The sequence below is a fragment of the Mya arenaria genome, chromosome 7 (genome assembly GCF_026914265.1).
Source record: "Mya arenaria isolate MELC-2E11 chromosome 7, ASM2691426v1".
NCBI lineage: Eukaryota > Metazoa > Mollusca > Bivalvia > Myida > Myidae > Mya > Mya arenaria.
Genome location: NC_069128.1, coordinates 44,095,324 through 44,151,355, shown reverse-complemented (window position 1 = coordinate 44,151,355; position 56,032 = coordinate 44,095,324). Strand labels below are relative to the sequence as shown.

General features: G+C 32.9%; 1 long non-coding RNA gene across 1 annotated transcript; it reads right to left on the bottom strand.

The window, feature by feature from the left end:
- Positions 1-9,131: 9,131 nt before the first annotated feature.
- On the bottom strand, positions 9,132-40,541 carry LOC128240558 (uncharacterized). Its single transcript, XR_008262192.1, has 3 exons — positions 40,467-40,541; positions 40,221-40,254; positions 9,132-9,159 (listed from the first exon to the last, which is right to left on the bottom strand). It is a non-coding gene; the product is annotated as an uncharacterized LOC128240558 (long non-coding RNA).
- Positions 40,542-56,032: the final 15,491 nt, after the last annotated feature.

Here is a 56,032-nt window from a genome sequence, read left to right as displayed (position 1 = left end):
TAAATACTTTATTTGATTGTGTACACTGCACTTTCTTGTTAAGCATTCATCCAAATCATTTGGGTAAATATTGGCAGAAAAACTGCTTTTGGATTTATCGCAGTACCCCTTCAAGTAGTTCTTGATAAAAAATGATTCTCTCAGGTAGCATTTGATTATGTGTACATTGTATTCTTGTATGTATTTTCAAGTTTACACATGATTTATATAAGGTTTGTATAATTTTAGTTTTATTTAAGTTTTAAAATTTTGCCTTTTTTTTGAAGATTTGCCTGCCCCTGTCTGAACACTTGAATTCTTGGTCTTTGGACTATTGTCTGCAACTACAAAACACACTTTTTGGAACAGGACACATTTTTCTGATATTTTATCCAGTTTGACTGCAATATAAGTTATATTTATCAATAATTTAAGTAAAAAATGACAATTATATTTCCATAATTACCTAGTAGTTATTTGTTAATTTGTTTTAATTCATGGATAGGTTTATCGCGAGTGTCATGGAAAGCTGGAACTTTTCAGTACACAGCATGCAAACAGAATAAACTGTGTGTGCCGGCTTTGTGAACAAAAACGCAAGGCGGCTATGGTCAGATGCGTCAAGATATCCTTGGGACCTCCCCCTCCCCCTGGACACGCAATACAATTTGTGTTTCGATGATCTGTTTGCTGGGATCAGATCATCCATTTGGGGATTTAGCTATGTTACCCCAGCCAACAGGCTGGATGTTTAATCTTACTCAATACTAAGCTTTGTTTTAGTGCGAACATCAACATGTTTATCTAATTGCAGTTGCTGTTTGGGACAATAAAGTTAAGTCAGCAACCGTCTACCAGACTGCAAGATTCATCTCTTCCAAAGGATGTCGTACCTTTCCAGGTGGGTGTGCATTGATTGATTGATTGATTGATTGATTGATTGATTGTGAGTTTGTGTAAATGAATAACTGTGAAACCATAACCAAATGTTGGGCTGTAAAGGTGTGTGAGTATGTGCATGCTTCACATATTCTCTGTCCTGGTTGGCATACTGGACCGTCATCAGACACTCTATCATGAATGTGAGAGAGTTTAAAGCTATTTCTTATTTTCCTGTGTAACTATATTGATGTTTGATTAAATTTACACCGCCGTGTTACTGAGTAACAATTTTAAATTGGGCCAAAATCATCAAGCTAGAGCTTTGCATAATCTTTTTCAAACTTCTGCGAGATTTCTGCCCTTGAAAATATTTGCTCGCAGCCTGCCTCAAAGTTGCACTTCGTTCAGTATTTAAAAGCTTTCAGATACACTTTTTTGTTAATATGAGATCTTAATGAGGCTACTTCTTAGTAAATAGATGCTCAAAGTAACTAGGTGCTCTAGGTGTTCACTGGGTGACAAAGGCTACCCAGTATGGGTTGTTTCTTTTTTCTGAAAAGATGTTTCTTGTGAATTGTCCAGTTTAAGTGGTTTTGACGCCTCAGAACCAGCATAGCTCCATGGCAGATATATATGTTTTTGTCATTGATGTCAGTACTGCTGTATTGGAGGCCTCACAATTTCTGTGTGGAAATGTCATCTGATACACTCATAACGGCGTATTTCAAGCATAGCTTTCATAAGTGCATGGCCATTCTCTGTCATTTTCAGATACACTGTGTTGTGTGTGGATAAGAAATGCAGAGTGGTACCACCAATCACCTAAGCCACCATTCCCCTAACAGACAAAGGCTCATGGGGACAGTTCCTGCAATTTACAGCAAAGCTCTCAATTGTAGCCCTACGAACTTCAGGTAAGCGATAAATCTGGACTTCAAGATATATCTGTACTAACTTTAAGTTTATACTTCATTTGAACAAAACTTCAGCATCGAAATCCAGATTTAGATCCCAGACCAAACTAAGTCTCCTTCATTAAACTTAATTTCACATGTTCTATAAGTCACATACATGTTCACTACTTATGACGGATAAGAACTTTCGCAAATTGATTATAAATGCGTTTTCCCAGATTTACACCCTCCTCATGCAGATTGTGGCGATGGTGAAGCTTGGGTGCACTGGGCCGGTTTTCCAGCCGTGTGGAATCAACATCTCAAGCTGAACTGGGGCCGGGAATTATAAAAGACTCCTTAGCAGCATAGTGACCTTTTGCGTTATTATTTCCAGACTCGTATACCCGGCCAGACTTCTGTGTTTAAGCTTTCCTTTCGTCATTTTTTAAATAACTTATCTCATGTCTTTCAATGGAATCACAACTGTGACACCTTTGGAGACTTGATTTAAATTAAGGAACCATAATGTGTAGAAAGCCTTTTGGGTGATTTAAAACAGGATTCTCATGGTTCATGGTTTATAAGTGGCCTTGTGGACCTTTCATTTTTTACTTTGGTAAGAGCCGTTTAAGTATGTTAGAAGGGGGGGGGGGGGTACATATGTGATAGTAAACAGTGTTTTATTAGGTATATTTGTTTTTATTTTATCACCATGTTAAAGGTAATGATTGTGTTAAATCAGAGATAAGTAACAAGTTTAACACAAACACTGTAACATCTTCTTTATTTCAAATACATATATAAATTATCTCTGGAGAATTTAGTCTCGTTTTCTCAGAAAATGTAGCTGTCTAAGTCCCTTTTCCGTCAATGAGTATCACTGTCTTTAAATTTCTGTTGTGGTATAGTTTAAATACCAGAAGTGTTATGGTCCTGCTTGATTGCAACTCCTCATTCATTTTTGTACAGCGAGAAAAGTAAGGGAATTCTAGAAATTTACGAAAATTATGGATTGTTTTTCTTGAGTTACACAGTACATAAGGAGGAATTAGTGTGTACACAACTCTTCATTTTTTCATATGTTAATTGCAGACTTTATCAAGAGAAAATTCCTGTTAATTATTTATACCTGTAACATAGATGTGTATAAGACTTACTTTAGAAACATGACATAAAAGAGCTCACTTTTATTAATTTTCTCAAAAAGAGATATCTTTACTGTTAAAGTAAGAACTTTTACTGCATATTAAGTAAAGTCTTCAGCTCATCTTTATGACATCATTACATGGAATGATGTCAACTTCTCAAGACATATTTCCACATGACGCAGCTCATTTATATATTTTGTTGATGGATTGTTTAGAATGGGACAGTTTTAATTGGACATAATGTTTTAATCGCCATTTTACAGAGTGCCAGCCAGTCATTGCTGTTCATTACATTGCTGAGGAGGACAGTCCTGCCAACATTACAGCTCGTTCAATAACAGGTAAAAAACTTGACTCGTTTGCATTTTGATTGCTAAAAGAATTTTGAGTGCACACATTGAGATAATTAAAATTATTATACCTGATACTTATTCATCATATAGTAAAAACACATTTTCAACTACTGCCAGATTTTGTTTGCTCTTTTAAGCAAACATTACATTAATTGCAAATTCTATAAGCAATTAAACAAAACTTACTACACATATGATGCAGAATGATGTTTATTTAGTGTGCATATGATTTTCAGCTTATGGACAAGAAACAATCTACTTTAACAATCACAGCGACACAATGAGATCCCTATTTTAAAGAAATAATGCCACCTTTCATTAATTAATTTGATCAATCATTCATATATATTCATTAATTCATTCATTTATTCAGTTTATACATTGAAAAACATTTCTCAAGGCAAAATAAATAAAAAGCCTTTTCCCTTTATGCATTAAAAACAACCTTAATACATTGTAAATATCTTAAAAACCCTAATGTATTGCTTATTTCAATAGCCAGCCTGGTTGCTGTAACAACAGAGAAATTTTCAAGGACAATAACCAGTACTGGTCAAAATGTGGTCTCGTGTGGTTTTCCATACCTGCTCTCGGCAAGGATTTCCGAGAAACGAATACCAAGTAAGAAGAAATTCTAAGCATGTCTAGTTTTAATGCTTTCAAAATGCATCTTGGTACTCAATAAGATGAGATTAACCTTTAAATTGTTAAAAACTGATTGCAAAATGTCCTAAAGACTATATATTTCATAAAATTTGTCCTGAAAATCTTTGAATTCATTAACTTTTCTGCATATGTATCACATTTATGACTACATAAAAGGTTGTGTATGCCTCAAATGAGTGTTTACAGGCCTTTTTCAAACTTCAACAGTAGTGGCAGACAATTTTATTAGTGTAAAATATTGCTTTTGTGTCTTGCTTGCAGGTCATGATGTGCCAATAAGCTCCAGTTAGCTGCGGCTTTTCCCCCCGGCGGTAGTCCTACAATCTGAATCCAGGAGATGCAGCTCTGAATCCAATGTTTCAGAAGAATAAAGATGTTAGTCAACTCTGTAGTACTGGTTTGTGTGTAAATTATTCCAGAGAGTGAGATTTATAGCATTTCAGGTGTAAATAAGCAACTTGTAGACAATGGTGAAGTGCTGTACTCTGAATTTAATGCCAAATCTAGCCTTCAAAACAGATACTTAAAGTAAAAAAAAAATATAAAATGGGCATAATAATGCTATCTCTGCATTTTCTACATCATGTAGCCACCTCATACATGAAAACACTAGCAATTGCGATGAATCTTTCAGATTTGGTGTTTTTTTTTGCCATTTCCTTTGTTGCGCAATCGTCCCGGATGAAAACAATTGGCATATAGTGGTGTTTAGACTGTCTATAAACACATGATCACTAAATTTCTTTTGTAAAACTGAACAGTTCTGTTATCTGTGTATATAAGTGGACCAGAAAAGCAAAATTTTGACAAGTTGAAGCATTTCAGTTTGGCTTTATGTCATTTTTTATAAAAACAAAACTAAGCCGATGAAGTGGAAAAAACTTATTTTGCTTAGAAAAAAATCTTAAATGTGTAGGTAGGCCATTATTGTGGTGCTGTTCTATAGACACTATTAAAAGCTAAAAGGAAAACTTTACTTGGTCAAATTATTCCAATGCATAAGGACATAATGGCTCTTCAAAGGTTTGCGGCTTACCATTTGAGGGAAATGGCTGTTTCTGCTTTTTATGAAAACACCACAGGTGCTAATACTAGTCTCATTCATTTAGTGTTTAATATATCATTGCCAAACTTTCAGTATGTGCTGCATATTGCATGAAGCTGAACTAAAGGAGTTTTGAAGTCTGTTTCTGAAAAAAAATGTTGCTTAAATAGGCTCAAGACCACAGTTATAATAAAGTTGAATAAAAGAGAAGAAACAGGTGGCCTTTTTGCATAGAGCTTAACATAATTTGACACTGTATTACAAAAACTGATAGTTTTCAGTGTAAAAATTGGAAAAATCATTGCCTGTGGAACTATGTAAATTGGTTGTTTGTAGCCATATTCCGTCTTGACCTCTGGGTCATGTACTACTACTCAATTCCTGTGATTAAATTTTGTGTGTTGGACTGTTCTTTAGCAGCAAGTTACTTGTTTTACAATTGGGACTGTTTGAAAGTGAAAAGCAAGCTCATTTCCGCAAAACACCCTGTGCGAGGGTCGGGATGAACCTATCTTGCACTCTCGGCCTTAGAAGATACTTATAGTGTAATAAAATGATATTTTACTGTTTCGTATCCATGAAATATCCTTGGGGTTTTGGTTGAAAAGAGGTATGATAATCCTGTAAGTAGTATAACCGGATTCTTGATCATTAGCCCTTCACATATAATTTTAATAGGATAGAATAGTTATTGTAAATTATTTCAAGAAATTATGACATAAGTGATGCCTTTTGTGTTTATATTCATTTTTGTTTTTTAAGGTAAAGAACGGATTGATGATTTCCTGGATATGGACAAGACCCACTCCCAGCAGGGATTAAACAGAATAGAGCAGTTTCGAAAAACAAAACCAAAACCTTTTAATGAAAACAAAACACTTTCGTTAGAAAGCACAAAAGAAAAAAAAGCTGCACTGACGATACACTGAAGTGATTGGAGTTTCACTACGATTAGATACTATAAAGAAAGTCATCAAGTTGGTCGGTTTTGCAGGTGGTCTGTGCAAAAGTGCAAAAACATTTGTGACGCAAACCCATGTACTGAGACTTAAGTTTTCAAGATACTGTTTTTGAACTTTAAACATATGTTCGCATGAAGTTAAGATGTATTTGACATATCTATGATGTGGATCAGTCCAATATTTGTTAAACAGGAGAAAGATTATCAAAATTTCAAGATGCAAACAAGTAATCTTTTTCAAGTCAATAATGAATTATAAATATTTATAAATATTTAAAAGATACATACTGTGGAAGAACTTTTTATACATACTTATTCACATTAGGTAAGAAAAATCTGGACTCAGTTTGATCTGTACCAAACAAGCTATAATATGGAAATAAAGTAACTTTATTATTTATATAAATTTGTCTGATGCCTTGATTAACAGGTGTGAAATAAATAGCACAACAGCTACCTAGTTGTTTGACTGACCACTGTGCACACACTATGATATATAGCCATGGATATTAAAGTTACCATTAAAGCTGCACTCTCACAAATTGACAGTTTTGACCTTCTTTATATTTTTGTCTCAGAATCTAAATAATCATATAATGACAATACAACTTAGATCTTTTCAGGATAATTGTGTCACCTTGTAGGTAAATACACATGCAAGTATAAAAATGACAGGAAATTTTGGATATTTGCACAGTAACCACAACATTATGTGATACATGTTGTGTTCATCAAAAGCTAATGTAGCTTTAAAATGTGTGTACAATTTTCCACCATTCTGTCAACTGCATGCTGCACTGTTGCTACAGTGAATATTCCATAAAAATTGAGATTGAGTTTCAAAGAGACAATACATAAATCAGTCAACAATTCATGAAATGGCGATTTTTTGCATTGATGAGATATTGTTTCATCCAGATCTAGAAAATTCGAGCCTTACGCCATACTAATACAAAAACCGTGTTATTTGTACACATCATTCAACATAATTATTTCAAGAGATTTGGTAACACGAGTACTTAATTATAACATTGTGTCAAAGTTGTGAATGTTTGTTTTTTGGATGTTCAGTAAATATTTCTCAATAAATTCAGGTGTTTATTATTTTCTAAAACCGAAATAGGTTTTCGACTGGCATGGACAGGCATAGGATAGTATAGTATTAACAGAGACACCAGCATCTTCCATAACCCTCAGTTTTACTTAATGATACAATGAAACATGAAACAGAATTATAACTTAATACAAGAGTGAACTGTACAAATACAACTTCACTATAAGAATAAAAAGTTACTGCCTGGAAAGTTTGAATTTATTTTAACAATACAATGTATGTTATATCAGTTCTTTAATCCCCACCAAAGGCAGATGGATACTCTTTCAGTGTTGTCTGTCCACCCCTCCTTCCCCCAGTTTGTCCGTCTTTAACCCTTTTTTCTGTCCCGAGCCATAATTTGGTACTTAATAGTAAAAAAAAATTGAAACTTTGAATATATGTATTCTTGATAAGGGAAATGATGTGTTAAGAGCTTTTACATTCCACTAATGTAAAGCACATGTATGGCCGTTTGGAACTTAATAATAGCTATTTTTTAAGGAAAATTTCCACCAGGATCCATATCTTAATACTGATGGGTCATTTATCACTTTACATTAGGTAATATACAGGAATGGGAATGATGCATGTCACATGCCGTCAAAATCTCTCTATATAGATATGTATAGTAGAGTTATGGCCCTTTGTTACTGTCAAATAACCATTTCTGCCTTTATACATAAACATGTCCAATCAATAACTGATGAATGGCCAGGCATAGTATCCCCAAACTTGGTAGTTTGTTGATATTGACAAGTAGATGACCCCTATCGTTTTAATGGCAATAGGTTACTTTAGGAAATGTTTTTATTCTTTATTTAATGTTTATCACTATGCCGAAATTTGACCCGAACTTTGAAATCATTTATATCCATGGGTCACAATGAACCCAATGATCAATGTTCTTTAATCATGAGTTATCTGTTCAAGCGTTAACAGACACATTCGTATGCAGACGAAACTTGTATTGTTTTTACAAGCACAAAACTTGTATTTAGTATTTACAGTTTCTATATAATTCAACTGAAAGTTCTATTTAACCAAAATATATCAAATATTAAGTCACCATTCAGTAGCGGATTGAGAAGGGGGCGCAGTCGGCGTGCGCACCCTCTAAAATCGCCCAGGTTTACTTTTTGTGTCAATATATGAGAAGAAAATAATAAAATACGCACATAATGCATCATTTCCGACTACAAATTGTTACAAATTTCTTGATTGAGTAACCCTCAATCCTCCTGCAAACGCCCCTAAGTAACGCCCTCTTTTAACGAGAATTCCTGGATCCGCCCATCGTCATTATATATTTTGTTTATCAAACGGTACAGAGACCAAATGACTGAAGCAGACTTGCATTTAATGAATGAGATGGTCTGTAAAAGATTTCCGATGAATATCCTATGCAATTTGCAGTCCTCCCGTTTCGACTGGTCATTATTGTGGATTTATTATACACAATTATAAAAAAAATACTATTACCAAGTTGTCTCTTAAGGTTACGGGAGCCTTAACTGTCAAAAGTAAGATATATATAAGTTGTCCCCCTCATGCCATAAAATATGGATGGTCCCCTTAATGCCTCAAAAATAGTATTATATATACACTGGTCTCCACAAACCCTTCTACATATATACCTGTCCCCTTAAAACCTGCAACATACTAAATTATTAAGGAGACCGCAAATTACGTATATTTTTTGTTAATTAATTTAAGAAGCCAAAATTTTGTATACATAATAAATGATCATTTCAATACTAAATTATTAACAAAAAAGCAAAATAAAGTATAAAACATAAAAAATATACAAATTGTCTCCTTAATGCCGTAAAAAAATATATGGTCTCCTTAATGCCCTAAGTAGTATATATATATATATATATATATATATATATATATATATATATATATATATATATATATATATATATAATACGTAACAGAGTGAATATATATTTTGTAGATTGTATATTATTTGCAATCACGTTCCACTGCAAATGCAAACATAATCATAAATTTAAGCAGTGGTAGGTCGGCCGGCCCTTTTATTTTATTTTTGAATAAAAAAGCTGAATCAAGTACTTGCATCATTGGTATACATAAACTTACTCAAGTTCTTCTTGTTCCTCGTCTTCACTGCAAAAAAAGAAAATAAGAAATATTTTCCATTTGTACAAAGATATGATGTGGAATCGTAAATAATTATCGGTCCATTTTTTTCAATATTATCATTTCGATAATGCTTACCATTTTGGCGTGTTATTAAACGTGGGAGTCTTGATACTATGCTCCTTAAGTAACTAAGATAATTTTATGTGATAACACTATATTACGAAAAAACCCACATTTCGTTTTGCTATTTAATGAAGATTATCGTTCATTTAATTATGTTACTCAATTCTCCGTCAAAACATTCTCGAACTAAATATGTTTTTTTGTAAATGGAATCTCCAAAAAGCTGTATCACTTCTTGCCTTTTTTAAATATTATGCTGACTGTTTGAACATATGAGAACGCTCTTTTAAAATCTATAAGGTGTGGGTGTTTTAATCTACAAATGTATAGAAACCTCATTCACATTTTCAAAAAGAAAATCGGTAAAACTTAATAGAAGTATATATCAGATGACGGTCCTGTCTTGATTTACTGACCTAACAATATATTTTGTATGTAATGTACTGCATTTTACAAGTAAGGTTAACTTGAAATATAAAAGCAGAAATAAACCGAAAGACTTTCTTCTCGCTTAATATTATGGGCTACTAGACGAAAAAAATGGCATCATTATAATTTGTACACGTGAGGCAAATCGGAAACAACAAATGTCTAAAGTACACAAAGATAAGATATGAGGAAATATTGTTTGATATGCAGTTGAACACCCTTAATCTAAAATCAAACGGACCCAACAAATTATTTCGAAAAAGCGATAATTTGGTTTAACAATTTTCAGAAAATGACAGCGTTCGCAAATAGTAGATGACGTGATACATAAAATCATGTCGGTAACACGTTACCAATACATGATTGCTGAATTATTATTAAATAATGGACAAGTTATTCGTTAGTATACATCTTTATTAAAACAACATTGTTCGATAGCGGGTCGAGTGAGCAATGCAGAGGTCGAATGTGATGAGACATTTTCGAATGATATTCAGGTGGACTGGGGATAAGCTTATTTACCCTCGCCATTGGGTAGTGCCCATTCGGCGAGCATATTCAGGTTGCGTTAACTAGCAATTATATACACACTTCATCATCCAAATGAATCGCCTATTTTCTGACATCGATGTTATATACGCGTGCTCAATGTCATTATTTAACAAGTGCTATGTGTGCTCCATTGTCACCTCATGTCGATGACTGAGTGCATTCGCAGTATGGTGTGCAAATCTATGAGATAGTCTGATAGATAGGTGTGAAATATCAAATCGGGACCGTACATTTTACTTTGAAAAAGCGATTTCGGTTATAAATTAAATTTAATTACACAAAGAAGGAACAAAATCGGGACCGAAAAATTATTTCGAATATTTCCAATAATCGATGTTCGGAATAGTGGTGTTCAACTATATGTTCAATAGTCCATTTTTAAAAATAGTCAAAACTAGCTTTAGCGAAGCAGTTTGGACCTCCGCAAATACTTCGAGATAACGAAAAATCGATGTAAACGAATTAAAGAGCTTCGACTGTATTATTTTTTTCGATAATGCTAACCAATTGGCTTTTATTATTTAAGATGTAAGTTTGTACACTATGTTCGTATAGTAAATAAATGGATTTCTTTCAAAAACAGCACAATTTATGTGCATTGAAATTCATTTTGATTGTTACTTGATACTCTGAAACAACACTGTGTGATATACTACAAGTGTTGGCTAAAATTATTTACATTTCTTAAAGAAAACGGAAAAAAGCAAGCAGAAGTATGTACAAAATAATGGTCATATCGTGATGTTCTCATCTATCAATATATTTTAGTATGTTATGTTCTGCTTTTTAATAGTTACGCAAACTAGAAAATGAGATTTACAAATCTTCATGAACTGATATTTAGGGTTTATACATGGATTGGCTATTTACCTGTGGGTCACTTTTTCTTAACATGAATAAATTATTAAAAATGATAAAACCTATAGTAATTTTTGCAACTGTGGTATAATCGTAGAGAAGTGGTCTCGTGTGGTTTTCCATGCCGGCTCTCGGCAAGGATTTTCAAGAATGGAATACCATCTCCAAGTAAGAAGAAATTCTAAGCATGTCTGGTTTGAATGCTTTCAAAATGCATCTGGGTACTCCATAAGATGAGATTTACCTTTGAAGTGTTAAAAACTGATTGCAAAATGTCCAAAAGACTATAATATATTCTATTAAATTTGTCCTGAAAATCTTTGAATTCATGAACTTTTCTGCATATTTATCACATTTATGACTATATTAAAGGTTGCGTATGCCTCAAATGAGTGTTTACAGGTCTTTTTCAAACTTAAACAGTAGTGGCAGATAGTTTTATTTGTGTAAAGCATTGCTTTTATGTCTTGTCTTTAGTTACAAACAAATTGACTCCTCTTATCGAAAAAACTTTGGCGAGGGATAAAACTACTGACATGGCAGTTAATGTTAAAAAGGCTTTTTTTACTAATGATCGCTCAGATAAATATATATATATTGGACATGCACAGATGTCATTGAAATTTTATATTTTGTATTCAATAATTCTTTTCTTAAATTTGGTAAATGTTTATATAAGCAAACTATTGGAATTCCAATGGGTGCCAATTATGCACCTTTACTTGCAGACCTCTTTTTATACTGCTATGAAAGTGATGTATGTTAAACTTATTTAAGTCTGGAGATCTAGCTCTTGTTGAAAAATTCAATAGCACGTTTAGATATGTTGATGATATTTCAAATTTAGATAATCCTGTGTTTACAGATAACATTCATTCGATATACCCTTCACAATTGCAACTTAATAAATCTAATACATCCGTTTTAAAAGCATCCTATTTAGATTTGCAACTAGAAGTAACGGAAGATATATTGAGCATCAATCTTTATGATAAACGTGATGATTGTAATTTTAAAGTAATTAATAACCCTTCTTTAGATGGTGATGTTCCTATTTCACCATCATATGGTGTTTCTATTGCACAGTTGATGCGATTTGCTAGAATATGTACAGATGTAAAAAAAATCAGCTCTCGCAGAAAACTTATGGCGCAAAACTTCTAAAACAGGGTTTCCGATATTTTAAATTAAGGAAACCTTTCTCAAAATTTGATAATGGTCATTAAAATGTCATATCAAAGTACAATAGTAGTCTTAAATCGCTCATTGCTAATAGTATTGCTCATCCCGATTATTATGGTGATGTTTTAAAGAAAATTCGTAAAATTAGAATGTTTCCAGCAGGTAATTGGGCAGATAGACTTGAATTACTTGGATTTTATTTAAACCGTGTATATAAAGGCAATATTTTGAAGAGCACTTGCCTTCTTGTTTTTGAAGATGAATACCTGAAACAAAATATTGGGTTGAATATAGAATCCTTTCATAACTAAACTTTCAGTGCTTTGATTTTTATGAAGAATTTGCTAATTCATGTTATCTTTAAAACCTTTTTTAGCGGACACGTGTTAACTGAATCCGAGTGTTTTGGCTGTGACTTATTTTTCTTCAAATCATTTGGAAGGAGAGAACAGCATATACTTGTCACTTTTATTTTTAATAATGTTTTTCTTTATTTGTTCCCAGTTTTAGTACAATGATGCTTTTTATTATGAAACTCTATGATCACACAGTTTTAAACCTTTTATTTCATAAGGCAGACTGTTTGTGATGTTTTTTATCATTATTTGTTTTATTGATAAATTTCCTCAAGTTAATGCATACTTTGATAAGATTTACCTTTTGCGTTTAATCTTTATTAAGAATTGTTGGGATAAGAGTGAGGTTTGTGCACATAAACTGGATTAAACCCCCAGTAAATTTACATTTTACTGACCGTTCCATTGCCACTAAACCGGGTTTATGTTTAAACGTTTTGCTACTGAGCATGTTTCTGTAGCTTTTTGCATATATATTCCTTGCAGATCATGATGTGCCAATAAGCTCGAGTTAGCTGCGGCCTTTTCCCCAGGCGGTAGTACTGTAATCTGAATCAAGGAGATGCAGCTCTGCATCCAATATCCATGTTAGTCAACTCAGTAGTACTTGTTTGTGTGTAAATGATTCAAATGAGTGAGAATTATAGCAAGTCGGGTGAAAATAAGCATCTTATAAATAATTGTGAAGTGCTGTACTCTGAATTAAATGCCAGATCTAGCCTTCAAAACAGATTTTAATTTTTTTTAAATGGGCATAATAATGCTATCTCAATTGCATCAGGAGTTGCTTGGGCAAATGTCAAAGTCGCTTACTAATTGATGATTGTTTTGATATAGTGAACTTAAACTTAACAATAGTTATTGTTTGTTTAAATTTAATGTCTAAGAAAAATCACAATCTAAGAGATAAAGCAAATGTGGTATCTTCATTTGTGAAATCTCAATTTAACATTGTTTACAAGATGATATTTGTATGATTTCTGGATGAAAGTTTGCAATACAGTGTCAAATTATGTTTAAAATGTTCTATGTGAAACAGAAATAACTAATTTCATCCAACAAAAAAAACATATCGATATTTGATCGTAAAAACCCTTTCTCTGTATCAACGGCTGGATCTTGATAATGTTGATGTTAACAAAACAGAGTAAACAACATTTTTCAATTCAATTTCGGGATAAATTTAACTTGCCCGAATTTAGACGAGATTCTTACCAATTCTTAAATATTGGGACAAGTAGAAAAAGTAATGCATTCATAAAAAGCAGATTTAGACATTTAGGTCAAGTGAAAAGGTTGAACAACCATAATTGTCTTATGAATTGGGTGAATTCAATCAAAACACTTTTTACAGTAGCGTTTAATGGTGTTTATAATTTAATGCAATACATCTGGCATTACGTTCGTTTACTTTTTTTATGCATAATTAGATTTTTTTAGTCGATTAAATCGGCTTAGTTTGAAAAATAAAATATGGCAAGTTCAAACTGAAATGCATTTTGTCAAATATGTGATTTTCCAGTTCATTCATAGAGTCAACATAATGTGTCAGAAAAAATATAACAAAATGCATATTATGTTACTAAATAAGAGTTGTGTCTCTTGGTTAACAAGTTAAGTGTTATCTATAGCTATCATGAGTTTATGAATGTAAAGAGCAATGGATTTAATATGGGTAACATTTTCCGATGCCATCATATTATAGAAATGAACAATGTCAGTATTTCCACGATACCAAGAGAACAAATAATTTTCCCGGATGTCATTAAATCTTGAACACTTAAAAAACACATGATATTCATCTTCAATAACAAGTATGTCTTTATCCAATAAACAATAAATACATAAGCGATCATTTCTATCAATACAAAAAAATCGACCAATTTCAATATGGAGTTTATGACTAGATGTTCTAAATCTAGCTAATGGTTTTAGTACAGGAAACGGTAAACTGATATTAAGGTATCTTTCAACATTCAATAAAGCATTTATAAGTATCACAACATGAGGAATTATTTACATCACCAAGCCATGTATGTCTATAACATTCAGCAATTCTTATTTTAAAATGACACATAAATATATTTATATCTCCCACATCCTGGGCAATCCAAGCATACCCAAAGCCATATGTAAACAATATTTCTTTTATATAAGTTGCCCAAGAACGCCTACCTAAACTATCCAGATTTTTTATCATAATATATGAATTTCTGGGGAATCTATTTTCAGGCATTTGTATTACTTTGCACCAATATTTTACACATTTCGAGACATAAATAGTGAGCGTTGGTAATCTACCACATTCACCTAAAGCCACACAATTATTTACAGAACTCTTAACTCCGAGAAAATATTTACAAAAGAAAAGATGTACATTTACAATCTAATTACATTCCTTGAATCCCCAAATTTCTGAGCCAAATGTCAGTATCGGGGAGACCATTGTATCAAAAAGTTTAAAAAATTCATTATGATTAAACGTACCAAATGACAATTGATAGTTTTTAATTGAAAAACAAGCTTTCCTTGCCTGAGCTGCTAATTAGGATTTAGCTTCAGACCAAGATAATGTTGGAGTAAACAATAAACCCATATATTTGTACATCGATGTAATTCTGACGATGTTACCATTAAGTGTCCAATTTTCATACTGGCGTAATGGGCCTCCGTTTCTAAATACAATAATTTCAGGGTTTTTTAGATTAATCTGCATCCCATATTCATTACAGAAGCCGGAAATAGCGTTTAATTGTCGTTGAAGGTTTATGGCAGTATCAACACAATTTGCCTCATCATCTGCGTACAGTAAACAGTGTATATCAGGAATATTGTCCGTGATAAAAACACCCTGATTACAACTATCTTTAAGATATTGACATAGATCATTGATAAAAAGATTAAATAAAATTGGAGAATATAAAACTCCCTGCCTTGTCCCAATATTACACTTAAAACCCTCAGTGGCATAAACATTTTTTGTATTTACGTCATCATTTGTTATGACGTCATCAAAAAACCACCAGAGTTATTTAATGGTTTATGAGCTTTGAGTTTTGAATACATCGAAAGTATTACGTTTATGAGTTTACCTTTTATTCCTTTTTTTATCATATTAGTAAAAAATTGATATATAATCCAACCTAAAGTGTATATATTTAAGGAATGAAATGCGGGGTTGATGTCATTATCGAGCTGGTCAAAGTGTGTGATCAACCACTTGAAATCACTTTTAAACACAAAATTGAAATACTTATGGCAACAATACATTTAATTATAATATATTAACACGTTCTAAAATGTATATTCATATCACCTGTTGACACAATACAAACAATAACAAGATCAATAGTTTTCATGTATATTGTTATGCGATGAATTGCGATCCGAATATGTTGCGTCCATCGATTGATAAACGCAATAGTCGAAAGGCAGTTCATTTAAGGAATGGAAGTAAAGGTGTAAATATTGTACTTTGAAACATATATATGAGCGTTATGATAATTACAACTATTGCAGAATAATTCAAAAGATTGTAAGAAATTGAAACATAAACAAAAAAAGAAGACAAACATGTGTATGGCTCGAATCGCAACATAAAAAAAATCAAAATTAATTAATATTCTTCTTTCATGTAACACGTGCCTGTAACATTTATGACTGCCTCACATTCTTTGAAAGAAACTATAAACAATTTTAACGGTATAAACTTGTACTTCCATTTGTATATGTCCGTTTGCGTTTTTTGGTAAGTGGTTTTCTTTAACCAAGTAGGCCGACCGAATCCTGACTACCAAAGCCTTTGTCAAGGAAAACCAATTTTAGATCAACTGATATGGAAATCATCAAGCTATTAAACCGAAACATATTAAAAGTATAACGCTACTATTTCGCTGCCGAACTTGAGCACATTTTTTGCATATATGACCTTTAACATATATGATACTGTTTTGAATGCATAGCCTTTAAGCAGAAAAACAACAACATTTGTTGAAATTTTATTTAACATGCTCAGTCCGTATACTGGCTGCACATTTCTAACATATATTATCATGGTCATATGTTGTAATTTTAACTCAGAAGTAAATCTCGACATTCGAAAAATTATTGAATTGTCAAGCACAATTCAAATATGTGTAACATTTTCGATTTGGTATTTTATTCGAAACTTAATATTTGATTCTTGAATGTTTTAGAATTTCCGTATATAACAAAAAAAAAATGTTTCCGAAACACATTGAGTCTGAACTATGGTGATCGGCTTGCGGCCATTTGTGTATTTGTTTTAAATAAATAAAACACAGCCCAGAATGAATTTATCTAATATAAACGACCAAAGCACTTCTCTTGATTACACGGTCAGTGTACTTATAATATTCATCGTCGCTATTTTTGCAACACTCCCTATTTCATAACAGGAACAATTACACTATAACCAGGATATCATTATTTCTTTCATGCTTTTCGATGGAATATGGACATTTATCAGTGAAATAACAACACATTAATTCCATACAATAAAATAGTCGATCAGTCAGCGTAACATAACGTAATTGAACACAACGTAACACAATTCTACGAACCAGAACGGTTATCTGAAATAACCCAAACACAAGTATCAAGACACATACATCATATACACAATAACAATCAAAACAATGCAATTATCATAACAAACAGAATACTTAAAGTTACAAAAATGTTGTCTAGCCATCAAGTATTGCCGTAACTAGCCTTGCATGATTTGGTGTAATTTAATTTATTCCACTCGTGATCATGGAAAAAACTATATATCCACTCGGGAAATAGCCACTCGTGAAAACAAGTTTTTTCTATGACATTCGTGAAATAAAATACGAACATTTTCGGGTGAGAGCGAATAAGTTTTATCTACTTTCTTGATTTAATGTAACTTGGAATTCTTTCGCATTCAACCCTCGATATGGCTTCGATATATTACTTTTCCTCTCTAGATCGATACACGACAAAGTTGTGGAGAGAAGAAACCCATAGACCCATTTAGTCTATCATATTTAAGGGTACAGAATTAAGTTCAAAATACATTCGGACATTACATTACCCAGCGCTCACTTTTCGGGACCGAAATATAAATTCTACCTATTAGATAAAACCTATTGTTCCAAAATAGAGAACAACTCGAAATGTTCAACAAATTTGCTTTTGTCGATAGCTCGCCTATACGCAGGAACCATCGCCCAGACATACGCTGCATATGTTTTAGACATCTTATATTAATTTGAAGCTGTTCGTCGTCTCATGGCCAGTTCCTCAGCTGTTTCTTAACCAATTAACGTCTATACAAGCACAGTTGTAAGTTATGTTAGATTGGTAGAGTACATGCATATCCGTCATGCAAACATTGTACTGCTACAGTTCCATATTCATCACAATTCCAAGAAATTATATATTGCAATAAACTGGTTTGCATACTCACCTGATGTATTTACCCATATGCATTCTCCTTTTAATTCTTTTTGGAGTTTGTTAACTATATGCAGGGCCATTGAACCTCTGGATGAGTCTCTGGAGCGTTGCGAGGGTAAACGGCTATTGAGAGACAGTCGACAGCCACAATAAGTTTCATCATAGGTTAAGCCCTAGTCTTTTGGAAATTGTATGTGTATGTTTGGTGAAATCAGGCATCATCAACAAACTGTATTAACCGTGTAAGAACAAGCATGTAAATAAGTAACTATAACCAGGAAATATTTTTTTTCTTTTTTTTTCATGTACATGTATCATGATACATAGACAAAAGTAGGCAGACCGTGATTTTAAATGACAGTCTATGTTTTGCATTTCAAGTTAAAATTTATTACTAATTTTGTAGACTTTTACCAGACAATTAAGCACGATATGGATTTAAATCATAATTGTGTAAATATCAACACGAGTAATATCAGGGTATTCCGATCGGTCCACTAAGCGTGCGATGATAGGATGTCAAAACGAGTGGTTGGTTTATGACCTTGTTTTACGTTTACTCATGTTATCGGCAAAGACAACATTCATGATATATGTATGACGTACTTTCGTCATTTCGTCATTTTTCGAGAACATGCCACTCCCTATCATTCAATCAAACCAAAATGTTATACGTGTAAAAGAACCTCTTCCCGTTGTAGTTAATTATACAATTATGAGATTTCCACACTGTTTTCAATATATGAGTAAATAAAACAGCCTGTATATATAGATATACGCCAGACATGATAAATAAAAGGACTATCTACTCTATCATTTATAATGTTTAATCATTTATTCTAAATACATATTTGTTACCAAATTATTGTCCTGAATGTATTAATATGGATGATCCGTAATGCCCATATAAAATTCGGAATGTCCATGGTCTAAAGTGTTTAAAAATGATTTAAATAGAGCCGCGTGATAGCGGAAATTTCCAAGAGACTAAAGGTGGAGTTAAGGCCGTTGTTAACACGAAGATATCTATAAATAAAATTGAATTCATCTCGTTAACATGTTCAAATACGAATTGAAAGTCACCACCATGCAATGTACTTCGAAGAACTTCGGACTGAAATCTATCCTCTACAAACCTGCAACGTTAAAAACGTCTTGTGGCTGTCCAAGAATGATGATTGGTTACCATAAATGTTTTGTTTTCCTTGTTGTAGTGTGTGCGTATGTTCAATGTTAACTAATGTGATATAATAAATAAGAAACACAAGTGTGTTCTAACTATTTAGTATGAACAACACTACGCCATGTACGCCAACAGACTGACAAGGAATGCTCAGCATGCAAAGAGATAAAGATATAAAGTATAGTCTGTTTCTAGAATCTGCAACAATAAACAACTTTATCCTTTGTAGAGTCAAAGCAACGAGAATAAAACTCAATCGGCCCAATGAAAATTTAAAAAAATGTACAGTGTGAAATGTTAACATACAACCGATGTGTTGGCGTTTGTAAAATGTATATTGGTAAACAATCAATGTAACAAACATTCGATACATACACTAACGTCTGGACATTTGGCAACAAATAGCCTCCATATTACTTAACATTGGTACGTTCTCCGATATTTTTTAACAAAAATTGAAAATTAATTCATTTTTTTTCACTCGCAAATCACTTACTAACCAATCTTACTTTCGTTCGGAGCCCTCGCAGCTCCCAGCCAATCAAAACCCATAACAGGCTAATTGAAACCATGCTCAATATATTTTGTATACGTATCTTGCATATCCCGGTCAAATTATCAAAACAATGGGTCTTATTAACTTCTACTATAATTCTGACAATGAATAATATTAGCTAGCGACATACAAAACTTAAATTAAATAAGTATATTCCTAGCTGCAGAACAAAGAACACTTTTTTGTTGTGTATAAAACTTGAGTTTGAACCTAGCGGCCGTACCCTCGAACCAAAGCCTCGCTCAAAAATATTATACTGTAAACCAATTGTTTATATTTATCACTTCTTACTGGATATTTGCTCTCCCAAGGATGGAAACGAGATGAGACTAGCATTCTGCGATATCTGTACAACGTGTGATTGCGTATGACATACTGTTTCGCTAGAGTAGTAACTCAGATGTCCTTATTTAAAAACTACGACAGCGATTGATAGCAGAGTAACGTTTCATCAGGCATTCTCTCTGACATGTTAAAATGACGTTCTGAGATCTGCATTGTTTCATCATGTGTAACTTGTTTTATCTACATTTACCACATCGTTTTGTTAAAAATCATTCAACTGCCATTATATTATGAGATCAGAATTAATTCTTAAATATTTACAATACCAACATAATAAAATGAGTCATTATCTGCCATAAAAAAGAAAAACAATCAACCTGTCTATATAAACAACTTTTCGATTATCGAATTAGCGACAAATAAACATGTCAGACCTACCGTTTTAGAAACATGTTTTCTGCTAAAACACGTTTAGTCTGTCAAACAAAAGGCCTTGCAGCGTATTTTCATTAAAGAGTTCCTTCGCGTATAAGCTCAATCTTATATCATTCGAATGATATAGTCGTATACCATTTTCATAAGACACCTACTCAGATAAACTAGCATTGTCTGCAACAGCCTTTTACAATCCTAGAAAGATGCAACATGAGGTTGCAAGAACTTTACCATCCGCATTGTGTCCATCAACAATCTACATAATGAAAACCCAACATTATTTAACGTATGTAATGCAATAGTTGCCAAAACACATACATGTCATCAATCCCCGGACGTTTGTATTCACGGAAATATCGCCTGTATCAGTTATTTGTTGTACAGGCATAGCAAAAAGCCCATATTGGAAGTGTGGGGTCATAGCAGATAAACAATGTTGAGGTTAAAACGAATAGGTTATATCTGCTTGATTTAAGGTATTAGCCGCGTAATACACACTTTTTTAAAAGCTTTAACCGACAACATAGTTATAATCACGGTACACTATGGGACTTTTATCCAAATTTTGAAGATGTTTTACTGTGAATTAAAAAAGTTATTTATGTTTCATTACACCCACCCCCAAACTCCAAGGGCTACAAAGAGCGACAAGTAAATATTTTGTCTATATTTGATTTTTTTTCGCATTATCAGAGATTATGAAAGAAACACAACAGTTTCTGGTAAAATAAACTTCAGTTAACAGAAAACTAAAGTTCAAACGAACACATTATTGATACACATGGAAAAAAATCATTTTGATTGATTTTATGATTCTTCGGAAAAGAGCAGTTTTTCGATGTTTGAAAATATATAGCAGTTTTATAAAATTCATAAAAAATAGTTAACTATAAGGCAAGCTGCTGAAATCATTTTAGATATTATCTATGATGTCTATTGAACAATTAAAAAGACAATTTATGATAGTGTACCTTCCAGTTTCGAAGAAAATATACATAATGTCATGTTACCATACATTTTTATAGCTAATAAAATGCTTAAAATCAACCTTTTTCTTGTAAAAATTTATAAAGCTTAATTGGACTTATTCATAAAATGTACTCTTTCAAATAAATGAATTTTACTTATGATACTAACTCAGAATACAGAGTTTAAAACAAATGAGTGTACTTTTAAACTAAAACATGTGAAGAAACAAGAACACTACTAAGTGGGCTCGCCCCTCCAAAAATATCAGAGTGAAAGTTCTCAACTAATGTTTTTGTTTTTAATATTATAACATGTACACAATCTCTGTGGGTAATTTGATGTATATCTGTTTTATTTTGTCATTGGTATTCTAACAATTAGTTTTTTTTCACAATAATTCTTCACTCTTCAACATTTGAAGTTTGGTCTGTTCCATGCTTTGTACTTGTAGTGTGTGCACAGATGATAACTACTCAATGCTGATTTGGTTTTCATGCACCTTCAGGTACTTGACCCATCAAAAATGTTTAGTGCTGTAAAGGAAAAAAAGTTGTACTTTAAAGCCTTTCTAACTAATTAGTATAGATAATTATACTGCCATACATATACAAAATATAATATAAACAGTTTAATATTTCTCGACATTATTTTGAAAAAAACAACAACAAGCTGATACATACATGTATATATATATATAAACAAAATATTAAATTTATCAATAAAATTCATCATCATCACCACCACCACCACCACCACCACTTGACCACCATCACCACCACCACCACCACCACCACCACCACTTGATTATTGAATACAGTAGGTTCATAAAAACAAAAACCAAGTCAAATATGTTTTATATGAAATACTCACATAATCTCGATCAGATGCGACTGCCTTGTGGATGGACATGGCTGTCAAATCCGCTCTCAAGGATCCAACATAGTATTTAATGCAGGCTGGAATTCTTCATAACCCAGTGTTGTTGACTAAGTAATATTCAGTCATTTTCCTGCTTGGAAGAAATTAGACTTCTGATTATCAACCAGCAGAAACTACCACCGTAAAATACAAATGCACAAGTATTATACATTCTGCACTAATATCTGTTTTAGCCAAGAGTAAGGGTTGGTAGGCACAAATGTGTAACTGTTGTGCATATGGTTGATAATGATTCACAAAAGTATGGGGTTTTAACGAGACCTACACCAAGCCAATGAATGTCAATAGTGTCCTAGCAGATGCGGCTTCAAGCCCCAAACCACATACAACTTTTTTTCACAGGTTGATTTTGAAAATATGCATTTTGTAAACAAATAACGGGTATGTACATGTATTGTGGTATGTTAGAAATAGGTCACGTACCAAAACACATCATTTTTAAACAAAATTTTAAGTCTAATATTTTTCTAAGATAAAACAATCAATTTAAAGATTACATACTCATATCATATCTTAAACATAAGTTATGTACATAAGTACATATAAAAATATGTAACATGTACATGATGTCTAAACATTTAGCTAATAAAAATGATTTAAGAATTCCAAAGATAAATTAAAAAACAAACGTTTTTGAACACATCAACGTACAAAACTGCTCAAGGATACTTACATTCAGAGCGCTTTGATACGAATATCCCAGTTCCATGCCGATTGTTGACAGTTCGTTTTTTCGAGAGAAAATCTTCTCTTACGCGTATATTTCACTTATAATCCATGTTTTATTGTAATGACTCAAATTGTTCGATGTATCGTAATCAACTGTCAGCGTGTACTTTTAGTGTTTATCGCATAGTGAGAAAAACATCACAATGTTTCCAAATCCTACGATGTAGAAATTCCATTATTGACCTATGAATAGCCGGGAAATACCTTCTGTTTCTAAAAATAGCAACATCCGGTACAGGCCGAATACCCCCGATGTTCGTCGCGATCTGTTACGTCGAGTGGCGATATATGTCGATGTTACCCGATGTTTCCCGAGTTGTATTACATGGCTAATACCTTAATGTGATTTTAAATCCTTTCGCATTCACTCTTCGATATGGCTTCTAGTTTACTTTTCCTTTCTAGATCGATACCAACAAATGTGTTGATATAAAGAAGCCATAGACCCATTTACTTTATCATCTTTAAACGTTCAGATTTAAAATACATTCTGATTACTCAGCGTTCATTTATCTGGACCGAAATATATATGCTACCCATTAAAAATTACCTATTGTTCGAAAATGGAGAGCAGCTCTTAGTTTCACGTCAAATTGTTGTTTTCAATAATTTGCCCCTTACGCAGGAACCATGGTTTCATATACATCACAATTCCAGGATATCATATATTTAAAAAAATGGTTAACGTTCCCACTTGATGTATTTACTTATAAGTAGTCTGCTTTAAATTAATGGTTTTGATTGTTTTAACAATATGCAGTGCTATAGAACGTCTGGATTCACCTCGTAACCCTTGGTCTCCAGATTATATTGAGCCTGAAATTGAGTGTTATCATACGTAAAGCACCTAGTCCTTTTGGAACCTATGAGTGTGTGGTATGTGTATGTTTGAAATCAGGTATCTCAACTCCAAACAATTTTCTATTTACCATGTAAGCACTTACATATAGTTTAGTACCTATACTCATCAAATAATATTATTTTTTCTTGCACATGTATCATAAGACGTAGATGCACATTCAATAGCACATACCTGTTGTTTTTATAATTATACTGTTTTAGGTGGACTCCCCTTAGTAACTTTTATAATATAGTATAACGGTAAAACATAGTTTAACGATATAACAATTATTTCATGCATATCGGTGAAAGAATTAAAATTATTGGTGAATGATAACTTGATCATTTCACTCTGGCTCGAGTGAAATGATAACATTTGATTAGTCCACTCTGTACAGACAACTGACTATTTGTTTCCAACGTTTATAAGATTTGCTTCCCTTGACTTGGAAAAGTACTTGTATGTAACAGGTTGAGTATATATGTTTGTTGTCGTCTGTAGTGCAGTAACAGACACAATGGCCGAATCGTATAGAATTGTCAAAATCATAGTATGCGATAGTTTTGATAACACAAACATTTTTGCGATTTATTATAACTATTAAAAGTGAACAAACTTACCAATTCATGTATGAACTATTTCATGGAACAAAGTAATATATAATATCATTTCTTCATACAAACTCTAACCGCGGACATGTATGCACAAGCATTTGACCAATTTCCTTTAATTCTTATCAAATAGCTCAGATCATCGGCAATAAAAACCTGAACAATTCAAGCAGATTGAAAACCAACAAGCCTTAGGCCATGGTGTTTTCCGACACGTTTTTTTTTAGAAACTTTTCCAAGTCTGCGCTCCATCCTTTCTAAAACATCTTCGGGCACATTTTAGACAATTTCCTCCGGGGTTTACGTAAACACAAAATTTAACGGTAACGTGAGATTCAACTTAGATATAAAACTTACTCGCTGCCTCAACAACAAAACATCCTTCGGCTGCACTGAGCATGAATTCACCCCGAAAAAATACAGTAAGATCCAGAGTCTTAGAGCGACAGTGAATAGATATACACTACAAAAACACTTAACACGGACTTCCGTTGCTTTTACGAATACACACTTGTATAAGTCCATCTTGGTTTATTTATATCTGTTGAAATTGTTATTGAATGTACAAAAAATGCCATATGCTCAAGTTTCATTTAATTGTATTTCTAAGCGATATATTGTTTTGATCTGCGAAATGCTTTTGATTAAATACTTGTTAGCGATTAGGCCGCAGTGACTTCTATTCGCAAAGAGGCCACAAAAAGAGACTGTCGTCAGACAAAGTTTACTCCTGCGGGGAAATATATTGAAAACACACGACAAATGCATGAAATGAAAAGAAAACTTGTTGAATTCAGTGTAAGATCGTTTTTTATTTCACTCGTGGTCACAGAAAATTAATACTACCCAACTCGTGAAAATATATTTTCTGTGACCACTCGTTAATTAAAATACGATCTTACACTGAATTCAACAGATGTCCTCTTCTTATTATATGCCTATGAAATACATTTTCCATATCTAAAAAGGAAAATACAGCACGCCGTATTGTAAAATCTGTATCATGATACTGTCGTTTTCTGATTCCGTATCATTCAATTACCTGTGTATTCTCGAAACTACTTTCGCGTTGCTTAAAATATCAAATAAACAATCGTTGCATCAACCTGTCAATATGAACAAAATATCGTTTAAGCGACTTATATACTTGTCCGGCTCAATGTTTGCATGTGTGTACAGAACTATAGTTTATTTACAACATATCATTTAATTATTGTTTTAAGAATAAAAGTTATGTTGCACATTGTTTACCATATCTGACGTTCATCTTACAATATTAAGTAATGTACATATAATTATTGAAAAATTATTCCTACATTAATAAAAAGAATAGACAACTAAATGTTTTGTATCATAATACATGTATATAAATAAATAACAACAGTCTAACAAAGTTCAACCAACCAAAGATTTTCAAAAAACAAAAGCAAATAAAATCAAATTAATAATAGCTGTGCAACCATCAGCTTCAATTCAACCATCACTTAAGGTCAGGAACAACTAGAAATTCATCCATACATCACATTCCAAACAGCTCTTGTGGTCGACTATACTTTTACGGTCCATTAAAATTTGTTAAAACAACACCTGTGGAAAACCACTTAGTATTAAATAATATGAACTAAGGCGCTGCCTCTACGGGCTTGAAGTGTTATTGCCGGACACTTTAAGTTTACTTAATGACTAAGTGAAACATACTAGGAGTAAAAGGGAAACGATTTTTGTATATGTTAATAAAACTTTTTAAACAACAAGCAGTTCTGTTGCTGTTAGCAATTTATTTAGTGTGTACGCAACAATCTTCAATAAAAGTGTATACATTATATAAAATGCATTACTTTATAATTTTTTATGAAGTTTAGAGTTATTCTTCTTAATTAGCTTTAATAATGCTACTTTGCATTTGAGATCAAGTACACAAACGCATTTGAGGAATATGTTACAAAAAGAAAATAAATAAAAACAAGAGCTGTCACAGAGACAGCGCGCTCAACTATTCCGCCGCTTTTCGGTGCATGGACTGAAATGTGTTCGCGAAACATGCATTGATCACTGTTATATTAGATTTCAATGCAATACATGATATGCGGAAATATTTACATAAATTGAATAGGAAAATATTTTAGGTGGTACGCATAACATAAACGCTTCAACATAAATTGTAAGTTGAAAAGGGGCATAATTTTGTCAAAATGCTTGATAGAGTTACCTCCTCCTGTGTACAGGTTGGGGGCATAATGGTGAACAAGCGTGCAAAGTTTCAAAGCCAGATGTCAATGGACTTTGAAAATATTTGAGTTGGTACGCAAACTTACACGTAAATTCTCAGTAAAAAAGGGGCATAATTCTGTCAAATTTCTCGAAACAGTGACCTCCTCCTGTGTACAGGTTGGGAGCATGAAGGTGAACAAGCGTGCGAAGTTTCAAAACAGTATGTCAATGGACTTATTTATTTAAATATGATGGTAAATTATGGCAAAACATTTAATCAATTACTTATAATTATGATTGTATATGAACAATATGTAGCCAAGCAGCTCTGGAAAATTGTCTGCACAATATCTCAGTGAGAATACAGAATATATTCTTATTTGTTTGTTACAAAAACATACACCACATCCCGCCTAAAAAGTTGCAAAGTGTTAATTATGAACAAATATGTTGTTTAGATTTTAAGGGCAAATACAATTCTGCTTTAATTACAGAATTATCTTAACGATGCTTTCAATAAAATTTGAAACAATTTGTGTTTGCAATGAAATATCTGACAAACATCATGTCTAATGATCAAAATTCTCTAAATTTCAATTAATGAATATTGTAAACAGCTTTGCTAAAATCAGGTATAAACCAAAAGACCTGTGACAGTTAAATATGCAGCAACACATTTTTTACAGATCACCAACAGTGACCTTTTTGATAAAAAGGTTGTTGTTTTTTTACATCTGGTGGGAAATAAAATTGTATGATTAAATTAATGTGAAAATTTTCTAACTTTTAAAGGCCCAATATGTTATGACCTCTTATGAGGTATATTCTAAATGAAGCATGAAAATAGTCAAAACCAATTGTTCATATCATGGGACTTTCAAGACCGAGTGTATTAAAGATTAAACTTATCAAGGTGTTATTACAAACAAATGACTTAAAATAAAATAAAAAAATATAAAGTAATGCATTATATAAAATGTATACACTATTATTAAAGATTGTTGCGTACACACTAAATAAATTGCTAATAGCAATAGAACTGCTTGTTATTTAAAAAGTTTTATTAACATATACAAAAATTGTTTCCCTTTTACTCCTAGTATGTTTCACTTAGTCATTAAGTAAACTTTAAGTGTCCTGTCAATAACACTTCAAGCCCGTAGAGGCAGCGCCTTTGTTCATATTATTTAATACTAAGTGGTTTTCCCACAGGTGTTGTTTTAACAAATTTTAATGGACCGTAAAAGTTAAGTCGACCACAAGACCTGTCTGGAATGTGATGTATGGATGAACTTCTAGTTTTTCCTGACCTTAAGTGATGGTTGAACTGAAGCTGATGGTTGTACAACTATTATTAATTTGATTTTATTTGCTTTAGTTTTTTGAAAATCTTTGGTTGGTTGAACTTTTTTAGACTGTTGTTATTTATCTATATACATGTATTATGATAAAAAACATTTAGTTGTCTATTCTTATTATTAATGTAGGAATAATTTTTCAATAATTATATGTACATTACTTAATATTGTAAGATGAACGTCAGATATGGTAAACAATGTGCAACATAACTTTTTATACTTAAAACAACAATTAAATGATATTTTGTAAATAAACTATAGTTCTGTACACACATGCAAACATTGAGCCGGACAAGTATATAAGTCGCTTAAACGATATTTTGTTCATATTGACAGGTTGATGCAACGATTGTTTATTTGATATTTTAAGCAACGCGAAAGTAGTTCCGAGAATACACAGGTAATTGAATGATACGGAATCAGAAAACGACAGTATCATGATACAGATTTTACAATACGGCGTGCTGTATTTTCCTTTTTAGATATGGAAAATGTATTTCATAGGCATATAATAAGAAGAGGACATCTGTTGAATTCAGTGTAAGATCGTATTTTAATTAACGAGTGGTCACAGAAAATATATTTTCACGAGTTGGGTAGTATTAATTTTCTGTGACCACGAGTGAAATAAAAAACGATCTTACACTGAATTCAACAAGTTTTCTTTTCATTTCATGCATTTGTCGTGTGTTTTCAATATATTTCCCCGCAGGAGTAAACTTTGTCTGACGACAGTCTCTTTTTGTGGCCTCTTTGCGAACAGAAGTCACTGCGGCCTAATCGCTAATAAGTATTAAATCCAAAGCATTTCGCAGATCAAAACAATATATCGCTTAGAAATACAATTAAATGACACTTGAGCATATGGCATTTTTTGTACATTCAATAACAATTTCAACAGATTTAAATAACTTAAGATGGACTTATACAAGTGTGTATTCGTAAAAGCAACGGAAGTTTAGTGTTTTTTGTAGTGTATATCTATTCACTGTCGCTCTCATACTCTGGATCTTACTGTATTTTTTCGGGGTGAATTCATGCTCAGTGCAGCCGAAGGATGTTTTGTTGTTGAGGTAGCGAGTTAGTTTCATATCTAAGTTGAATGTCACGTTACCGTTATATTTTATGTTTACGTAAACCCCGGAGGAAATTGTCTAAAATGTGCCCGAAGATGCTTTTGAAAAGGATGGAGCGCAGACTTTGAAAAGTTTCTAATAAAACGTGTCGGAAAACACCATGGCCTAGTAAGGCTAGTTGGTTTTCAATCTGCTTGAATTGTTCAGGTTTTTATTGCCGATGATCTGAGCTATTTGATAAGAATTAAAGGAAATTGGTCAAATGCTTGTGCATACCTGTCCGCGGTTAGAGTTTGTATGAAGAAATGATATTATATATTACTTTGTTCCATGAAATAGTTCATACATGAATTGGTAAGTTTGTTCATTTTTAATAGTTATAATAAATCGCAAAAATGTTTGTGTTTTCAAAACTATCGCATACTTTGATTTTGACAATTCTATACGATTCGGCCATTGTGTCTGTTACTGCACTACAGACGACAACAAACATATGTACTCAACCTGTTACATACAAGTACTTTTCCAAGTCAAGGGAAGCAAATCTTATAAACGTTGGAAACAAATAGTCAGTTGTCTGTACAGAGTGGACTAATCAAATGTTATCATTTCACTCGAGCCAGAGTGAAATGATCAAGTTATCATTCACCAATACTTTTATTTCTTTCACCGATATGTATGAAATAATTGTTATATCGTTAAACTATGTTTTACCGTTATACTATATTATAAAAGTTACTAAGGGGAGTCCACCTAAAACAGTATAATTATAAAAACAACAGGTGTGTGCTATTGAATGTGCATCAAAATTCTTACAGATTTTAAATTGATTCCCCAAAACAAACACTGTGTGTAAATATTAACATTTATAAAATATTAAAAAATGAGTATGAATACGGAAATAAACCGGACGTCACCTTATCAAAAATCTTAAGCTAAAGTTTAAGTAACCAATAGAGAACAGGTATACATTGTGGCCATGTCATATTTCCACCATTAACAACAACAAGTAAGGCTCTTTGACACGTATAACCTGTTCGATTTAACTGAATTATAGGGCATTACATGTACCCGATGGCGAAAGTTAATCGTACATAGATCATAAGGCGACTATTTGAGTATACGTTAAACAAGGACATAAACACAACATTTGTTTTGACATGTCAAGCACGGTTAATAGACCGATCGAAACAACATAATATCACTCGTTTGGATATGTAAAACATGAAAACTATGATTTAGTTAAGTACATGTGGTACTTATTTATCTGGTAACATTTTACAAAATCAGTTATAAAAACGTACTGCATCACATAGACTGTTTTTAAAAATCACTGTTAGCCTTCTTTTGTCTACGTCTTATGATACATGTGCAAGAAAAAATAATATTATTTGATGAGTATAGGTACTAAACTATATGTAAGTGCTTACATGGTAAATAGAAAATTGTTTGGAGTTGAGATACCTGATTTCAAACATACACATACCACACACTCATAGGTTCCAAAAGGACTAGGTGCTTTACGTATGATAAAGCCTACCCTTTCACGCGGCTGTCGCTCAGTGCGGGTTCACACTCAATTTTAGGCTCAAGATAATCTGGAGACCAAGGGTTACGAGGTGAATCCAGACGTTCTTTAGCACTGCATATTGTTAAAACAATCAAAACCATAAATTTAAAGCAGACTACTTATGAGTAAATACATCAAGTGGGAACGTTAACCATTTTTTTAAATATATGATATCCTGGAATTGTGATGTATATGAAACCATGGTTCCTGCGTAAGGGGCAAATTATTGAAAACAACAATTTGACGTGAAACTACGAGCTGCTCTCCATTTTCGAACAATAGGTAATTTTTAATGGGTAGCATATATATTTCGGTCCAGATAAATGAACGCTGAATAATCAGAATGTATTTTAAATCTGAACGTTTAAAGATGATAAAGTAAATGGGTCTATGGCTTCTTTATATCAACACATTTGTTGGTATCGATCTAGAAATGAAAAGTAAACTAGAAGCCATATCGAAGAGTGAATGCGAAAGGATTTAAATCAAGCAGATATAACCTATTCGCTTTAACCTCAACATTGTTTATCTGCTATGACCCCACACTTCCAATATGGGCTTTTTGCTATGCCTGTACAACAAATAACTGATACAGGCGATATTTCCGTGAATACAAACGTCCGGGGATTTATGACATGTATGTGTTTTGGCAACTATTGCATTACATACGTTAAATAATGTTGGGTTTTCATTATGTAGATTGTTGATGGACACAATGCGGATGGTAAAGTTCTTGCAACCTCATGTTGCATCTTTCTAGGATTGTAAAAGGTTGTTGCAGACAATGCTAGTTTATCTGAGTAGGTGTCTTATGAAAATGGTATACGACTATATCATTCGAATGATATAAGATTGAGCTTATACGCGAAGGAACTCTTTAATGAAAATACGCTGCAGGGCCTTTTGTTTGACAGACTAAACGTGTTTTAGCAGAAAACATGTTTCTGAAACGGTAGGTCTGACATGTTTATTTGTCGCTAATTCGATAATCGAAAAGTTGTTTATATAGACAGGTTTATTGTTTTTCTTTTTTATGGCAGATAATGACTCATTTTATTATGTTGGTATTGTAAATATTTAAGAATTAATTCTGATCTCATAATATAATGGCAGTTGAATGTTTTTTAACAAAACAATGTGGTGAATGTAGATAAAACAAGTTACACATGATGAAACAATGCAATTCTCAGAACGTCATTTAAAACATGTCAGAGAGAATGCCTGATGAAACGTTACTCTGCTATCAATCGCTGTCGTAGTTTTAAATAAGGACATCTGAGTTACTACTCTAGCGAAACAGTACGTCATACGCAATCACACGTTGTACAGATATCGCAGAATGCTAGTCTCATCTCGTTTCCATCCTTGGGAGAGCAAATATCCAGTAAGAAGTGATAAATATAAACAAGTTGGTTTACAGTATAATATTTTTGAGCGAGGCTTTGGTTCGAGGGTACGGCCGCTAGGTTCAAACTCAAGTTTTATACACAACAAAAAAGTGTTCGTTGTTCTGCAGCTAAGAATATACTTATTTAATTTAAGTTTTGTATGTCGCTAGCTAATATTATTCATTGTCAGAATTATAGCAGAAGTACATTGGACCCATTGTTTTAATAATTGGTCGGGATATGCAAGATACGTATACAAAATATATTGAGCATGGTTTCAATTAGCCTGTTATGGGTTTTGATTGGCTGGGAGCTGCGAGGGCGAACGAAAGTAAGATTGGTTAGTAAGTGATTTGCGAGTGAAAAAAAATGAATTAATTTTCAATTTTTGTTAAAAAATATCGGAGAACGTACCAATGTTAAGTAATATGGAGGCTATTCGTTGCCAAATGTCCAGACGTTAGTGTATGTATCGAATGTTTGTTACATTGATTGTTTACCAATATACATTTTACAAACGCCAACACATCGGTTGTATGTTAACATTTCACACTGTACATTTTTTTTAATTTTCATTGTGCCGATTGAGTTTTATTCTCGTTGCTTCGACTCTACAAAGGATAGAGTTGTTGCAGATTCTAGAAACAGACTATACTTTATATCTTTATCTCTTTGCATGCTGAGCATTCCTTGTCAGTCTGTTGGCGTACATGGCGTAGTGTTGTTCATATTAATAGTTAAAACACACTTGTGTTTCTTATTTATTATATCACATTAGTGAACATTGAACATACGCACACACTACAACAAGGAAAACAAAACATTTATGGTAACCACTCATCATTCTTGGACAGCCACATGACGTTTTTAATGTTGCAGGTTTGTAGAGGATAGTTCGAAGTTCTTCGAAGTACATTGCATGGTGGTGATCTTCAATTCGCATTTGAACATGTTAACGAGATGAATTCAATTTTATTTATAGATATCTTTGTCTTAACCACGGCCTTAGTCTCTTGGAAATTTCCGCTATCACGTGGCTCTATTTAAATCATTTTTAAACACTTTAGACCATGGACATTCAGAATTTTATATGGGCATTACGGATCATCCATATTAATACACTCAGGACAATAATTTGGTAACAAATATGTATTTAGAATAAATGATTAAACATTATAAATGATAGAGTAGATAGTCCTTTTATTTATCATGTCTGGCGTATATCTATATATACAGGCTGTTTTATTTACTCATAAAATGAAAACAGTGTGGAAATGTCATAATTGTATCATTAACTACAACAAGAAGAGATTCTTTTACACGTATAACATTTTGGTTTGATTGAATGATAGGGAGTGGCATGTTCTCGAAAAATGACGAAATGACGAAAGTACGTCATTCATAGATCATGAATGTTGTCTTTGCCGATAACATGAGTAAACGTAAAACAAGGTCATAAACCAACCACTCGTTTTGACATCCTATCATCGCACGTTTAGTGGACCGATCGGAATACCCTAATATCACTCGTGTTGATACTTACCCAACTATGATTTAAATACATATCGTGCTTAATTGTCTGGTAAAAGTTTACACAATTAGTAATAAATTCTAACTTGAAATGCAAAACATAGACTGTCATTTAAAATCACGGTCTGCCTACTTTTGTCTATGTATTATGATACATGCACATGAAAAAAAGAAGAAAATTATTTCCTGGTTATAGTTACTTATTTACATGCTAGTTAACACGGTTAATACAGTTTGTTGATGATGCCTGATTTCAACAAACATACACATACAACACAATCTTATTTCCAAAAGACTAGGGCTTAACCTATGATGAAACTTATTGTGGCTGTCGACTGTCTCTCAATGGCCGTTTACCCTCGTAACGCTCCAGAGACTCATCCAGAGGTTCAATGGCCCTGCATATAGTTAACAAAATCCCAAAAACAAATAAAAGGATAATGCATATGGGTAAATACATCAGGTGAGTATGCAAACCAGTTTATTGCAATATATAATTTCTTGGAATTGTGATGAATATGGAACTGTAGCAGTACAATGTTTGCATGACGGATATGCATGTACTTTACCAATCTAACATAACTTACAACTGTGCTTGTATAGACTAAATGGGTCTATGGGTTTCTTCTATCCACAACTTTGTCGTGTATCGATCTAGAGAGGAAAAGTAAAATATCGAAGCCATATCGAGGGTTGAATGCGAAAGAATTCTAAGTTACATTAAATCAAGAAAGTAGATAAAACTTATTCGCTCTCACCCGAAAATGTTCGTATTTTATTTCACGAATGTCATAGAAAAAACTTGTTTTCACGAGTGGCTATGTCCCGAGTGGATATATAGTTTTTCTATGATCACGAGTGGAATAAATTAAATTACCCCAAATCATGCAAGGCTAGTTACGGCAGTACTTGATGGCTAGACAACATTTTTGTAACTTTAAGTATTCTGTTTGTTATGATAATTGCATTGTTTTGATTGTTTTTGTGTATATGATGTATGTGTCTTGATACTTGTGTTTGGGTTATTTCAGATAACCGTTCTGGTTCGTAGAATTGTGTTACGTTGTGTTCAATTACGTTATGTTGCACTGACTGATTGACAATTTGATTGTATGTAATTAATGTGTTGTTATTTCACTGATAAATGTCCATATTCCATCGAAAAGCATGAAAGAAATAATGATATCCTGATTATAGTGTAATTGTTCCTGTTATGATTTAGGGAATGTTGCAAAAATACTGAGGATGAATATTATACACTGACCGTGTAATCAAGAGAAGTGCTTTGGCCGTTTATATTCGATAAATTCACTCTGGGCTGCTTTTATTTATTTAAAACAAATACACAAATTGCCGCAAGCCGATCACCATAGTTCAGGCTGAATGTGTTTCGGAAACAATTTTTTTTTGTTATATACGGAAATTCTAAATCATTCAAGAATCAAATATTAAGTTTCGAATAAAATACCAAATCGAAAATGTTACACATATTTGAAATGTGCTTGCCAATTCAATAATTTTTCGAATGTCGAGATTTACTTCTGAGTTAAAATTAAAACATATGATCATGATAATATATGTTAGAAATGTGTAGCCGGTATACGGACTGAGCATGTTAAATACAATTTCAACAAATGTTGTTGTTTTTCTGCTTAAAGGCTATGCATTCAAAACAGTATCATATATGTTAAAGGTCATATATGCAAAATATGTGCTCAAGTTCGGCAGCGAAATAGTAGCGTTAAACTTTTAATATGTTTCGGTTTAATAGCTTGATGATTTCCATATCAGTTGATCTGAAATCGGTTTTCCTTGACAAAGGCTTAGGTAGTCAGGATTCGGTCAGCCTACTTGGTTAAAGAAAACCACTTATCGGACATATACAAATGGAAGTACAAGTTTATACCGTTAAAATTGGTTATAGTTTCTTTCAAAGAATATGAGGCAGTCATAAATGTTACAGGCACGTGTTACATGAAAGAAGAATATTAATTAATTTTGATTTTTTTATGTTGCGATTCGAGCCATACACATGTTTGCCTTCTTTTTTTGTTTATGTTTCAATTTCTTACAATCTTTTTAAATTATTCTGCAATAGTTGTAACTATCATAACGCTCATATATATGTTTCAAAGTCCAATATTTACACCTTTACTTCCATTCCTTAAATGAACTGCCTTACGGCAATTGCGTTTATCAATCGATGGACGCAACATATTCGGATATGTTCGGATCGCAATTCATCGCATAACAATATACATGAAAACTATTGATCTTGTGATTGTTATCCCCCGCCTATGAAATAGGGTGGGGGATATTGAAATGGCGTTGTCCGTCCGTCCTTCCGTCCGTCCTTCCTGCCGTCCGTCCGTCCTTCCTTCCGTCACCTGCGTTTTCTCAGTAACTAGCCGGTAGAATTTCATGAAACTTAAAATAAATATAGACCACTATACTGGAATGATGCCCGTCCAAAAAAATCGATTGGTCAATTGTCCTTGGAGTTATTGCCCTTGATTTTTTTTAAAAATGCACATTCACAGCCATTTCTCAGTCACTAGCTGGCAGAATTTCATGAAACTTAAATATGAATTTCTATACTGGGATGATGCCTGTTCATTTTTTTTGGATTGGTCAATTGTACTTGGAGTTATTGCCCTTGATTTTTTGAAAAACTCTCACTTACAGCCATTTCTCAGTAACTAGTTGGTAGAAATTCTTGAAACTTGAAATAAATATGAACCAACATACTGCGATGATGCCTGTTTATTTATATTTTGGATTGTGTAATTTCTTTATGAGTTATTTGCCCTTGATTTATTAAAAGATCCATGTTTGCAGCCTTTTATATGCAACTAGCTGGTAGAATTTCATGACACTTGGAATAAATAAGAACCAACATACTGTGATGATGCCTGTCTATTTTTCTTTTGGATTGGTAAATTTTCCTTAGATTTATTGCCCTTGATTTATTAAAAAATCATTGTTTGCAGCCGTTTCTCAGTAACTAGCTGCTAGAATTTAATGAATCTTGAATGTTATATGAACCAACATCCTGCAATGAACTTCTTCGGTGAATTTCTACGGCTACATTTTTATCTCAATTATTGAGTACGTTCTCAACAACGGAGTACGACTACACTTGATAGTCAATGGAAAACAATGATTGATGTTTTCGAGTAAGCAGTTTCGGAAAAGGCAGTTTTATTTAATCATCCCTCTGATTTATTTCGTTAAAAAAATTTATCATAAAGTAGTCCCGGTCGATATTTTATAATTTAGCTCGGAAAGGGATAAACTAATGTGCTTATCTTATTCTTTCTGAGATTTGTTTTAACCTTCAAGCACAAACAAGCCATCAAGCACAAACAAGCCATCGTTGGCGGGGGATATCTTTTCACTGAAAATGCTTGTTTGTATTGTGTCAACAGGTGATATGAATATACAGTTAAGAATGTGTTAATATATTATAATTAAATGTATTGTTGCCATAAGTATTTCAATTTTGCGTTTAAAAGTGATTTCAAGTGGTTGATCTTTTCCCGCGTTATAGTGACGTCATTTCAAAAAAAAGGTTTCATGTTACAATCGGGTCGTTCTATTTACAGAATGGGTAAGAAAGGGTATCTGAAAGATTTTCTTAAATGAAATGAAGTATTTCTTAACAATTTTTGAATGAAATAATGAAATATTGGTGTAAATATAAGGAATGAATTGCGGGGTCATCATCTGGGATATGAACGCAATTGGGCTGGTCAAAGAACACGTCGAGTATTTCGGACTTTTCGGACTCCACACACTTTGACCAGCTCGATAATGACATCAACCCCGCATTTCATTCCTTAAATATATACGCTTTAGGTTAGATTATATATCAACTTTTTACTAATATGATAAACAAAGGAATAAAAGGTAAACTCATAAACGTAATACTTTCGATGTATTCAAAACTCAAAGCTCATAAAACATTAAATAACTCTGGTGGTTTTTTGATGACGTCATAACAAATGATGACGTAAATACAAAAAATGTTTATGCCACTGAGGGTTTTAAGTGTAATATTGGGACAAGGCAGGGAGATTTATATTCTCCAATTTTATTTAATCCTTTTATCAATTATCTATGTCAATATCTTAAAGATACTTGTAATCAGGGTGTTTTTATCACGGACAATATTCCTGATATACACTGTTTACTGTACGCAGATGATGAGGCAAATTGTGCTGATACTGCCATAAACCTTCAACGACAATTAAACGCTATTTCCGACTTCTGTAATGAATATGGGATGCAGATTAATCTATAAAAAACCCTGAAATTATTGTAATTAGAAACGGAGGCCCATTACGCCAGTATGAAAATTGGACACTAAATGGTAACATCGTCAGAATTACATCGATGTACAAATATATGGGTTTATTGTTTACTCCAACATTATCTTGGTCTGAAGCTAAATCCCAATTAGCAGCTCAGGCAAGGAAAGCTATTTTTTTTCAATTAAAAACTATCAGTTGTCATTTGGTACGTTTAATCATAATCATTTTTTAAAACTTTTTGATACAATGGTCTCCCCAATACTGACATTTGGCTCAGAAATTTGGGGATTCAAGGAATGTAATTAGATTGAAAATGTACAGCTTTTCTTTTGTTAATATTTTCTCGGAGTTTAGAGTTCTGTAAATAATTGTGTGGCTTTAGGTGAATGTGGTAGATTACCAACGCTCACTATTTATGTCTCGAAATGTGTAAAATATTGGTGCAAGTAATACAAATGCCTGAAAATAGATTCCCTAGAAATTCATATATTATGATAAAAAATCTGGACAGTTTAGGTAGGCGTACTTGGGCAACTTATATATAAGAAATATTGTTTACATAAATCTTTGGGTATGCTTGGATTGCCCAGGATGTGGGAGATTTAAATATATTTATGTGTCATTTAAAAATAAGAATTGCTGAATGTTATAGACAAACTTGACTTGGTGATGTAAATAATTCCTCATGTTGTGATACTTATAAATGCTTTAAGTCTTTATTGAATGTTGAAAGATACCTAAATATCAGTTTACCGTTTTCTGTAATAAAATCATTAGCTAGATTTAGAACATCTAGTCATAAACTCCATATTGAAATTGGTCGATTTTTTTGTATTGATAGAAATGAACGCTTTTGTACTTATTGTTTATTGGATGAAGACATACTTGTTATTGAAGATGAATATCATGTGTTTTTTAAGTGTTCAAGATTTAATGACATCCGGGAAAATCATTTGTTCTCTTGGTATCGTGGAAATACTGACATTGTTCATTTCTATAATATGATGGCATCGGAAAATGTTACCCATATTAAATCCATTGCTCTTTACATTCATAAACTCATGGTAGCTATAGATAACACTTAACTTGTTAACCAAGAGACCCAACTCTTATTGAGTTACATAATATGCATTTTGTTATATTTTTTCTGACACATTATGTTGACACTATGAATGAACTGGAAAAGCACATATTTGACAAAATGCATTTCAGTTTGAACTTGCCATAATTTATATTTCAAACTAAGCCGTTTTAATCGACTAAAAATAATCTAATTATGCATAGAAAAAAGTAAACGAACGTAATGCCAGATATATTGCATTAAATTATAAACACCATTAAACGCTACTGTAAAAAGTGTTTTTGATTGAATTCACCCAATTCATAAGACAATTATGGTTGTTCAACCTTTTCACTTGACCTAAATGTCTAAATCTGCTTTTTATGAATGCATTACTTTTTCTACTTGTCCCAATATTTAAGAATTGGTAAGAATCTCGTCTAAATTCGGGCAGGTTAAATTTATCCCGAAATTGAATTGAAAAATGTTGTTTACTCTGTTTTGTTAACATCAACATAATCAAGATCCAGTCGTTGATACAGAGAAAGGGTTTTTACGATCAAATATCGATATGTTTTTTTTTGTTGGATGAAATTAGTTATTTCTGTTTCACATAGAACATTTTAAACATAATTTGACACTGTATTGCAAACTTTCATCCAGAAATCATACACATATCATCTTGTAAACAATGTTAAATTGAGATTTCACAAATGAAGATACCACATTTTCTTTATCTCTTAGATTGTGATTTTTCTTAGACATTAAATTTAAACAAACAATAACTATTGTTAAGTTTAAGTTCACTATATCAAAACAACCATCAATTAGTAAGCGACTTTGACATTTGCCCAAGCTTCTCCCGATGCAATTAAAACGTACAGATAAATTGGAAACTGTATCGTCCTAATTTATTTCCAAAAAGTGTGCAGAACTCGTCACAGGACCAAATGATCAATGATAATTGTCAAGTGACATACTGACCTTTTAAAGCTTACAGGTACCCTTGAGTCATGTGAAATTCCATGCAAATGATATAATAACATTAATTTAAATTAGATCTAACATATAAAACATTTTACGTACCCATGACGTCTGATAGACTGAAAGCAGCCCATGCCTGTAAAAAAAATCTACAATATGTATAAATTACTTTAAATACGATTAGTCGGAAATGCAAACACACTGCAGGTGAATTGTCCGATATAAACGTTTAGATAGTCTTTTGAATATAAACGTATTATTTTCAACAAAGTTCATTTGATATTTTAGAAAATGGTTATATTTGCATTGTTTTAAATATGAACTACATAAATGTAAATAAGTCCTCACCTTACAATGTTACAATGTTACAGCAGGTTACGTATTCAATACATGTGTCTAGTCGTTACTGGAGTCAAGTGTTCGGACTGAATGCCTCAGCTGCAAAGTATAATGAATAGTTAAACATCATACAATGTAAAGTCATATGATGTGCTTTTTAAATGTCTGTAGCGCTGAAATATGAAAACAAAAGCTACTTAAAATATGTTTGCTGTTTGATGAAATTCAAATATCGGGCAGTGACACCGTTTTTGTCGGATATCTCCAAGCGCAAACTTAATTTATAAAACGTTTTATTAGCAACATGAGTTTTAGAGAGATCATTTGCTATTTTGTAAATGTTTTTTTCAGATTTATTTCATTTCATTAAAAACTATGTCATTGGACTAAGAGTATATTGAATCAAACTTCCTGAGTGTAGAACTGAGGCAACAACCTATCTTACCCCTCTTGTTCTCTGTCATAAAACATTGATTTGGAAGTGTGAATAAAATTACTCAAGAAAACATCAGCTCATCAACACCATCTTAAAATTATTAACAATCACTGCATAAGGTAGGGTTAAAGGGTGTTGCTTCTAAATGTCAATATGACCCTTGTATCAAATATTTCAATACACACAGTGCATGTCATATATTGCAGTATGGGGAGACGAAAACGAAAAAGTTCGACCATTTAATTTGAAAAACTGCATTTTATCATTAGTCATTATTATTATCAGTTAAATAAGTTATACTTCATTACTCGTGTTTCAGCTGATATTTTATCAAAGTGAACCAGAAATAAAAGCGTTTGTAAACTATTTCATTGGTGCCCATTCTTAGGTACCTTATATAAGCAAACAACACAAATGAATATATAATTATAAATAACCGCATAAAGATATATGTATATTTATATGAATAAGTAGATATAACTGATATAACTGGACAGAAAGGTTAAACCTAATTCGTTGAATTGCTTCTGTCACTCAAGCTGCTTTTGAGTGTAATTCGGTAGATGTAGAGGAATGCAAAATTATATATGTCGTGCAAATGATAATGATACATATTTGAAGCTACTTAAAAGGTATGACATGTATTGTTGGTCAAATCTCAACCTCATCTCATTGTTTCAAATAACATCAGAACTATTCAACATCGTTTATCTTTTAAAATGCAATATCTCATTAAAAACCTTGGTTTAAACAATGTTTATTTCGATATAATATTTAAAAATTAGTTTAGTTTAACAAATTTGATCATAATCAACGTTAACAATGACAAATATGTAAAGCTTTTAAACAAAAAACATGTAAATTATGCACAAAATAATAGTGTACACAGAACTGAGAAGAAAGCCTTAAGGCTTATACTATTTCTCGCTTATGTAGGTCATTTACGCTGCTTTGGCTGGTGCGCAAGTTATGGAGACTCGAATAAATATAATCTTATAGTCGTATTGTGTAAACTATGGTATGTAAACACAAGTTGTTTTAAGCTGTAATCAGTAAGTTAGAAGGAAGAAAGGATAACGATAAAAGAAAAGGAAGGTGAAATGAGGGGGGGGGGGGTTGGTACAGGAACTGCTGAGATCGGGATCGGGATAAGGTTTTTTAGAATGTGTACTCAAAAATGTTTAGATGACGTCTATAGTTCTGGACGCTGTCAAAGATAAGTTTGCTCGTTTGATATGAGGCTTCCTTTTATCCAGAGAGTAACAGTTGGGGAGACAATTGACCAACGCTGGATAACTGACGAATCAGATGATTTCTTTGGACGCTATATAATGGAAAGGTGAAGAAATAATGAAAGGTTTCCTCAATTTCACCGCATTGACAATTAGGACTGATGACAATATTTTTTTGAGAATAGATGTTCATTAAGTTAGGAACTTGTTTTATGTTCTTAATAAGTTTGTATTTGAAACAAGGCACGGATAGCGATGAACGAATTTCTTCCGGGAGTGCGTTCCATGCTGATATAGTTGATGGCAGAAATGAACTCGTCAACAACTGCGATTTGCATGAAATGTTCCGAAGGTTACCTGCATTATGTAGGTTATACGAAGTTGTATCGCCAACTCTTGATGGAATCAGTGAAGTTAATTAATATGCTGGTGCAAGAGAGTGAAACATCTTGTAAAATTGGATAAGATTATGTTTATGTCGCTTTTCTTTGAGTGGTTCGATTCCAGTTTCAACATAAAGATTGGTTAAATAGACTAGTCAAGTCGTGCCCGATATTATTCTGGCCGCCTCATACTTTTTCTAAGTCATCCTCATCAGCTTGCGTCAGATTATTTCAGACAACATCGGCATATTCAAACAAAGGCCTAATAAATGTGAAATACAGAACCTCAAGCGATTCACGATAAAGAACGTATTTGAATGATCGCATGTAGTGATTTCGCTGCCAAACCTTCTGTTACGGATTGAATATGATCGTGCCATGACAAGGTGCTAGAAAGAGTGACGCCCAAGTTTTTATTAGTTGTAACTTCGGACAGTTGGGTATTATTCATGAATATTGAGGCGTACACTTGCCTATAAGACTTTCTAGTGGATAGTATCGATTTGGTTTTCGCAGGATCAAATGTAACAAGCCATCTGTCAGCCCACATATGATTTTTTCTAGGTCATCAGTAAGCTACTGCGCGGCAAACACGGGGCCTTTGACAATTAAACACAAGGTTGTATTATCTGCGAATAAGCGTGTATGTGATTGTATATCGCAATCAATGTCATTTATGCAGATAAGAAAGAGCAGAAGCCCAGGAATTGAGTATTGAGGAACCCCAGCTGATATTGTAACCCTATCAGATATAAAACCAGTTGTTTACGTTCGCTGAGATAATCACATAACCATAACAATAATGAACTGGTAATGCCACTTTCACGAAGTTTATGGATTAGATCGTCTTACCATTCTCGATCAAAGGCTTTCGTAATATCACAAAAAATGCTTTTAGTTCTTTACCTTCATCTAGTGAGATCCAAAAATAATGATAAATCGATACGAGCTGGTTGATAGTGGTGTACTTAGGAACACAACCAGATTGAAATGGTGATAGATAGTCGTTTTGCCGCAAGAAACTGAACATATGCTTAAGCAAAATTATTCCAAGATCCTTACTGACAACACATAGTAGGGAAATAGGACGATAATTTCCAACATCTTGAGGGTCAGACTTCTTATGAATAGCACAGACATGAACTAGCTTCCACTAACATGGTACTTTTCTAAGACGAAGTGAGGTATTAAAAAGGTGACGAAGTGGGTATGAACTTTCAATTGCTACCTCCCTCACCACATAGCATCTAATAAGTCTGGTCCAGTTGCTTTGCCTGTTTTAAGAACCATTATTGAATCAATTACATCTTGAAGTGAAATAACCTAGTCTTGTAGTTTTGGATTATCAGTGTCAGTGGAGGAAGGAAGGTGCCTGTTTGTATATTTAATTGAGTCTGAGATTGAAAAAAAAGTATGTACCGTTATTTGCTAAGTGGAGGGATTTCTTTAGATGAAATTGTTAGTAAAGCGAAGTTCTTTATGGTTTTCCTAAAGTCGGAGGTGGGAATGTGTTTTTTCCTTAAGTCGTGTACCTAGTTGTTCATAATGTGACTGCTTGGCAGTTCCAACAAGGTTGGTAACACGATATCGTATTTGATTGTATATACACCATTAGTATTTAGAATTTATACGTTTTGCCCTTCAATAAGCACGCTGTCTTTGTCGAAGAGATTTACGGATTTCGTTGTGAAACCAAGGGTGCTCCCTATTGCGAATTACAACCGTCTTTGTAGGTATGCAGGTCTCACACATAGCCATTAAGTGATTATTGAAATTATCTGTATATATGCTGATATCAGTGCGCACACAAGACTGCCTGTCAAAGTTAGAGATAAGGTTCCATAGTTTTGCATAATCACCTTGAACGAGTTTCCAAGCCTTACGTTTGAATGATGCACCGATAGCTTAATCGAAGCGTAGGACGCAATAAACCGGACATTGATACAATACTAACTGTTTCACGTACTCCACAGTCGAGAGCAATATATTTTGAAGAGACGAGAAATAGGTCAATGAGAGACTCAGATGACTCGGTAAAATAGGTAGGGTCTTGAATTTCTTGGGTCAAGTTGAACTGCTGACAGATAGACTCAATCTTTTGACGGGTTAGGGGTTTATTTATATCAAGGTTAAAATCCCCTGTAATAAGAATGTATGTTATACCAGTATCAACATCCAATGAAATGAGTTGGTAATATATTCAAGGACATATGGATTGGAGTTAGGAGGTGTTCATTGGAGATGTACGTAGAAGTGAATATCATGCACCGGCCCTGAGTATTTGTGGTACGCCTCTAAATTATTAAATATACTATATTCCTAATATACCCTATAATTAAAAAGCGAACACCCGTTTTTGAAGGCTGTCAGGATCACTTCAAAATTACTTGCAGTTTGTAAAAGTATACGCAAGGCACAGCTGCACCACGGAAGTCTTGACAGCTCATTTTCTTTGCACCGATTTATAGTGGTTTACCTGTTTTTAAGTGGCCCTGTTATGATTTTGAAACAATCACTCAATTACATTTTTGGCTCAAAAAAATTTCGTTTCATTACAAGTAATTTTGACAACAGGTTTTGAATCAACGCATTCTATGAGAAAATACGTTTTCTAAAAATATATATAAAAATATATAATACATTTTATTTTAGTACCATTTTTGGAATTATAGCCTGATTTCTGAATACCGATTTTCATTGCAACACTTTTATATCAAAAATATTATTTGCAAGCTGTCGGAATCATTTTCCTTGACCATAACGCCAAATCGTTCAAGACATTTGAGACAGAACGCATATGTATGATGCATTGTTGTTGGTTTTTATTAAAATAGATTTTGTCCAAAGAGACTAGAAAACCACCAACGTTATTTACCTTCGAAATGATCCATTTAAAACTTATTGTTGACCATTTAAAGTGAATTTCATGGTATACCGTAGATTATACATACATACATTTTGTCTGTCACCAAGTATTACGATTTAATTTTAAAATATATAACATTTTATTAACTTTGTCATGGTGTTTTAAATACCATAAATAAGACCAAAATCTTTGTTTTGCCGATTCGTAATATTTAGCACAGATGACAACAGGCGAATTGACAGCACATTAATTAAGCAGTTTGTAATATAATACCTCCCAATTATAAGCCAGAGAGCATAACTTAAATGTTAAGATATTCAATCCGCCATTGAAATTTTTACGATTCATTACTTAAAATGTTAATACCTGATCAATCTTTGTACTATTTGCTGATTACTATTTTGTAAAACAAATGACAAATATTAAAGTATGGTAAATGGTATAGCAGTTTGTATTTTCTGTTTACTTAAACTCAAATCGGAGTTGAAATGACCCATTGTGAAAGCTTTCAAAGCACAGAAATCTTGTTTTTGATGAAGATTTCGGTATTAAAGTTACATTATGTTTGTATACAAATAAAACCATTCAAAATGATAACAAAGTAATTTCTCACCAAATCAACCAAAATTCATTCTAATAAGTGTGCATCAGATGGTATAGATTATGACGCACATGTGCGTATTACAACTAAGTAGGATGACCTATTTCGGATATTTTTGTTCGACTATTCGATTGATCATTAATAAATCACTTTCAAAAAATAAACATGGTTCGGCTTCAGAGGATACGGCAGAATACCATAGCATAGTTTTCTAGTAGATTCGTGTTCTAGTAAACTGTTCTTTCACAGACCGTTCAAAGGCGTTTATCCAAATATTTATCGGTAAAGCAATGTTGATGAGTGTTTGGTTGTTTATTGTGTTCGTATTTATGTATGTGGTGTTAATACGCTTGTGTCTCTAGTTCATTGTTGTTTGAACACTTGCCTTTGGCCCCACAACGGGGTTTACTTTGGAATGTTCGACTACATGACTTGGCCCTGCAGCTTTCATTACAATTATTATCATTGTCAATGCCCGTCCATACAAACACTTAAGTTAACTCCAAGTTATGATGCATGGTTACATGGCAAACTATCTCACCCCTTTCAGAAAGTCCCGTGGGCCTAGTAGTTAAACTAATGATGAGCTTGAGGTACCTATGCTCTTAAAATCAACATATTGTTATACTATAACTGTATTTATTCTGCTAGTTCGATATAGTGAAGTAAAATACTGATAGAATAAGTGTTTTCAGACGGTAAAACTGTTTGAACCCAAAACGTCTTTGTTAAAAAATGCAAATCATTAGTAACTAAGAAAGTTACGTTATATGCAAATTTCGTAATGACGTTGTGCGCAGTAGTTTCAGAATATACTTAAGGAAGGTTTCGGTTATGTTGTATTTTAAAATTGCGATAAATGCATTCTTTGGGAGTTAAGATATGAAACAGGTTAAGAGATGTCATTTGAATATACAAACAAACAAGTAAGTTTACATTAATAAAACATAATGGAACTTTAAAACTTAATACATTATGCATGTTCACGTTTTTGTCTCTTTGCTATAAATGTGGTTGTCTTTGCTAAACACATATTGATTAACAATTCGATTTTATAACCTTGTTTATCGTGTCTAGTTCCATATATTCGTTTACAACTTTGCGTTAAGAGATTTCTTTCCGACTAAAGTAATATCTCTCCTCGTCATTAGCAAAAGCAACAAAGCAATATATTTTAGACAAATGTAAACCCGCTTTGCGCTATTGAATGCATTTTCACGCAAGCATTTAATGGTCATTTAGACTCAAAAGTATTATTAAAGCAGTGATATGACGTTGACATGACCTAACAAAAGGCTAACAAAATATAGTTATAATGCTGAAATTCGAACTAAAACGCAACAAGGCCGTGAATATTAGTTTCTTTAGACACTATAGATACGATTAAGTGTTTTGGGTACTGATGAATAATGAGAACTTAACCAGTATTTATTGTTCGCGCCATGTTTATTTTCAAACAAATGTTTACATACTTTTTAAAGCTAACTAAATATGCTTTGACTTTGTTCGATTTAATCTGTCACAATCTGCGTTAATGCATATAGATTGCCGGATTTGACAGTCTGTCATATTTGTTTCCGACAACGACCAATTTAAGGAAGCGCCACCGAGGTCCGTTTCAATAAGATATCTTAGTAAATCTAACTCTTCGTAAGGGTAAGAGTGTTCGGGGACATCAGTCAAATAATGGGCAGAATCTATATCATAAATGAGATACCCCATTTCATTGAAACGCAGTTAACGGCTAAAACGGGTTTTCCCTTGAAAACTTGCGGTCTTATACCTTACGAACATTATTGCAACGGGACTCAGGACAGCAATTTTAGCAATGAAAACAAAAAAAGATAGTAGATGTAAATCAAATGGAAAGTTTTAACGCATTTAACAAGTATATAGTATACGCTGCAGAATAGTTAATAATTTATTTCATTTAGGGTAACTAAGAAACTACATAATTGAAAAAGGAATGTCTGAATAGTACAATAAAAATACAGGGACCAGTCCAGAAATCTATTTTTTTAAATAACCGCTGTTTAGGGGCACAAAGGCAAGGGCTCAAACGACAATAAATTATATACGAAAATATAAACATCACAAATGCAAATACTAACTACACAAACTTACAACACATAGACAAAACAAGTACCACAAACCATACCCTAATCAAAATTGCTTTGGTGTTTAATGATGGGTAAACTGCCTTGAAGCGGTTAGTTAAATAAAGGTCCATTGGAACTCGATTCTACTACGGGATATACTAGCTAGTATGGCCATAAACCCACAGTCACAAGTTTTAAAATAGCTTTTTAAAATAGTTTGATTGATGTGCTCAGAGTGTCGTGAACATGGATTTATGTAAATATTTCACCTTCTTTTGTATTGTTAATTGATTCAAAATGTAATTTCGATCTCCCAAAAAGTAATATTTAAGAAATATTACACACCACTGAGGGTCATATGACAGTATAAGGTCCGACCAGTCAGCCATCAAAGGTGTATATGGACCGAGGCGTTAGCCTTCGGGGGCTGACTGGCCTGTTCTTATAATGCCATATGGCCCGAAGTGGTGTGTTATATTTCTTATATTATACCGAACACTTTCATTACAAGAAAATATTTTTAAAGCGATTTAAATATGTTTTATTTAACAAATCTGATAATGTTTCCTTGCGACAAATTTTCGACATTGTGAAATAAGCAAGCCGCACAAACCAATCGTATGACTTCAGCGGTCCATATTACATTTTTGGCGAGGTCAGGACCGGCCAAAAATATAATATGGACCGCTGACGTCATAAATCTGGGTAAAATTTATATATTTAAACGTGCGCTTTATACTTTAAATGATGTAAAATGTACACTGCCTATAATTGAGTAAAATATAAAACTTGTCTAAACCGGCTTAATAAGGGCTTTTATATCATAAAGCTTAGTAGTAGAATTAGGAGTAGTAGTAGTAGTAGTAGTAGTAGTAGTAGTAGTAGTAGTAGTAGTAGTAGTAGTAGTAGTAGTAGTAGTAGTAGTAGTAGTAGTAGTAGTAGTAGTAGTAGTAGTAGTAGTAGTAGTAGTAGTAGTAGTAGTAGTAGTAGTAGTAGTAGTAGTAGTAGTAGTAGTAGTAGTAGTAGTAGTAGTAGTAGTAGTAGTAGTAGTAGTAGTAGTAGTAGTAGTAGTAGTAGTAGTAGTAGTAGTAGTAGTAGTAGTAGTAGTAGTAGTAGTAGTAGTAGTAGTAGTAGTAGTAGTAGTAGTAGTAGTAGTAGTAGTAGTAGTAGTAGTAGTAGTAGTAGTAGTAGTAGTAGTAGTAGTAGTAGTAGTAGTAGTAGTAGTAGTAGTAGTAGTAGTAGTAGTAGTAGTAGTAGTAGTAGTAGTAGTAGTAGTAGTAGTAGTAGTAGTAGTAGTAGTAGTAGTAGTAGTAGTAGTAGTAGTAGTAGTAGTAGTAGTAGTAGTAGTAGTAGTAGTAGTAGTAGTAGTAGTAGTAGTAGTAGTAGTAGTAGTAGTAGTAGTAGTAGTAGTAGTAGTAGTAGTAGTAGTAGTAGTAGTAGTAGTAGTAGTAGTAGTAGTAGTAGTAGTAGTAGTAGTAGTAGTAGTAGTAGTAGTAGTAGTAGTAGTAGTAGTAGTAGTAGTAGTAGTAGTAGTAGTAGTAGTAGTAGTAGTAGTAGTAGTAGTAGTAGTAGTAGTAGTAGTAGTAGTAGTAGTAGTAGTAGTAGTAGTAGTAGTAGTAGTAGTAGTAGTAGTAGTAGTAGTAGTAGTAGTAGTAGTAGTAGTAGTAGTAGTAGTAGTAGTAGTAGTAGTAGTAGTAGTAGTAGTAGTAGTAGTAGTAGTAGTAGTAGTAGTAGTACGAGGTTTGTCCGGAAAGTTGTGAGACTGTATTCATAAAAAACTTACCACTCATAGGATGCATTAAAAATTTAATCAGCTGTCAATTGTATCTTATATAAACAAATCCTGAAAGTTTCAACAATATACTTCAAAGTGAACGTATACAACAAACATTACACAAAGTACAGGTTACAAGCCACGGAGCACTTCGTTATCTCATTGCGTCACGTCATTTACAGTTTTTTTTCAAAATACGCCCCTTCTGCACGTACACACTTACGGTTACAATCAACCCATTGCTTGAATATCTCACCGTACCACTCTTTTATGATATTATGGACTACTGTCCGTTTTAGCTGAACAGATTTGCCAATTTCCCTCACTGTCCCCGACGGTCTTCTTGTAACATGTGCCGCACTGAATTTACGCCACTTTCACTCATGACTAACGGTTTGCCGCTCCGCTTTAAATCGCACACATTTCCATGTCCGTCACTGAAACGTCCATGCCAGCGAAATACCAAAGCCCTTGAACATGTTTGCTTTGATTTTTCCCCTGTAAGAAACGTATAAGTATGTGTAGGAGTGTTCCCGCTTCGAACACAGTGTTTGATCATAGCGCGCTGCTCCGTGCTCAACGTTGGATTTTTTCTGACATCTTCGAAATACCTCTTTACTTCCGCTGATCGTTTCAACCATGTCTACAGTTAGATTTTGTCAATAATTTGCTAAGTAATGCAGCTGACGGCATACTGTCGTCATATGTTTTGACGTGACGTTTTGGCGTCTGTAATTCAGACAGAGTAGTATATATGAATTGGGAACAATTTTCAGAAAACGTCAATTTCAAAGTGCTCCGTGAAGCGCTAGATGGGTTGTCTTGACAACCTTTTCCTTCCTTATTATGAGATTATTTAATTTTATTTTTTAAATCGAAACTCGTAAACAGTCTATATACACAGCTGTGTATTGGTTGTTGACTTATATTAAAACATTTTAAAACATTATATACATCAAACTTTCTGGACAACCCTCGTAGTAGTAGTAGTGGTAGTAGTAGTAGTAGTAGTAGTAGTAGTAGTGGTAGTAGTAGTATGAGTAGTAGTAGTAGTAGTAGTGGTAGTAGTAGTAATAGTAGTAGTAGTAGTAGTAGTAGTAGTAGTAGTAGTAGTAGTAGTAGTAGTAGTAGTAGTAGTAGTAGTAGTAGTAGTAGTAGTAGTAGTAGTAGTAGTAGTAGTAGTAGTAGTAGTAGTAGTAGTAGTAGTAGTAGTAGTAGTAGTAGTAGTAGTAGTAGTAGTAGTAGTAGTAGTAGTAGTAGTTGTAGTGGTGGTGGTGGTGGTGGTGGTGGTGGTGGTGGTGGTGGTGGTAGTGGTAGTAGTAGTAGTAGTAGTAGTAGTAGTAGTAGTAGTAGTAGTAGTAGTTGTAGTTGTAGTTGTAGTTGTAGTAGTAGTAGTAGTAGTAGTAGTAGTAGTAGTAGTAGTAGTAGTAGTAGTAGTAGTAGTAGTAGTAGTATATATTTTCCGATATTTATTTCTGTACATAAATAGAAATTCACGCATGCAAAAACAAAAACAAAGACAAAAAACCAATCATGACTGTTTGATTCCAATCCGAATCGTGAGATCCGACCCTCGTGTACTCTTCATGTTTTTTCTTTTTTTATCAAGCATACTGTTTCGTCCGAAATCAAGATAGCCAGTTGTTAAAATTCAAGCCGTTAAAAAGAATGATAATGCCCGTTACAGATATTTAAACATATAGTATTGAATTCATTCAAATAAATATAATTATATAATAGCAGCTGAACACTCCCTGTTTCTCACCTTATATACGTTGCGGTATTTTGCATTTTCTAATCTAATAATAAGATTGACTTTTTATTGTGTTTAGATTACTAGAAACAATTAAAAATATGTAACGTCCCGCATATACATGTATGTATACTTGAACTATTTCATGACATGAATATCAAATATTTAAAGGGTTATTGATTGCTCAATGGTTTCGCTCTAAAACAATCAGTTTGTAATACGACGCCTCCCGATTATTGACAAGAGAGCATTGCGAAATTGTTAAGTTATCCGAATGCTTCATTGAAGTGTATACCAAATTCTGATGTCTGATGACTCCATACAATTTTGGTACTAATTATGTAGGAATTATTGATGATTACTATAAAAACAAAATGATCAAATACTCATTTTGGCAAATGAATTTAACTTATTATGTCTTCTTTTTTGTTTAAACTGGAAGTGTACGTGACCATTATGACCAATTTTACAAGCTTTAAGGTACAAAAAGCCCTGTTTTATATTGTATGTCTGCTTATTTATACTCTATTGTATCGGTACACACAAGTTGGAGCCACCTTGTTTCCCAATTTCACATAGTTAAGTATCGTTTACCTTAATTTTGACAATTGTGGCATTACAAGTTATTATGACGAATTCGATTGATATATTTGTATTATGACTAATAAAGTGTTTATTTTATAAATTTCTTCAAAAATGAACTATCAATATATACGAACTCATTTAAGCTTACGACAAAACATATAACTTAACAAAGAAGATGCCCGTGCAAAAGCACTACTCCTGCAACATTTAGTTCTTTTTGTCATAATATTTCGAATAATCAAAACAGATGTTACTGAGATATAAATGTCGTTCTCTTATATTGGTCTTATGATGGTAAATGTGTTCTCAAAAAGAAACTATTCTGCAGCAATTTATTTATTTCTTTATACAATCAAATAACCCTAGTAAGAACTACTTGCTACAAGCTGCTTGCCTTCGCACCCTTTACAACAGTTAATTAAATGCATCATAAACTTATCAGTATATGTTGATTTGATTGAACTATAACAACATAACATTTTGCCGAACACATTTTTTGATTGACAATAAAATGTACTTACTTCGTTTATTTGAGTAAGTTTTACATATTCCAGTGTAGGTTCACTCCTTAGTGACCGTTCATTATCACTACTGAAGTATAATTTCTATTATAAGGAATGGAAATCGGAACAAATATTTGGCAACGATAGTTGTAGTGAAATCAACCCGCTTCGTCTTTTGAGACTTAACGATTCGCTCTGTCAACATTGATTATATATGCATAACCTTAAACAACGTAAACAAAAATATCGTCATGCTTGTAACTTTTCGTTTAATACTTAATGTTGTCCGCTGTTAAATAGTTTTCTGCGCTATTGCTGATGATTATGCTTATAATGCTGATGATACTGCTAATGATGCTACTGTTAATGATGATGATGGTGGTAGAGTTGCTGCTGCTGGTGGTCTTGCTGGTCTCGCTGGTGATGATAATGATGATGGGGATGATGGTAATTGTATTGATGATGATAGTTTCGATAGCCAATGAAAATGGTCCATTTCACAAATCCCATATTTGGCGAGTTTTGTATCCAATCAAATCAAAGGAAACACATATTGGCCGAGTTTGGTTAATATTGGCCGAGTTTCGTCAATATTGGCTAAATATTGGCATATATTGTCTTCAAATGTCTGGTATTTGTGCCAAATAAATAATAATTGATTAATAAAATAATATATTAATCAAGTCGTGTTACCTGCTTGGTTTAAATCTTTATTTAACGGCCTCGATTATTCTTCACAGTGTAACATGATAATTCCTTTTTTGTTAGATAAATAATTCTGTGTCAATGTCTAAACAAGCGTCCTTCAGTACTGAATTTATTAAACACGTTTAAAGCTATGTCATGTAATTAACTAGTATAGTTTATGACACAACTGCATTAAAATATTTGTAGTTGTTTTTGTGTTTTTGATGTGAATTGACATATATTAAGTGTTGGACAAGAATAAAACAAACATTAACCAAAACTATCGAGACCAAGAACATGTTTGTTGCTCAATCGACCCGAGTGTGCACGTCAGTCATTCGAAATTGCTCATTGTTTTAAAATTGTATCATGCTTTTGGTAAATGGTAAAAAGAGATGTTTTGAACCCTCTGTTCGTCTAGGAACTGATTTTTTTTTAAAGTTGAAGCATTCTTATTTAGCGGCTTAATTTTGTGGTGTACAACAAGCCTCATTTCTGAAGGTCAGTTCTGTTTAACCCGTAAACATTTCAATTGGAAAGGTAGTACCGTATGTCGTCAAACGGATTGAGCGAGGAAGTGTTCAAAAGTTTACTTGCAGACACAGACCACACTTCGGGATTACTTCAAACCCACTTAAGTGCTATTTTAACTAGTTATATTATTTTTAAAAAAGTGATTAATACCGATTACGATTAAAGGATATTGAAATGACTGTTCCTTAAGATTTTTCTTAAACGGATGTAAACATAAAATTATACAAAGTTAAAAAGCTAAAAAGACAAAGTGTAATGGAAAAATTGAATACCACTTTAATAACACAAGGTTTATCTAAAAACAATAAAAATAAAGTAAGGCCTTAAATTGTGCTTTGTTATAATTGAACATTCGACAGAGTTTATATGTATTTACATAACTTGCTATAACGGCGTGCCTTATTTTCATTGCGCTTTCAAGTTAAGTTGAAACGCAGCCCTGAGCAAATTTCGAGTTATATCTTAAAATTGGTATACAGAGAGCATATGCTCAATTAGGGACTGTGTTTACATTTTCAATATTCGAAACAGTTTTGAAACTTTGGTTCTTCAAAAATTACAACTGACGTAAGTATTGAGACGTCTGTCAGTGGTTGCGTTCCAGCTACAATAACCGATGTTTTCATCAACTCTTTGTTTACCGCTAAAATTTCAACATCAAGTGAGCCTTGAAAAAACGTACACAGTCATATATTTTTCTTTCTCCTGTTTTACGAATGTTATTTTAAGTGCGTCCAAAACGTCAATTTTCGCTGGAAAACGGCGCCGTGTTTCGCTGAAAAATATGCGTCTTTTTTTTTTTTTTGAGAAAATTATATGTATTTTAAACTTTATTATAAATAAACTCAACTTCATCCAAATAACATTACAACGGAGTTTAGGCTGTCTGTCTGGTTAAGATTTGAGGGTCAGCTTTGCTCACGTTTTATAAAGCAAATAAGTAAATTAAGAAATTTTGAGTCGGTCAACCTAACTTTCTATGATATTCTGCAAAATTATTTAAATCTGGAATAACGTCATTGTTACAACATCCTTAAAATTATACCCCAGTTACATTATTTCAGATTTAATCTACTTTGCAGAGTATCATCTGGATTTCAGGTTGGCTGACTCAAAATTTCTAACTTACTGACTGACTGACTAACGTACTGACTAACTATCAAGCTCGAGATAATTATATTATACTTTCCATTGCACCTGACCATTCAGAAGTGTGTCTTATTCCGCCTAAGAAGTTTAAGGGCATCACGTGGTACTTTAGACCTCACTTGACAATAATCAAAATAATAAAAATATTGCTGAATATTGCCACAAAATGGATATTGTCAATCAATAGTTTCAGTGACGAAATGATTAGCGAACCCTTTCGACATAAATATAGTACACGAGGAAGTTAAACTATTTCCTTGACAGTAGCTTTATAAGCCCTTAGCTGTTGACTTTGGACGAAGTCGTTTTATCTCGATAGTACCAAGCAAGTTCCTTTGATAGTTTTCATTCAAGTATTCGGACCATCCCACACATATGCTTAGGTTATTGACGACATCTAAATCAGATTAGTTGACCGACATTTGATGATAAGGTAATGAAGCTTCTTTAAAAATAAAGGCTTTTTTGTATTTTCACCAATTATTACCTAAGATAGGAATAATGACTGAAACAAAAATGAATTAAAATAGGCGAGGGTCATTGTGGTACACTATGACCAATGTGCTTTACCTGTATCCATCATATAAAATAGAAACAAATCGTAGTCATTAATTGTATGTCAGTCACCTATTACTTAGTATTGTGTACATGCGAACCTTAATAACCTTTTACTTACCATTTTTTGAAGAATCACTCTGTTTCAAACAAAATATGCAACCTTCCATGGTTGAGTTTTGTTTTGTTTTTATTTCGGAAGAATCTATTGTCAAGAATACAATGATACTTCTTACTTGTATATTGTGAACAAAAACGCTACATGATAAACATATTTTAAAACCAATGCCACTGTTTGTGCAACAAGCAACATATCCTTTAAATTATTTCATTCGTTTGATGGTAAAAAAATATCATATTAGAATAATTTTAATGACGGATGTCTTGATTTGTTTTTTGGACTTAAACATTGCATTTA